The sequence below is a fragment of the Anomaloglossus baeobatrachus genome, chromosome 9 (assembly GCF_048569485.1).
Source record: "Anomaloglossus baeobatrachus isolate aAnoBae1 chromosome 9, aAnoBae1.hap1, whole genome shotgun sequence".
Lineage (NCBI taxonomy): Eukaryota > Metazoa > Chordata > Amphibia > Anura > Aromobatidae > Anomaloglossus > Anomaloglossus baeobatrachus.
Genome location: NC_134361.1, coordinates 203,793,483 through 203,865,571, shown reverse-complemented (window position 1 = coordinate 203,865,571; position 72,089 = coordinate 203,793,483). Strand labels below are relative to the sequence as shown.

At 49.3% G+C, this 72,089-nt stretch overlaps 2 protein-coding genes across 3 annotated transcripts; both read right to left on the bottom strand.

Annotated features, from left to right (window-relative positions):
- Positions 1 to 3,687: 3,687 nt before the first annotated feature.
- PIGH (phosphatidylinositol glycan anchor biosynthesis class H) lies at positions 3,688 to 5,322 on the bottom strand. The gene has a single exon (XM_075322886.1). The coding sequence runs from the start codon at positions 5,243 to 5,245 to the stop codon at positions 4,682 to 4,684; it is 564 nt and encodes a 187-aa protein (XP_075179001.1). The 5' UTR covers positions 5,246 to 5,322; the 3' UTR covers positions 3,688 to 4,681.
- Positions 5,323 to 30,015: 24,693 nt separating this feature from the next.
- On the bottom strand, positions 30,016 to 63,272 carry SYP (synaptophysin). Of its 2 annotated transcripts, none has more exons than XM_075324285.1 (7): positions 63,172 to 63,272; positions 59,766 to 59,831; positions 47,822 to 47,946; positions 39,353 to 39,551; positions 38,436 to 38,627; positions 35,382 to 35,697; positions 30,016 to 30,841 (listed from the first exon to the last, which is right to left on the bottom strand). In XM_075324285.1, exons 1-6 carry the CDS (start codon positions 63,187 to 63,189, stop codon positions 35,401 to 35,403), a joined length of 897 nt encoding a protein of 298 aa, XP_075180400.1. In that variant the 5' UTR covers positions 63,190 to 63,272; the 3' UTR covers positions 30,016 to 30,841; positions 35,382 to 35,400. The 2 variants fall into 2 exon arrangements, with proteins under 2 accessions (XP_075180400.1, XP_075180399.1); XM_075324284.1 differs by having other exon boundaries at positions 35,397 to 35,697.
- Positions 63,273 to 72,089: the final 8,817 nt, after the last annotated feature.

Sequence of the window (72,089 nt, the reverse complement as noted above, 5' to 3'; positions counted from 1 at the left end):
ATCAAAATTGAAATGAAAATATCAGGAGTTTGTACAGGAGAAGGTGAGCTGTGACATCACCTATTATGTATGGTGGATCCTAAATTATCTACGGTATATTATCATTGTACAGGAGGAAGAGGAGCTAAGCTATGACATCACCTACTATAAATGGTGGATTGTGTGTGCTCTACTGAATATAGAGGTGTCATCAGTCATTGTACAGGTACAGGAGAAGGAGGAGGTGAGCTGTGACATCACCTATTGTGAATGGTGGATCCTATGTATCTACTGTAAATAGAATTAATATCAGTCATTGTGCAGGAGGAGGTGAGCTGTAATTTCACTTATTGCGTATGGTGTACCCTGTGTCATCTATCGTATATAGTGGTGTTATCAGTCATTGTGCAGAAGGAAAAGGTGAGCTGTGACATCACCTCTTGTGAATGGTGGATTGTGTGTGCTCTACTGAATATAGAGGTGTCATCAGTCATTGTACATGAGAAGGAGGAGGTGAGCTGTGACATAACCTATTATGAATGGTGGATCCTGTATATCTATTACATATAGAACTATTATCAGTCATTGTGCAGGAGGAGGTGAGCTGTAATTTCCCTTATTGTGTCCAGGGAAAGAGGCAGACGCAGACAGGGTAAGAAACAGACAGACAGGATAAGAGACAGACACAAAGAGACAGACACAGACAAAGAAACAGACTGACAGGGAAAGAGACAGACACAGGGAAACAGACAGATAGGGAAAGAAAGGGAGACAGGGTAAGAGACAGACAGGGAAAGAGAGGGAAAGAGACAGACAGGGAAAGAGATTGAGACAGATGGAGAAAGAGACAGACAGACAGACCAAGAGATAGAGAGAGACAGACAGAGAGATATATACGGAGGGGGAGACAGACAGAGAATGGGAGAGAAACAGAGAGACAGTTACTATCCCGGGCGTTAATACATTCTATTTATACATTCTATCCCGGGAATGTTAATACATTCTATCTTGTTAACAGCAGTTATTAACCCGGGCGAAGCCGGGTAGTACAGCTAGTATATATATATATAATATATTTATACACACAGAGAGAGAGAGAGAGGTGTTATCAGTTATTGTACAGGAGTGGGAGGAGGTGAGCTGTGACATCACCTGCTGTCATCTTGTGTTATCTGCGGTGTGTGTGTGTGTGTATACACACACTGTATATATTCATATTAATGAAGCATTTTAAAACAAAACCATTATATGCAATATACAAAAAGTAAAAAATGAAAGTAGGTAATTTTATGACAGATTCCCTTTAAGCTTAAATTATTATTGAATGCAAAACCTCGCACCTGCTCCACATCCCTGCACTTTATATCTGGATAGTGTTGGTCAAAATCACAAGAAAAGTCGTCTGTATGTAAAGAATTTTTAACAATCATTTATTTAGCAAAATAGTGGTTTGCATACATTGTAAATCAGAAAAATTTGTATACATACACACATATAAAAAAAAATTTATATATATATATATATATATATATATATATATATATATATATAAATGTATATATAAACAATGTATTACCGTATATATATTTTTTCATTAGTATTATTTATACCATCGGTAAGTGCAATGTATAAACACCATCTGATCCCTGGTAACAATCCTACGAAGAACATCACTAAATCAATTCAAATCAAGAAAAGTTGTATACATATCTATACTGATCAATTTGCTATTTTCGAAAATTGTAAGATATATAAAGATTGAAGGGGTATTTTTGGGGCTTTTAATTCGACATTGTCTAATTTGGAGAGGTTTTTGTCAGAAGTCACTTGAAATTTAGTGATGTCGGGCATTTTTCAAAATCTATTCAGGAAAACTAAAAAGTAAGAAAACACGTACTTATATGAATATAAAGGATTTTGGAGAGTATCCAGTGCAAAAACAATTCCCAAAAAACTCAGTGTGAACATGTCCTAAAGACAACAGTAGCCATCACCAGGATTTCCTTCGCCTGGGCTTCAAAGTTCAGTTTACTGACGTAGCCTGGTATCTAAATCTTGTGGCCAAGGTAACATGTCCGGTTTTGGGAACTTCTGGCACCAATATTTGGAAGGACTACATACAGGAATATAGAAAAGTTGTCACCCAGCTTCTCCAGAAAGATGTAACAAATAGTGATGAGTGGGCACTACCATGCTCGGGTGCTCGGTACTCGTAACTAGTGATGAGTGAGCACTACCATGCTCGGGTGCTCAGTACTGGTAACTAGTGATGAGCGGGTACTACCATGCTCGGGTGCTCGGTACTCGTAACTAGTGATGAGCGGGCACTACCATGCTCGGTACTCGTAACTAGTGATGAGCGGGCACTACCATGCTCGGGTGTTCAGTACTCGTAACTAGTGATGAGCGGGCACTACCATGCTCGGGTGCTCAGTACTCGTTACTAGTGATGAGTGAGCACTACCATGCTCGGGTGCTCAGTACTCGTAACTAGTGATGAGCGGGCACTACTATGCTCAGGTGCTCAGTATTTGTAACTAGTGATGAGTGAGCACTACCATGCTTAGGTGTTTAGTACTTGTAACTAGTGATGAGCGGGCACTACCATGCTTAGGTGTTTAGTACTCGTAACTAGTGATGAGCGGGCACTACCATGCTCGGGTGCTCGGTACTCGTAACTAGTGATGAGCAGGCACTACCATGCTCGGGTGCTCGGTACTCGTAACTAGTGATGAGCGGGCACTACCATGCTCGGGTGCTCGGTACTCGTAACTAGTGATGAGTGGGCACTGCCATGCTTGGGTGCTCAGTACTCGTAACTAGTGATGAGCGGGCACTACCATGCTCAGGTGCTCAGTATTTGTAACTAGTGATGAGCGGGCACTACCATGCTTAGGTGTTTAGTACTTGTAACTAGTGATGAGCGGGCACTACCATGCTTAGGTGTTTAGTACTCGTAACTAGTGATGAGCGGGCACTACCATGCTTGGGTGCTCAGTACTCGTAACTAGTGATGAGCGGGCACTACCATGCTCGGGTGCTCAGTACTCATAACTAGTGATGAGCGAGCACTACCATGCTCAGGTGCACAGTACTCGGAATGGGCAGTCGGACACTCGGATGGGCACGACTCGAATACCCTTGTATAAGTCAATGGGGAACGTCATAAGATCTTCTAGAAAAATGCTCAAGTTCCCCATTGACCTACATTATACTAGGATACTCAAGACATGCTTGTCTGAGCTTCCAACTGCTGGTTTTGAATACCGAGCACCCGAGCATGGTAGTGCCCTCTCATCACTAGTTACGAGTACTAAACACCTAAGCATGGTAGTGCCCGCTCATCACTAGTTACCAGTACTGAGCACCTGAGCATGGTAGTGCCCGCTCATCACTAGTTACGAGTACTAAACACCTAAGCATGGTAGTGCTCACTCATCACTAGTTACAAATACTGAGCACCTGAGCATGGTAGTGCTCACTCATCACTAGTAACGAGTACTGAGCACCCGAGCATGGTAGTGCCCGCTCATCACTAGTAACGAGTACTGAGCACCCGAGCATGGTAGTGCCCGCTCATCACTAGTTACTAGTACCGAGCACCCGAGCATGGTAGTGCCCGCTCATCACTAGTAACGAGTACCGAGCACCCGAGCATGGTAGTGCTCGTTCATCACTAGTAACGAGTACCGAGCACCCGAGCATGGTAGTGCTCGTTCATCACTAGTAACGAGTACCGAGCACCCGAGCATGGTAGTGCCCGCTCATCACTAGTAACAAGTACCCGAGCATGGTAGTGCCCGCTCATCACTAGTAACGAGTACCCGAGCATGGTAGTGCCCGCTCATCACTAGTAACGAGTACCCGAGCATGGTAGTGCCCGCTCATCACTAGTAACGAGTACCCGAGCATGGTAGTGCCCGCTCATCACTAGTAACGAGTACCCGAGCATGGTAGTGCCTGCTCATCACTAGTAACGAGTACCCGAGCATGGTAGTGCCCGCTCATCAATAGTAACGAGTACCCGAGCATGGTAGTGCCCGCTCATCACTAGTAACGAGTACCCGAGCATGGTAGTGCCCGCTCATCACTAGTAACGAGTACCCGAGCATGGTAGTGCCCGCTCATCACTAGTAACGAGTACCCGAGCATGGTAGTGCCTGCTCATCACTAGTAACGAGTACCCGAGCATGGTAGTGCCCGCTCATCAATAGTAACGAGTACCCGAGCATGGTAGTGCCCGCTCATCAATAGTAACGAGTACCCGAGCATGGTAGTGCCCGCTCATCACTAGTAACGAGTACCCGAGCATGGTAGTGCCCGCTCATCACTAGTAACGAGTACCCGAGCATGGTAGTGCCCGCTCATCACTAGTAACGAGTACCCGAGCATGGTAGTGCCCGCTCATCACTAGTAACGAGTACCCGAGCATGGTAGTGCCCGCTCATCACTAGTAACGAGTACCCGAGCATGGTAGTGCCCGCTCATCACTAGTAACGAGCACCCGAGCATGGTAGTGCCCGCTCATCACTAGTAACGAGTACCCGAGCATGGTAGTGCCCGCTCATCACTAGTAACGAGTACCCGAGCATGGTAGTGCCCGCTCATCAATAATAACTAAGAAACAGTCATTGACGTTGATGGCTCCAAGGAATGTTCTGGATGGATCTTCGGACAGCTCCGCCAAGTTCTCAGGTCCATGTTAGCTGGCCGCTTTGCTCCATTGAGAGGACAAGATCTCCTGGCAGCTCCGGTAGACCTCCGCCAGGCAGTCCAGACGGGGCTGAGCGCTCTGGAAGACGGGAACCACCTGGGACACCCCGGCCTGGGGGTCACTGGGATCTTTGAGGAGGAGACACAGGTAGTAGTTCACCCGGTGCATGGAGATGCCCTCGTTGATGACCACGTCTTGGACCCTGCACATCTCTACGAAGACCGTGTGTTCCCGGCCGGAGGCATACGTCGTGGTTCTTTGGATCCCCAAGGAGCCCAAAATTAGCAGAGACTCGTGATCGACCTTCACCAGGTGCAGGTAAAGCAGAAGTCCCACGATGGAGACCAAGATGGCTGCCGTCAGGACGGCGCTGTGGTCCGTGTAGAAGAATATGGCGTAAGCGACGACCCACACGATGCACGTCCAAGTGGTCAGGGAGCGGACGGACACCTTGGCGCTGGTGACGGTGAAGTCCTGGCAGGTGTCCCCGTACGCCTGCTGCTGCAGTGTGATCGTATTCCCATAGATATCCATATACCCCTTGCCCTCCATTGCAGAAAGGGCAAACGCTGGATCCCAGAGAGCTGCAGGACCTGAGCTGATGTCACCGCCATGTGACCAGTCACATGACCAGATGACGTCATCAACAGCAGTGATTGGACACACCATAGAAGGCAATGACTGCTCCGAGCTGTGCGTTCTGGACAGGAAAGAGTTAATGAAGCCTTCTTATTTCCGCCTAGTGGAGCGCAGGGAATGATGGGAGTTGTAGTTGAAAGACAGATAGGAGGGAAACATTCAGCGGCGCGCGGTGCACCGGGACAATGCCGCGGCCACTGCTTATACACCGGAGGTCAAAAGTAGAGAACAATGTATGATTAGATTATTTCTGAAAAAAGCAAATAATCTACATTGATGAACATATAAAGGTTTTTTGTAAGGGGTGCACCGTGCCACTAGAGCAGGGTAAGGGGTGCACCGTGCCACTAGAACAGGGTAAGGGGTGCACCGTGCCACTAGAACAGGGTAAGGGGTACACCATGCCACTAGAGCAGGGTAACGGGTGCACCATGCCACTACAACAGGGTAAGGGGTGCACCATGCCACTACAACAGGGTAAGGGGTGCACCGTGCCACTAGAGCAGGGTAAGGGGTGCACCGTGCCACTAGAACAGGGTAAGGGGTGCACCACGCCACAAGAACAGGGTAAGGGGTGCACCATGCCACAAGAACAGGGTAAGGGGCGCACCATGCCACTAGAACAGGGTAAGGGGTGCACCATGCCACTAGAGCAGGGTAAGGGGTGCACCGTGCCACTAGAGCAGGGTAAGGGGCGCACCATGCCACTAGAACAGGGTAAGGGGTGCACCATGCCACTAGAGCAGGGTAAGGGGTGCACCGTGCCACTAGAACAGGGTAAGGGGTGCACCGTGCCACTAGAGCAGGGTAAGGGGTGCACCGTGCCACTAGAGCAGGGTAAGGGTGCACCGTGCCACTAGAGCAGGGTAAGGGGTGCACCGTGCCACTAGAACAGGGTAAGGGGTGCACCGTGCCACTAGAGCAGGGTAAGGGCTGCACCGTGCCACTAGAGCAGGGTAAGGGCTGCACCGTGCCACTAGAGCAGGGTAAGGGCTGCACCGTGCCACTAGAGCAGGGTAAGGGCTGCACCGTGCCACTAGAGCAGGGTAAGGGGTGCACCATGCCACTAGAACAGGGTAAGGGGTGCACCGTGTCACTAGAACAGGGTAAGGGGTGCACCGTGCCACTAGAACAGGGTAAGGGCTGCACCGTGTCACTAGAACAGGGTAAGGGGTGCACCGTGCCACTAGAACAGGGTAAGGGGTGCACCGTGCCACTAGAGCAGGGTAAGGGCTGCACCGTGTCACTAGAACAGGGTAAGGGGTGCACCGTGCCACTAGAACAGGGTAAGGGGTGCACCGTGCCACTAGAGCAGGGTAAGGGCTGCACCGTGTCACTAGAACAGGGTAAGGGGTGCACCGTGCCACTCGAACAGGGTAAGGGGTGCACCGTGCCACTAGAGCAGGGTAAGGGGTGCACCGTGCCACTAGAGCAGGGTAAGGGGTGCACCGTGCCACTAGAGCAGGGTAAGGGCTGCACCATGCCACTAGAGCAGGGTAAGGGGTGCACCACGCCACAAGAACAGGGTAAGGGGCGCACCATTATTATTATTATTATTATTATTTATTATTATAGCGCCATTTATTCCATGGCGCTTTACAAGTGAAAGAGGGTATACGTACAACAAATCATTAACAGTACAAGACAGACTGGTATAGGAGGAGAGAGGACCCTGCCCGCGAGGGCTCACAGTCTACAGGGAATGGGTGATGGTACAATAGGTGAGGACAGAGCTGGTTGCGCAGTGGTCTACTGGGCTGAGGGCTATTGTAGGTTGTAGGCTTGTTGGAAGAGGTGGGTCTTGAGGTTCCTCTTGAAGCTTTCCACGGTAGGGGAGAGTCTGATGTGCTGAGGTAGAGCGTTCCAGAGTATGGGGGATGCACGGGAGAAATCTTGTACACGATTGTGGGAAGAGGAAATAAGAGAGGAGCAGAGAAGGAGATCTTGTGAGCACCATGCCACTAGAACAGGGTAAGGGGTGCACCGTGCCACTATAACAGGGTAAGGGGTGCACCGTGCCACTAGAGCAGGGTAAGGGGTGCACCGTGCCACTAGAGCAGGGTAAGGGGTGCACCATGCAACTAGAGCAGGGTAAGGGGTGAACCGTGCCACTAGAGCAGGGTAAGGGGTGCACCATGCCACTACAACAGGGTAAGGGGTGCACCATGCCACTACAACAGGGTAAGGGGTGCACCGTGCCACTAGAGCAGGGTAAGGGGTGCACCATGCAACTAGAGCAGGGTAAGGGGTGCACCACGCCACTAGAGCAGGGTAAGGGGTGCACCACGCCACAAGAACAGGGTAAGGGGCGCACCATGCCACTAGAGCAGGGTAAGGGGTGCACCGTGCCACTATAACAGGGTAAGGGGTGCACCCTGCCACTAGAGCAGGGTAAGGGTGCACCATGCCACTAGAGCAGGGTAAGGGGTGCACCATGCCACTACAACAGGGTAAGGGGTGCACCACGCCACAAGAACAGGGTAAGGGGCGCACTGTGCCACTAGAACAGGGTAAGGGGTGCACCATGCCACTAGAACAGGGTAAGGGGTGCACCGTGCCACTAGAACAGGGTAAGGGGTGCACCGTGCCACTAGAGCAGGGTAAGGGCTGCACCGTGCCACTAGAGCAGGGTAAGGGGTGCACCGTGCCACTAGAGCAGGGTAAGGGGTGCACCGTGCCACTAGAGCAGGGTAAGGGGTGCACCGTGCCACTAGAGCAGGGTAAGGGGTGCACCGTGCCACTAGAGCAGGGTAAGGGCTGCACCGTGCCACTAGAGCAGGGTAAGGGGTGCACCGTGCCACTAGAGCAGGGTAAGGGGTGCACCGTGCCACTAGAGCAGGGTAAGGGGTGCACCGTGCCACTAGAGAAGGGTAAGGGCTGCACCGTGCCACTAGAGCAGGGTAAGGGCTGCACCGTGCCACTAGAGCAGGGTAAGGGCTGCACCGTGCCACTAGAGCAGGGTAAGGGCTGCACCGTGCCACTAGAGCAGGGTAAGGGGTGCACCGTGCCACTAGAACAGGGTAAGGGCTGCACCGTGCCACTAGAGCAGGGTAAGGGCTGCACCGTGCCACTAGAGCAGGGTAAGGGCTGCACCGTGCCACCAGAACAGGGTAAGGGGTGCACCGTGCCACTAGAACAGGGTAAGGGGTGCACTGTACCACTAGAACAGGGTAAGGGGTGCACCGTGCCACTAGAGCAGGGTAAGGGGTGCACCGTGCCACCAGAACAGGGTAAGGGGTGCACCGTGCCACTAGAGCAGGGTAAGGGCTGCACCGTGCCACCAGAACAGGGTAAGGGGTGCACCGTGCCACTAGAACAGGGTAAGGGGTGCACTGTACCACTAGAACAGGGTAAGGGGTGCACCGTGTCACTAGAACAGGGTAAGGGGTGCACCGTGCCACTAGAACAGGGTAAGGGGTGCACCGTGCCACTAGAACAGGATAAGGGGTGCACCGTGCCACTAGAGCAGGGTAAGGGCTGCACCGTGCCACTAGAACAGGGTAAGGGGTGCACCACGCCACAAGAACAGGGTAAGGGGTGCACCGTGCCACTAGAGCAGGGTAAGGGGTGCACCGTGCCACTAGAGCAGGGTAAGGGCTGCACCATGCCACTAGAGCAGGGTAAGGGGTGCACCACGCCACAAGAGCAGGGTAAGGGGTGCACCACGCCACAAGAACAGGGTAAGGGGCGCACCATGCCACTAGAACAGGGTAAGGGGTGCACCGTGCCACTATAACAGGGTAAGGGGTGCACCGTGCCACTAGAGCAGGGTAAGGGGTGCACCGTGCCACTAGAGCAGGGTAAGGGGTGCACCATGCAACTAGAGCAGGGTAAGGGGTGAACCGTGCCACTAGAGCAGGGTAAGGGGTGCACCATGCCACTACAACAGGGTAAGGGGTGCACCATGCCACTACAACAGGGTAAGGGGTGCACCGTGCCACTATAGCAGGGTAAGGGGTGCACCATGCAACTAGAGCAGGGTAAGGGGTGCACCACGCCACTAGAGCAGGGTAAGGGGTGCACCACGCCACAAGAACAGGGTAAGGGGCGCACCATGCCACTAGAGCAGGGTAAGGGGTGCACCGTGCCACTATAACAGGGTAAGGGGTGCACCCTGCCACTAGAGCAGGGTAAGGGTGCACCATGCCACTAGAGCAGGGTAAGGGGTGCACCATGCCACTACAACAGGGTAAGGGGTGCACCACGCCACAAGAACAGGGTAAGGGGCGCACCGTGCCACTAGAACAGGGTAAGGGGTGCACCATGCCACTAGAACAGGGTAAGGGGTGCACCGTGCCACTAGAACAGGGTAAGGGGTGCACCGTGCCACTAGAGCAGGGTAAGGGCTGCACCGTGCCACTAGAGCAGGGTAAGGGGTGCACCGTGCCACTAGAGCAGGGTAAGGGGTGCACCGTGCCACTAGAGCAGGGTAAGGGGTGCACCGTGCCACTAGAGCAGGGTAAGGGGTGCACCGTGCCACTAGAACAGGGTAAGGGGTGCACCGTGCCACTAGAGCAGGGTAAGGGGTGCACCATGCAACTAGAGCAGGGTAAGGGGTGCACCACGCCACTAGAGCAGGGTAAGGGGTGCACCGTGCCACTAGAGCAGGGTAAGGGCTGCACCGTGCCACTAGAGCAGGGTAAGGGCTGCACCGTGCCACTAGAGCAGGGTAAGGGGTGCACCGTGCCACTAGAGCAGGGTAAGGGGTGCACCGTGCCACTAGAGCAGGGTAAGGGGTGCACCGTGCCACTAGAACAGGGTAAGGGGTGCACTGTGCCACTAGAACAGGGTAAGGGGTGCACCGTGCCACTAGAACAGGGTAAGGGGTGCACCGTGCCACTAGAACAGGGTAAGGGGTGCACCGTGCCACTAGAACAGGGTAAGGGGTGCACCGTGCCACTAGAACAGGGTAAGGGGTGCACCGTGCCACTAGAACAGGGTAAGGGGTGCACCGTGCCACTAGAGCAGGGTAAGGGCTGCACCGTGCCACTAGAGCAAGGTAAGGGCTGCACCGTGCCACCAGAACAGGGTAAGGGGTGCACCGTGCCACTAGAACAGGGTAAGGGGTGCACTGTACCACTAGAACAGGGTAAGGGGTGCACCGTGTCACTAGAACAGGGTAAGGGGTGCACCGTGCCACTAGAACAGGGTAAGGGGTGCACCGTGCCACTAGAACAGGATAAGGGGTGCACCGTGCCACTAGAACAGGGTAAGGGGTGCACCGTGCCACTAGAACAGGATAAGGGGTGCACCGTGCCACTAGAACAGGGTAAGGGGTGCACCGTGCCACTAGAACAGGGTAAGGGGTGCACCGTGCCACTAGAACAGGGTAAGGGGTGCACCGTGCCACTAGAACAGGGTAAGGGGTGCACCGTGCTACTAGAACAGGGTAAGGGGTGCACCGTGGCACTAGAGCAGGATAAGGGGTGCACTGTGCCACTAGAACAGGGTAAGGGGTGCACCGTGCCACTAGAACAGGGTAAGGGGTGCACCGTGCCACTAGAGCAGGATAAGGGGTGCACTGTGCCACTGGAGCAGGGTAAGGAGTGTGACTCGCCCACCCCCCAGTCAGTGGTGGCGGGGCCCGACTCCGCGACCCTGGCGGGGTCAACTAATATGGTTTTTGTGGGGGTGATGATTATAAATAAAGTTTGTAGGTTATTCGTGACGCCACCTGTGGATTGCGGCTATGGAGCCGCCGCTGCTGGGTAGGGCCTCCGGGGCTGATGGATTAGCAGCTGCAATGGTTCTGCTCCCCACAGGTGGAGCGGTACCCCGGGGCAACCGTTGGTGCTTATTAAAGTCTATGGTGGTGTTGTAGATGGTGCAGTGCAGGCGAAATAATGGAGGCAACACCAGGGGGTGCAGTTTCAAGGTTTTACTCACTGGTTCATGGCTGTCGTGAAGTGGTCGCCCACTGGTGTGCTGGAATCCCCTGTCAGGGACCTCCGCCGATCCCGGGTAGTTCTGGGAGTAAAAGCCGGTGCACCCTTTAGTTGTGTCTCTTCCCTCGGCTGTCTTCAAAGCCTTGACCTCTCTGGTTAAACTTGTCTTGGCCTCCACTATAGGTTCTGGACAAGAAGGCTTGCCTGGATGGAACTTTGCCCTCTTCCCAGGGGTTCTACAGTGGGTTGTGGCCCGGGGCGCTTGCAATCACCCTGGGCCTTCGGTGTTTACTTTGGAAATGTCTTTCTTTCCTTGGTTTCTAGGGACCGTCCCTGGATGCAGCCTGATCCCTCCACCCGATGACTTAGTGCAGGGGTGGGGAACCTTTTTTCTGCCGGGGGCCATTTGGAAATTTCTACCAACCTTCGGGGGCCGCAAAAAATTAACAGCTTGAAAGTTACCCTAATATATTTGGTCAAACAATTTAACTCACCCCTAAACCCCAACTATGGTGGCTGGAGCTGCTTTTCTTTGTTGTGGCTTTGATAATCGGCGATATTGAACATGTTGCTTCTCACAACTGCTTTTCCAGGTTTGTCTCAGTCGGGAGCGCAGTCAACAAATTGGTAAATCATAAATATCACAGGAGGGGCTGGGGGCGTATATACACATCACAGGAGGGGCTGGGGGCATATACACACATCACAGGAGGGGCTGGGGGCGTATATACACATCACAGGAGGGGCTGGGGGCGTATATACACATCACAGGAGAGGCTGGGAGCATATACACACATCACAGGAGGGGCTGGGGGCGTATATACACATCACAGGAGGGGCTGGGGGCATATACACACATCACAGGAGAGGCTGGGAGCATATACACACATCACAGGAGGGGCTGGGGGCGTATATACACATCACAGGAGGGGCTGGGGGCATATACACACATCACAGGAGGGGCTGGGGGCGTATATACACATCACAGGAGGGGCTGGGGGCATATACACACATCACAGGAGGGGCTGGGGGTGTATATACACATCACAGGAGGGGCTGGGGGCATATACACACATCACAGGAGGGGCTGGGGGCGTATATACACATCACAGGAGGGGCTGGGGGCGTATATACACATCACAGGAGGGGCTGGGGGCGTATATAACCATCACAGGAGGGGCGGGGACCGTATATACACACATCACAGGAGGGGCGGGGACCGTATATACACATCACAGGAGGGGCGGGGACCGTATATACACATCACAGGAGGGGCTGGGACTGCACTGGGGGGACACACAGACAGCACTGGGGTGGTAGGAGTCACACAGCACTTAGAGGCATAAACTGCAGGAAGCCATAAGTCACACAGCCCAGGGAGGCAGGACTTGCACAGCACCAGGAGACATGCACAGCAGGGAGGAAGAGGTATGAGTCACACAGCACAAGAATCAGGGCTCACACAGCCCGGGGAGGCATGCACAGCAGGGAGGCAGGACTTGCACAGCACAGGAGACATGAGTCACACAGCACGAGGAGACATGCACAGCAGGGAGGCATGAGTCACACAGCCCGGGAAACATGCACAGCAGAGAGGCAGGACTCGAACAACAGGAGGAGGCATGCACAGCAGGGAGGCAGGACTTGCACAGCACGAGGAGATATGCACAGCAGGGAGGCATGAGTCTCACAGCACGAGGAGACATGCACAGCAGGGAGGCATGAGTCACACAGCACGAGGAGACATGCACAGCAGGGAGGCAGGACTCGAACAACAGGAGGAGGCATGCACAGCAGGGAGGCAGGACTTGCACAGCACAAGGAGATATGCACAGCAGGGAGGCATGAGTCTCACAGCACGAGGAGACATGCACAGCAGGGAGGCATGAGTCTCACAGCACGAGGAGACATGCACAGCAGGGAGGCATGAGTCACACAGCACGAGGAGACATGCACAGCAGGGAGGCATGAGTCACACAGCACGAGGAGACATGCACAGCAGGGAGGCAGGACTCGAACAACAGGAGGAGACATGCACAGCAGGGAGGCAGGACTCGAACAACAGGAGGAGGCATGCACAGCAGGGAGGCAGGACTTGCACAGCACAAGGAGATATGCACAGCAGGGAGGCATGAGTCTCACAGCACGAGGAGACATGCACAGCAGGGAGGCATGAGTCACACAGCCCGGGGAGACATGCACAGCAGGGAGGCATGAGTCACACAGCCCGGGGAGACACGCACAGCAGGGAGGCATGAGTCACACAGCCCGGGGAGACATGCACAGCAGGGAGGCATGAGTCACACAGCCCGGGGAGACATGCACAGCAGGGAGGCATGAGTCACACAGCCCAGGGAGACATGCACAGCAGGGAGGCAGGACTTGCACAGCCCGGGGAGGCATGCACAGCAGGGAGGCATGAGTCACACAGCCCGGGGAGGCATGCACAGCAGGGAGGCATGAGTCACACAGCCCGGGGAGGCATGCACAGCAGGGAGGCATGAGTCACACAGCCCGGGGAGGCATGCACAGCAGGGAGGCATGAGTCACACAGCCCGGGGAAGCATGCACAGCAGGGAGGCATGAGTCACACAGCCCAGGGAGACATGCACAGCAGGGAGGCATGAGTCACACAGCCCGGGGAGGCATGCACAGCAGGGAGGCATGAGTCACACAGCCCGGGGAGGCATGCACAGCAGGGAGGCATGAGTCACACAGCCCGGGGAGGCATGCACAGCAGGGAGGCATGAGTCACACAGCCCGGGGAAGCATGCACAGCAGGGAGGCATGAGTCACACAGCCCGGGGAGGCATGCACAGCAGGGAGGCAGGACTTGCACAGAACAGGAGACATGCACAGCAGGGAGGCAGGACTTGCACAGCACCAGGAGACATGCACAGCAGGGAGGGAGAGGTATGAGTCACACAGCACAAGAATCAGGGCTCACACAGCACTGGAAGGCATGCACAGCAGGGAGGCAGGACTTGCACAGCAGGGAGGCATGCACAGCAGAGAGGCAGGACTTGCACACCACGAGGAGACATGCACAGGGAAGGCAGGATTAACTCAGCATGGTGAGGCATGCACAGCAAGGAGGCATGAGTCACACAGCACAGGGAGACATGCACAGCATGGAAGCAGGAGTCACACAGCCCGGTGAGGCATGCACAACATGGAAGCAGGAGTAAGATAGCACACACAGCAGGGAATCTGGTAAAGCTGCTCCTCTTCTTCTGTGGGACAGGAGCACACACAGCGTGAGCGTATATCACGTTTATCCCGCCCACAAAGTACGTCGGAAGCACACTGGTACAGGCCACTGTGCTGAGAGCCTATGCTATGCGCACCACAATGTGTGATTTAGGCTATGTGCGCACTAGACCGTTTTTCCCGCGGATTTACCCGCGGATTTGCCCCGGAAATTTCTTGAGAAATGTCTGCAATCTTTGTGCAGACATTTCCCATGAAATTCAATGAGAAAAAAAAATAGCTGTGCGCACTGTGCGGATTTTTCTCAAGAAAATTTCTTGAGAAAATTTTCTCGAGAAACTTTCTTGAGAAAATGTGCATGTCCATTAATTTCCGCAGGTACCGGGGGTATTCCGGGGGTATTCCGCAGGTAGCAATGATGTGCGGTATACCACCGGAATAGCCGCGATTTACCTGCGGTAATGCCCATCGCTGCCTGCGGTTTTGCAGGAAGCGATGTCATTATGCCAGGAAGAGGAGCAGAGGAAACACACGTCACACTCCCTGGACGCCGCACAGAAGCACTTCCGTGCGACCTCCAGGTGTCTGTGCAGTGTGTGTCCTGCTCCGGCCTCGCGGCTGCCTGCACTGCAGGGTGTCAGTGTCTGCCCGCAGTGTCAGCAGCCTGTCACGCGGCAGCGCAGGCAGACACGGACATCCTGCAGTGCTGGGAGCCGCGGGGATGACGATCGCTGCTGTCAGGAGGTGAGATCATTACCTGCTGTGACGATCTCCTGCCTCCTGACGTCAGCGCTGTCACTGCTGTCTAGGGCCGACTCGCGAGCGGCCCGAGACTGTCACTAGCGGTGACGTCACGGGCTCTCGCGATAAGTCAGTGACAGCGCTGACGTCAGCAGTACAGGAGATGATCACAGAAGGTAATGATCTCATCTATGCTCCTGATGGCAGCGCTCGTCATCCCCTGCAGTGACCTGAGCTGACCTATTGATGTTAGCTCAGGTCACTGCATTGCTCTCCCAGCCAATGGGGAACATTCTGTTCTTCATTGACTGGGACAGCGACTATGGTATGGATCGCCGTGCCCCCCCCCCCCTTATTGGATTACGCCGGACGTGGAATTGATTGTGCTCTTTTCAATAAATTGGTTAAAGAGGGAATGTTTTGGGGAGTGTTTTTTCAAATAAAACTTTTTTTGTTGTCTATTTTTTAATTATTACTGACTGGGTTGGTGATGTCGGGTATCTGATAGACGCCTGACCTCACCAACCCCAGGGCTTGATGCCAGGTGACATTACACATCTGGCATCAACCCCATATATTACCCCGTTTGCCAACGCACCAGGGCGCGGGATGAGCTGGGGCAAAGCGCCAGGATTGGCGCGTCTAATGGATGCGCCACTTCTGGGGCGGCTGCGGCCTGCTATTTTTAGGCTGGGGAGTGTCCAATAACAGTGGACCTCCCTAGTCTGAGAATATCAGACCCCAGCTGTCCGCTTTACCTTGGCTGGTGATCCAATATGGGGGGGACCCCACGTTTTTTGTTTTAAATTATTTATATAATTTAAAATAACAGCGTGGGGTGCCCACTGTTTTGGATTATCAGCCAAGGTGAAGCTGCCAGCGGTGGTCTGCAGGCTGCAGCCGTCTGCTTTACCCTAGCTGGCTACAAAAAATGGGGGGACCTCACGTCATGTTTTTTTAATTATTTATTTATTTTATGGCTAAATACAAGGCTAAGCACCCTTTAGGCTACTTTCACACATCCGGCTTGAGCTCTGCGGCTCAATCCGGCTGTGCAAGCTATGCAACGGATGCGGTGAAAACACCGCATCCTTTGCATAGGTTTTTCCTTTGCGGCCAGTCCGTTTTTTGCCGCTTGCGGCATGCTACTGAGCATGCGCAGTGGCAAAAACCGCATGCGGCGGCCGGATGCGGTTATTGCCGCATCGCGCCGCATCCGGCCGCCATAGGCATGTATTGAAAAATGTGCCGCATCGGCCGAATGCGGCGCGATGCGTTTTTTTTTGCCGCACGAAAAAACGTGCCAGGCAACGTTCCATCCGGCCGCCGCATCGGCTACATCTGCCGCATGCGGCAAAAAACGGACGGAACGCAAGGCCATGCGGCACAATGCGGCACTAATTAAAGTCTATGCAGGAAAATCGCAACCGGCAGCAAAAAAAAACGGTTGCGATTTTCATGCAAAGTGCCGGATTGTGCCGCATAGCAAAAACCGGAGGTGTGAAAGTAGCCTAAGTGCCACATGAAAGTCACTAAAGGGTGCCAGCTTAGAAAATGCAGGGAGGTGGAACATTATATAGGTTTTTCTCATCTATCTATCCATCTATCCATCTATCTATCTATCTATCCCTCTATCTATCTATCTATCTATCTATCTATCTATCCCTCTATCTATCTATCTATCCATCTATCCCTCTATCTATCTATTCATCTATCTATCTATCCCTCTATCTATCTATCTATCTATCTATCTATCTATCTATCCCTCTATCTATCCCTCTATCTATCTATCTATCGATCTATCTATCCCTCTATCTATCTATCTATCTATCTATCTATCTATCCATCTATCCCTCTATCTATCTATCTATCTATCTATCTATCTATCTATCTATCTATCTATCTATCTATCTATCTATCCCTCTATCTATCTATTCATCTATCTATCTATCCCTCTATCTATCTATCTATTCATCTATCTATCCCTCTATCTATCTATCTATTCATCTATCCATCTTTCCCTCTATCCATTATCTGTCTATCGATTATCTTTATTATTTATTGCAGGGACAAACCTGCGGTAAATCCGCGGTAAATCCGCGGCAAATTCGCGGCAAATCCGCGGCAAAAACGCATGCGGATTTGGTGCGGATTTTTTCCGCAGGTCCGGAAATCTTTCACTGGCAGAAGTTTCTCAAGAAATTTTCTTGAGAAACTTCACATTTCTAGTGCGCACATAGCCTTAAAGGGCCGGCAGTCGACATGATTGTGGCTGCCGCGGGAGTACTGCGGTCACCAGCAATGTGCCCAGGGGCCATATAAAAAGTCGTCGCGGGCCGCATACGGCCCGCGGGCCTGAGGTTCCCCACCCCTGACTTAGTGGAACAGGCCACAAGCTTGAAAGCCTTTCAGTTGCCCTGGAATCCTTTCTGTAGTTTACTGCTGTGGTGTCACCTGGGCCTAGCCGGGCCCCAGGGTCTCCACCAGGAAGTTTCACACTCAGTCTTCACTGCTTCTGAGGTATCAACCTCTCTCTCCTTCTCTCTCCAACTTCTCACTCCCTCCTCTCAGCCCTCCTTCCTAACTTCGACTCCGTCTGACTAAACTTGACCTTCCTGAATCTGCTCTACCCTCTGCTGGCTCCTCCCACCTTCACCGTTGCTAGGCCCCACCCTATGGGAGAAGAGATGGGTCTTACAGCCCCCCAGCATGCAGCATGGGGGGTAGCTGCCACTATCCCTGGTCCCAAAATATGCCTAACAATGGGTGTAGTGTGAATTTGCCTGTGGACCGGCGTTTACCCCTTTCCTTACCCAGGATGGGACATCACACCTCTGGCTGAGATGCAATGTCTCTGTGGCGACGGAAGCCTCAGGGGTGCCACAGGTGCACCATGCCACTAGAACAGGATAAGGGGTGCACCGTGCCACTAGAACAGGGTAAGGGGTGCACCTTGTCACTAGAGCAGGATAAGGGGTGCACCATGCCACTAGAACAGGGTAAGGGGTGCACCTTGTCACTAGAGCAGGATAAGGGGTGCACCATGCAACTAGAACAGGGTAAGGGTTGCACCGTGCCACTAAAAGGGGTAAGGGGTGCACCGTGCTACTAGAGCAGGGTAAGGGTGCACCATGCCACTAGAACAGGGTAAGGGGCGCACCGTGCCACTAGAACAGGGTAAGGGGTGCACCATGCCACTAGAACAGGGTAAGGGGCGCACCTTGCCACTAGAGCAGGGTAAGGGGTGCACCTTGTCACTAGAGCAGGATAAGGGGTGCACCGTGCCACTAGAGCAGGGTAAGGGGTACACCTTGCCACTAGAGCAGGGTAAGGGGTGCATCGTGCCACTAGAACAGGGTAAGGGGTGCATCGTGCCACTAGAAAAGGGTAAGGGGTGCACTGTGCTACTAGAGCAGGGTAAGGGGTGCACCTTGCCACTAGAACAGGGTAAGGGGTGCATCGTGCCACTAGAAAAGGGTAAGGGGTGCACTGTGCTACTAGAGCAGGGTAAGGGGTGCACCGTGCCACTAGAACAGGATAAGGGGTGCACCTTGCCACTAGAACAGGATAAGGGGTGCACCGTGCCACTAGAACAGGGTAAGGGGTGCATCGTGCCACTAGAAAAGGGTAAGGGGTGCACCGTGCCACTAGAGCAGGGTAAGGGGTGCACCGTGCCACTAGAACAGGGTAAGGGGTGCACCGTGCCACTAGAACAGGGTTTTACAAAAGATCCAAAGTTTATCAACATAAAACCTCATAATTAGAGAACAGCAATGACTATAGCACAGAGAAAGATTATACAGTGGGGGAAAGAGGTATTGGATCCCTTGCTGATTTTGTAAGTTTGCCCACTGACAAAGACATGAACAATCTATAATTTTAAGGGTAGGTTCATTTTAACAGAGAATATCCAAAATATAATTCAGAAAATCACATTGTATAAATTATATAAATTTATTTGCATTTTGCAGAGAGAAATAAGTATTGGATCCCCTACCAACCATTAAGAGTTCTGGCTCCTACAGACACTTAGCCGCTCCTAATCTCCTCGTTACCTGCATTATAGACAGCTCTTACATTTTCACCTGTATAAAAGATTCCTGTCCACAGACATCAGTCAGACTGTAACCTCTAGAACATGGGCGACCAAAGAGCATTCTAAGGATGTCAGGGACAAGACCATAGACCTGCACAAGGCTGGAATGGAGAAGACCATAGACCTGCACAAGGCTGGAATGGAGAAGACCATAGACCTGCACAAGGCTGGAATGGAGAAGACCACAGACCTGCACAAGGCTGGAATAGAGAAGACCATAGACCTGCACAAGGCTGGAATGGAGAAGACCATAGACCTGCACAAGGCTGGAATGGAGAAGACCATAGACCTGCACAAGGCTGGAATGAGGAAGACCATAGACCTGCACAAGGCTGGAATGGAGAAGACCATAGACCTGCACAAGACTGGAATGGAGAAGACCATAGACCTGCACAAGACTGGAATGGAGAAGACCATAGACCTGCACAAGGCTGGAATGGAGAAGACCATAGACCTGCACAAGACTGGAATGGAGAAGACTGTAGACCTGCACAAGACTGGAATGGAGAAGACCATAGACCTGCACAAGGCTGGAATGGAGAAGACCATAGACCTGCACAAGGCTGGAATGGAGAAGACCATAGACCTGCACAAGGCTGGAATGGAGAAGACCGTAGACCTGCACAAGACTGGAATGGAGAAGACCGTAGACCTGCACAAGACTGGAATGGAGAAGACCGTAGACCTGCACAAGGCTGGGATGGGCTACAAAACCATAAATAAGACGCTGGGTGAGAAGGAGACAAGTGTTGGTGCAATAGTAAGAAAATGGAAGAAATACAAAATGAGTGTCAATGGACATCGATCTGGGGCTCCATGCAAAATCTACCCTCGTTGGGTCTCCAGGATCATGAAGAAGGTGAGAGATCATCCTAAAAATACACGGGGGATCTTGTTAATAATCTTAGGGCAGCTGTAACCACTGTCACCAAGAAATCCATTAGTAGCACATTACGCCATAATGTCTTAAAATCCTACAGTGCCTGCAAAGTCCCACCGCTCAAGAAGGCCCATGTGCAGCCGGCCCGTCTGAAGAAGGCCCTTATGCAACTGGCCCATCTGAAGAAGGCCCATGTGCAGCCAGCCCGTCTGAAGAAGGCCCATGTGCAGACGGCTCGTCTGAAGAAGGTCCATGTGCAGCCGGCCTGTCTGAAGAAGGTCCATGTGCAGCCGGCCCATGTGAAGAAGGTCCACGTGCAGCCGGCACGTCTGACTAAGGCCTGTGTGCAGCCAGCCTGTCTGAAGAAGGCCCATGTGCAGACGGCTCGTCTGAAGAAAACCTATATGCAGCCGACCCATCTAAAGAAGGTCCATATGCAGCCGGCCCGTGTGAAGAAGGCCCATGTGCAGCTGGCCTGTCTGAAGAAGGCCCATGTGCAGCCGGCCTGTCTGAAGAAGGCCTATGTGCAGCCGACCTGTCTGAAGAAGGACCATGTGCAGCCGGCCTGTCTGAAGAAGGCCCATGTGCAGCCGGCCCGTCTGAAGAAAACCCATGTGCGGCCGGCCCGTCTGAAGAACGCCCATGTGCGGCCGGCCCGTCTGAAGAAGGCCAATGTGCGGCCGGCCCGTCTGAAAAAGGACCATGTGGAGCCGGCCCGTCTGAAGAAGGACCATATGCGGCCGGCCCGTCTGAAGAAGGCCCATGTGCAGCCGGCCCGTCTGAAGAAGGCCCATGTGCGGCCGCCCCATCTGAAGAAGGCCCATGTGCAGACGGCCCGTCTGAAGAAGGCCCATGTGCGGCCGGTCCTCTGAAGAAGGCCCATGTGCGGCCGGTCCTCTGAAGAAGGCCCATGTGCAGCCGGCCCATCTGAAGAAGGCCCATGTGCGGCCGGCCTGTCTGAAGAAGGGCCATGTGCAGCCGGCCCGTCTGAAGAAGGCCCATGTGCGGCCGGCCTGTCTGAAGAGGGCCCATGTGCGGCCGGCCCGTCTGAAGAAGGCCCATGTGCGGCCGGCCCGTCTGAAGAAGGCCCATGTGCAGCCGGCCCGTCTGAAGAAGGCCCATGTGCAGTCGGCCCGTCTGAAGAAGGCCTATGTGCAGCCGGCCTGTCTGAAGAAGGTCCATGTGCAGCCGGCCTGTCTGAAGAAGACCCATGTGCAGCCGGCCCGTCTGAAGAAGGCCCATGTGCAGCCGGCTCGTTTGATGAAGGCCCATGTGTGGCCGGCCCGTCTGAAGTTTGCCAATGAACACCTGGATGATTCTGAGAGTGATTCGGAGAAGGTGCTGTGGTCAGAGGAGACAAAAATTGAGCTCTTTAGCCTTAACTCAACTTGCCGTGTTTGGAGGAAGAGAAATGCTGCCTATGACCCAAAGAACACCGTCCCCACTGTCAAGCATGGAGGTGGAAACATTGTGTTTTGGGGATATTTCTCTGCTAAGGGCACAGTATTACTTCACCGCATCAATAGGACTATGGATGGAGCCATGTACCGTAAAATCGTGAGTGGCAACCTCCTTCCCTCCGCCAGGACATTAAAAATGGTTCATGGCTGGGTCTTCCAAAATGACAGTGATCCAAAAAATACAGCCAAGGCAACAAAAGAGTGGCTCAAAAAGAAGCACATTAAGGTCATGGGGCGGCCTAGCCAGTCTCCAGACCTTAATCCCATAGAAAACTTATGGAGAAGCTGAAGTTCCGAGTTTCCAAGCGACAGCCTCAAAATCTTAATGATTTAGAGATGATCTGCAAAGAAGAGTGGAGTAAAATTCCTCCGGACATGTGCGCAAACCTCATCATCAACTACAAAAAAAGGTTTGACTGCTGAGCTGCCAACAAGGGTTTTGCCACCGAGTATTAAGTCTTGTTTGTCAGAGGGATCAAATACTTATTTCTCTCTGTGAAATGCAAAGAAATGTATATAATTTATACAATGAGATTTTCTGGATTTTATTTTGGATATTCTATCTCTCACTGTTAAAATGAACCGATCCTTAAAATTATAGATTGTTCATGTGTTTGTCAGTGGGGAAACTTGCAAAATCAGCAAGGGATCAAATAATTATTTCCCCTACTGTAAGTAAATTTTCTGCAGGTAACAGTCACCCATCAGTAGGACGTGCACCGGCCATCGCTGTGAATGACTTCAGCACATCTGCGGGCACAGGACATCACTAGTCTCTCACACTGCTCTGGGGGGATTTTGGTCCACTCTTCTAACAGTCTCTTCCACAGTTCTTTGACTTTTGTGTGTTTTTTGGCCATCGCTTTGTCACCAAGGATTTTCCAGAGGTTTTCTATTGGGTTAAGATCAGCACTCTGGGCTGTGGCTATTTTATTGTTTCAATGTTTTCTGTCTCAAGGAACTGCTTTCCCCGTTTTGCTGTGTGACAGGGGGCATTGTCCTGCACGAACATTGCTGGCTGATTGAGAGAGGAACGCAAGTAACGAGCCACTTGTTGTTGAAGAAGGTTCTGATACACACTTGCATTCACTCTACCATGTAACTGTATGAGAGGTCAAATTCTTCCTGCAAAAAACATTCCCCAAACCATGACACTTCCTCCACCACCTTTCACTGACTTCTTAATACACTTTGGGTTCAGTCTTTTACCAGTTTTCTCATCAGACCCAAATAATATAACCTGTTTTCATCACTAAAATGAACTGTGGACACTTCTCCTCTGTCCACAGAACATGCTCCTCACCAAAGGTGAGTCTAGCCTTTTAGATATTTCTGCTAATGAGAGGTTTAGTCACTGCAGAGTGGGCTTTCAGTCCAAATGCTCTTAAACGTCGTGACACTGTATGACGAGACAGTTCCTTATCCTATTCAGTGCTAAACTGGTGAGCAATTCCAGCTGTAGTGTGGAAACGATTACCCATGGAGATTTTCCGCATTATCCTGTCCTCTCTTGCATTTGTCTTTCGAGGGCGACCAACCTTCTTGGGGGACTTGAAAGAGTTTGTGATGTTGTAAAGATGCAATATTCTCTAAATCACAAACCTGGAACGACCAACTTCTCTTGCTATGGCTGATGGGGTCACCCCTTTGGCCTTACTCTGGACAGCCTGCTGCCGGAGGGTTTCAGTCACTTTGGAAAAGCACGCCATTTTTGCAAAGTCAGTGCAAACTGGAAAGTTAGCCTGCCAGTTACATAGGGTTTGTCAGATAATTAAGGAAATAAGCACCAGGTTCCAGATTAACACTAATAACTTGCAGGTATCTGAAAGTGTTCTCCAATTTTGATCAGTGTTCTTTATCATTTATCTCATTTACATTTTTATTTTGTGCTTTACAATAAATTCAGTTTATGAAATAAGCTTAAATTCCTGCGAGTTTCCTCATGTTAGGATATAATCACATAGGACGACACAATGACCTTAACAATTAGGAAATTGCGTGTTGTTCTCTAATTTTGATCTCCAATGTATGTGACCATGTATAATTGTTCTCCTAGTGAAGTCCATTAGTGTTCCCACATGGTCTATGGGTGCGTTCAGACTGTATAAATCGGATTGAGATTGGATCGAGCACCATGTCTCATGGCCGGAGTGTGACAGTCTCCCCCCCCTCTCCATAGACAGTATGCCCCCACAATCCCCCCCACTACATACAGACAATATTATGCCTCCACAGTCCCCCCCCCACAGACAGTATAATGCCCCCACAATCTCCCCCCCACATACAGACATTATGATATTCCCATAGCCCCCGCACATAGACAGCATGATGCCCCCAAAGACCACCTCTCACATGCAGACAGTATGATGTCCCCACAGCCCACCCCTCACATACAGACAGTATAATGCAACCACAGTCTCCACCTCTCCATGGACAGTATGATGCCTTCAAAGTCCCTCCACACAGACAGTATGATGCCCTTTACAGTCCCCCCTGACCACAGTATGATGCCCCCACAGTCTCCCGCACCACATAGACAGTATAGTGCCCCACAGGCCCCCACCATAAACAGACAGTATGATGCACGCACCCACAGTCAACCCCCCCACATAGACAGCATGATGCCATCACAGTTTCCCCCACCACAGACAGCATGATGCCCCCACAGTTCCCCTCACCACATCCAATCATTAAGTTGCCCTCACAGTCCACTCACCACATGCAGACAGTATGATGCCCCCACAGTCCCCCCCCACCACTACATAGACAGTATGGTGCCCTCACCCATCACAGACAGTATGATGCCCCCACCACATACCGTATGATGCCCCCACAGTCCCCCTCACGACATGCAGACAATATATGCCCCCACAGTCCCCCCACCACCACATAGACAGTATGGTGCCGTCACAGTCCCCCCACCAGACAATATGATGTCCCCACCACATTCAGACAGTATGATGCCCCCACAGTCCCCCCCACCACCACATAGACAGTATGGTGCCGTCACAGCAGGGCCGGCGTCAGCACCCACCACACCCGGTCAAACGCCGGAGCCCTGAGCCGCTCGGGGGCCCACTAGCAGTGCCAGGAGTGGCGTACCGCTAATTGTGGCAGGCCACGCCAGTGCTAGTCAGGGCAGCCCTGTATGGTGCCCGCACTGTCACTGGCCTCCCCCCCCCCGACAAGAATCGCACTTTCAATTGCAATTGCCGATACACTATATTATGGGGGCTGCATAACGCTATATTGTGGGGGCTGCATAGCGCTACATTATGGGGGCTGCATAGCGCTATATTATGGGGCCTGCATAACGCTATATTATGTAGCGTATATTATGTATTATATACAGTATGATGCCCCCACAGTCCCCCTCACCACATGCAGACAGTATATGCCACCACAGTCCCCCCCACCACCACATAGACAGTATGGTGCCCTCACCATCCCCCCCACAATATGCAGACAGTATATGCCCCCACAGTCCCCCTACCACCACATAGTATGGTGCCCTCACCGTCCCCCCCCCCACCAGACAGTATGATGCCCCATCACAGACAGTATGATGCCCCCACAGTCCCCCTCACCACATGCAGACAGTATGATGCCCCCACAGTACCCCTCAACACATGCAGACAGTATGATGCCCCCACAGTCCCCCACCACCACATACAGTATAGTGCTGTCACAGTCCCCCCCACCACAGACAGTATGATGCCCCCACAGTCCCCCTCACTACATGCAGACAGTATATGCCCCCACAGTCCCCCCACCACAACAGACAGTATGGTGCCCTCACCGCCACCCCCACCAGACAGTATGATGCCCCCATCACAGACAGTATGATGCCCCCACAGTCTCCCTCACAACATGCAGACAGTATGATGCCCCCACAGTCCTCCTCACGACATGCAGACAGTATATGCCCCCACAGCCCCCCCACCACCACATAGCCAGTATGGTGCCCTCACCGTCCCCCCCACCACATGCAAACAGTATATGCCCCCACAGTCCCCCCACCACCACGTAGACAGTATGGTGCCCTCACCGTCCCCCCCCACAGTCTCCCTCACAACATGCAGACAGTATGATGCCCCCAAAGTCCCCCTCACCACATGCAGACAGTATGATGCCCTCACAGTCCCCCTCACCACATGCAGACAGTATGATGCCCCTTCAGTCCCCCTCACTACATGCAGACAGTATTATGCCCCCAGTCCCCAACCACCACATACAGTATGGTGCCGTCACAGTCCCCCCCACCACAGACAGTATGATGCCCCCATCACATACAGACAGTATGATGCCCCCACAGTCCCCCTCACCACATGCAGACAGTATGATGCCCCCACAGTCCCCCTCACCTCATGCAGACAGTATGATGCCCCCACAGTCCCCCTCACCACATGCAAACAGTATTATGCCCCCACAGTCCCCAACCACCACATACAGTATGGTGCCGTCACAGTCCCCCCTCACCACAGACAGTATGATGCCCCCACCACATACAGACAGTATGATGCCCCCAAAGTCCACTCGCCACATACAGACCATACGTTTTTTTACATTTTTCCATCTAAATAGCTTTGAATGACACCGTTTTATATAAATTTTATATATATATATATATATATATATATATATATATATATATATATACACATACACACACCATTTTTTTTTACATTTTTCTGTTGGTGAAACTGCAAGAGAGCTTCTGGTATTGTTTTCTTCTTCGTAGTGATTAACGTAATATACCAGGAAGAAAAGCAGAAATCTGAAATTTTTGCAGTTTTTCTTACTTAAAGGGGACACATGATTCCAAAATTTGCAGTCAGGTATGTTTAACTTGGAAATACTGCGCTGTTTGAGAGAAAATATAGCAGGAGAAGCCAGCGTGGCCCCGGCCGGTTCTCCCCACTCCACTGCAGATGATTGACAGGTCTCTCCCTATGTAGATCTGATATACAGCCCCATTTCACAGATAAGTGGGGAAATGTGCAGCACCAAAAATTGGTCTCATCATTAAAGATGAGTTCTCTCCATAGAGTAACTTTAACCAAATAACACGGGGATCTGGAGAATTTGGAGACTTAATTTGAAGTCATCTTTTGTTTCTCAAATCATTCCTGACAGAGGCATTATACTGCAGAAGAGGGCACGGCCATTAGGGAGCACCATGAAGCGGGGCTCTGTGCAATGTTAGGTAGGTGATAACCAGCACACCCACATGATTACAGGACCTGATGTTTCCCACCAGAACATCACCACATTTCCTAGTTTGCTCTCCGGCTTTTCTTCTTCCTGGTACCATGGACTCCCCGGGAAAGTCATGCACATGCATTGGGGTGTCCACATGACTCCATCTGCGTGTCCTAACCCCTTTCTATTATAGCTACGATATTCTGCATGTCCTGACTCCTTTACCATAGCTGTGATGCTTTGCGGGTTCTATCACGTTTACAATAGCTGTGATGCTCTGCGGGTCCTGACTCCTTTACCATAGCAGTGATGCTCTGCATGTCCTGACTCCTTTACCATAGCAGTGATGCTCTGCATGTCCTGACTCCTTTACCATAGCAGTGATGCTCTGCATGTCCCGACTCCTTTACCATAGCTGTGATGCTCTGCATGTCCTGACTTCTTTACCATAGCTGTGATGCTCTGCATGTCCTGACTCCTTTACAATAGCTGTGATGCTCTGCGGGAGCTGACTCCTTTACAATAGCTGTGATGCTCTGCGGGTCCTGACTCCTTTACAATAGCTGTGATGCTCTGCGGGAGCTGACTCCTTTACAATAGCTGTGATGCTCTGCGGGAGCTGACTCCTTTACAATAGCTGTGATGCTCTGCGGGAGCTGACTCCTTTACAATAGCTGTGATGCTCTGCGGGAGCTGACTCCTTTACAATAGCTGTGATGCTCTGCGGGTCCTGACTCCGTTCTATCACAACCATTATTATATAACACAATGGAAACAAGAGATTCATGCATAAATATTTTAATAATATTTCTGAAAAAATACAAGAAATACAAAGACATCAAACAGAGACATTCCTATGAGGGACAGGGATGCATGCAGATAATATATTCAATCAGTGCTGCTATATCATGAAATATAAAATTACGGAGTCCAAAGTAGATGTATATAAAGGCATATTAACTATACATAGTTCATGCATATGAATACAGATATATGTAGATACAATTATGCTAATAATACATATTAGTTCATCATTAGCAGCATACACGTCCCTCTACCTCGACGATCGTTTCGCCTCTAGGCTTCTTCCAGGTTATAATGAGGCATTAATTCTGAATATCAATACCTCGACCTACATCATTGTAGTCATTCATGTGCACATATAATAGCACAAGAAAACGGAGATCAATACCTCCTAATAATGCATAAAATGTCCACTGTTTACAAAACGCATGGATGTTTTTGCTTAGGGAAAAGGCATGGCATACTGTAAGTAAAATGAAAGAATAATGTGACAATAGTCTACAGCACAATATGGAAAAACTTTCTACAATATATCCAGGTATGGGAAAAAACGCATGCGATATTGCAAGCGAATCCATAAAGCAAAAAATCAATGATGGGTTAAAAGCTACACATCACAATAACGCAATCTGCTAGCGTAGTAGACATTAAATTTCATCACTAGTGCACAGTGCAGTTAATAAAAAATATTTTGGAGCCTGTAAACATATTATAGCTCTATCGCAGAAGTTACAGATAGAACTCACATCATAATGCCATGCGCATTCACCTGTATACTGAAGCCTATGCGAAAGACAGCAGATTCGTGATAGTGGGGAGATATCAGGTGCTACATAATAAGCCTATGCAGGTCAAGGAAACATTAGAAATATATGCACGATATAATACCTTAATAGCAGCAGAAAAATGAGGACAATTAGTACATCATTAGCAGCATACACGTCCCTCCACCTCGACGATCGTTTCGCCTCTAGGCTTCTTCCAGGAAGAAGCCTAGAGGCGAAACGATCATCGAGGTGGAGGGACGTGTATGCTGCTAATGATGTACTAATATGTATTATTAACATAAATTTATCTACATATATCTGTATTCATATGCATGAACTACGTATTGTTAATATGCCTTTATATACATCTACTTTGGACTCCGTGATTTTATATTTCATGATATAGCAGCACTGATTGAATATATTATCTGCATGCATCCCTGTCCCTCATAGGAATGTCTCTGTTTGATGTCTTTGTATTTCTTGTATTTTTTCAGAAATATTATTATTAAAATATTTATGCATGAATCTCTTGTTTCCATTGTTTTATATAATAATGGTTTGTTGAGCGAATTAATGATGAAGTGTCATGCACTCATGCTGTTTAGGACTACCAGAATACCTCTTTTCTATCATAGCTGTGATACTTTGCGGGACCCGACTCCTTTACCCTAGCTGTGCTGCTTTTCAGGTCCTCACACCTTTACCCTAGCTGTGCTGATTTTCAGGTCCTCACACCTTTACCCTAGCTGTGCTGCTTTTCGGGTCCTGACACCTTTACCATAGCTGTGATGCTTTGCGGGACCTGAGACCTTTACCCTAGCTGCGCTGCTATTCGGGTCCTGACACCTTTACCATAGCTGTGCTACTTTCCGGGTCCTGACACCTTTACCATAGCTGTGCTACTTTCCGGGACCTGACACCTTTACCATAGCTGTTCTACTTTCCGGGTCCTGACACCTTTACCATAGCTGTGCTACTTTCCGGGTCCTGACACCTTTACCATAGCTGTGCTACTTTCCGGGACCTGACACCTTTACCATAGCTGTTCTACTTTCCGGGTCCTGACACCTTTACCATAGCTGTGATGCTTTGCGGGTCCTGACACCTTTACTATAGCTGTGATGCTTTGCGGGTCCTGACACCTTTACCATAGCTGTGCTGCTTTGCGAGTCCTGACACCTTTACCATAGCTGTGCTGCTTTCCGGGTTCTGACACCTTTACTATAGCTGTGATGCTTTGCGGGTCCTGACACCTTTACCATAGCTGTGATGCTTTGCGGGTCCTGACACCTTTACCATAGCTGTGATGCTTTGCGGGTCCTGACACCTTTACTATAGCTGTGATGCTTTGCGGGTCCTGACACCTTTACCATAGCTGTGCTGCTTTGCGGGTCCTGACACCTTTACCATAGCTGTGATACTTTGCGGGTCCTGACACCTTTACTATAGCTGTGATGCTTTGCGGGTCCTGACACCTTTACCATAGCTGTGATGCTTTGCGGGTCCTGACACCTTTACCATAGCTGTGATGCTTTGCGGGTCCTGACACCTTTCCATCTTAGGCAGCAGGAACTTTTACAAAATTTTGTATTACAGCCCTTTGCTCCATATGATATAAAACACACAGACGCACAATTTGTTCCAGCCTGTCTTTATTTCCGGTCAGGATTACAACACGCAACTTTAGTGTCACAAACACAATATTACAGCACGAAGGGGGACCAGGCATAGGCGATTTTGGGGTGGAGCAGATGTGCACGTGAAGCGGGACAGTAATAATGGGCAGGAGAAATAGAGGGTGGATGTTCAGTACCCGGAGTGCACGCAGCAGGGATCCATCCTGGTGTCCGTAGACATGGCCGCCATCGCCGTCCCATCCTACCTATACTACGCAGAGCGAACTGGCCTCTAAAGTATTAAATTCCGCATCAATCCCTTTAGTTGTGCAAGAAGGGCCTGCAACGCCGTTGCAATGTGCAAACATCACAGATTGCTAAAAAGGAAATCTAGAACTAACCCGGAAGCGGAAAAAACGGGTGTGTATAGCAAAGGGGGCCCCTGGAAAAATCTCGTTCCCTGCCAGGAGGGCCGATGGGTAGGTCAAAAATTTCAATTACAATACTGCGGGGGAACAGTTAACAACATGATGCGATGCAGCCTGGCATGGAAAGAGATTGGCAGGAGAAGGGTTAACGTCGCAATGTTCTGCACGGAGGGGAAAGGGTTACACAGCAATGCTCTGCAGGAAGACAGTCTCTGGTAGAATGAGATGGGATTTTTCCTGTGGTTTTTTTTTTGGTACAGATATATATCATTAAATATATTTATATATTATATATTATATAAACATCACGGACACGACATTCTCCCATTAATATTCACTCGAGCAGCCGGGCTGCATCACTGCACATCAGAATATCACAACCTGAAGCTTGAGCTCACTGATCGGCTACGGAGAAGCCTGCGGGATGGAAAGAAGGAAAGGGGAAAACCAGGGGCGGGAGGAGAACGTAAAAAGAGGAAGAAAATAATAGGAAATGTGACAATAAAAGGATAAAATGAAAAAAAGAGAGAAGAGAATCATTAAAAGGTATTCAGGGCTGTAAAGATCCCCTCTCCCCGATCAGGAATAATCCCACAATAATCCGATAGGATCGGAACCTTGTAATAGAAAAACATAGTTTGTTCTTGTTTAGAAACAGCGCCACTTTTGTTTATAGGTAGTGTCTGGTATTACAACATAGCCTGCTCCTGGTGACTGTGGCTAGGAACAAAAGAGAAATCTAAAGTCATATTAATTTTTGGTGATTACCCTCTTCCCTCATCACAGTTTTTGAAGGAACTCGACAGGAGCAGGGATCGCAACCGTGACCGGGCCCGGTAGTACAGGGGGCCCGCCGGCCCCAGCTTCAGCTGGATGTGAGTCCGAGGCTGCACATCCAGCTGAAATGCATCACGGTGCAGAGACCCATCGGTGCCTGCACTGCGATACACGCTGCCAGCCAAGAAGAAGCAATAACCGTGACTAAGGGCGGCGTTACACGAGACGATATATCGTGCGATCGCACCCGCCCCCGTCGTTTGTGCGTCACGGTCAATTTATTGCCTGTGGCGCACAATGTTGTTAACCCCCGTCACACGTACTTACCTCCCTAACGACATTGCTGTGGGCGCCGAACATCCTCTTCCTGAAGGGGGAGGGACGTTCGGCGTCACAGCGACGTCACACAGCGGCCGCCAAATAGAAGCGGAGGGGCAGAGATGAGCGGTACGTAACCTCCCGTCCACCTCCTTCCTTCCTCATTGCCGGAGGACGCAGGTAAGCGGTGTTCGTCGTTCCCGGGGTGTCACACGGAGCGACGTGTGCTGCCTCGGGAACGACGAACAACCGGCGCGCAGGAGGAACGACATTATGGAAATGAATGACGTGTCAACGAGCAACGATAAGGTGAGTATTTTTGCTCGTTAACAGTCGTTCGGAGGTGTCACACGGTACGACATCTACAACAATGCCGGATGTGCGTCACGAATTCTGTGATCCCGACGATATATCGCACGATATATTGTACCGTGTAACGCTGCCGTAAGGCGACGCATGACAATGACATGATGCGTTGCCATAGAACGCACACCGATGAAAGCTGCTGGCCACTGCGGGACGACTACAGAGGAGGACGCCGCGCGACGTAGGAGCCCTGGAGGTGGTAAGTGCAGTATATACCAGGATGGGGACAATATATACCAGAAGGGGCCCAGGAGAGGAACATATATACTAGGAGGGGGGACAGTATATACCAGGAAGGAGACAGGAAAGAAACATATATGCAAGAAGGGGGCCTTGTAAAAACAGGAGGAACACAGGATCAGGGACATATATATAAGGATGGGTGACATATTTACTAGAATGGGGGACATAGAAACAAGGATGGGGGATATAAACCAGGATGGGGGAAATATAAACCAGGATGGGGGACATATAAACCAGGAAGTAGCCCAGGATGGGGGAAATTTACCATGATGGGGGACATATTTGCCAGGAAGGAGCACAGGATGGGGACATTAGAACAGGATGAGGGACATTACTACATAATGGTGGGAGAACAACTCATATGTCTTTATAGGATTTAGAATGCTAAATGTATACACACATACATCTGACTAACATGTGGGGATGGGGGAGGATCCAGGTCTTAATTTTGCACAGGGGCCCATTGAACTCTAGTTACGCCACTGGGCAAGAAGTTGTTCCAAACATCTTGGAGACCTGACCTCAGATCTATCTTCTGTGTATGAGGGTCGTGCGGATCCTTCTATATCTTGCTCCCAGACAGACGGGATGATGTGAGATCAGGGCTCTGCGGGGGCGGATCATCACTTCCAGGACTGTTCCTTCTTAAGGACACTGGCTAGATGTTTGGGGTCATTGCCGGCTTCAGAACAAATGTGGAGCCCATCACAAGCCTACATGATGGTGTTACATGATGGATAAGCATCTACCTGGATTTTTCAGCATTGAGGACACTATTAATCCTGACAAAATACCCAACTCCATTTGTTGAACTGTAGTCCAAATCTTTCCAGGACCACCGTGCATCATTGTTTCTGCAGACCACCATTGCGCCGCTCTCCAAACTGGCTTCTGGTACAGTCAAATATTTCACGTTTTGACTCATCAGTGCAGAACTGCTGCCATTTTTCTGTTCCAGTGTTTTTATGTATAGTTGAGTTCTGGCCAAACTTCTCCGAACAGTAGATGTATGTAGCTGCTCCCACTGGTTGATGCCCGTTCTGAGCTGATGGCACTGCTGGACATCTACCGATTTGGAAGGGAAGTAAGCAGGATAGGTTTTTCATCTGCTGCACTAAGCTTCCTTGGTTAACCACTATGTCTACGGTTCACAACGTTGCCTATTTCTTCATGCATCTTCAAAAAGAGCTTGAATTAGAAACCGGAATCTAATTTAAAATCTTTATATGGGAGAGACCTTGCTCATGCGGTATAACTACCTTGTGTCTTGTTGCGGTGCTCAGTCTTGCTCAGGTTTATGACCTGTGACATCAAACTGTCTTCCACAACCTCACCTTCATGCATCTTCAAAAGACCTTCACCTGGAAACCCCAGTCTGCTTTGATATCTTTGCCTGGGAGAGACCTTGCTGATTCAGTATAACTACCTTGTGTCCTATTGCGGTGCTCAGTCTTGTCTTGGTAAATAAATATATATCATTTTTTTCTTATTTATATGGTAATAAAGTGCCATGGAATAAGTGGTGCTATAATTATTATAATAATTACCAGAGCAATAAGAAAATATATTATTTTTATATAAATAAATGGCACTATAATAATTACCATATCAATAAAAAAAAAAATAAAAAATAAAATTTTATATATATATATATATATATATATATATATATATATATATATATACACACATATATATATATATATATAATTTATATATATATATATATATATATATATATATATATATATATATATATAATAAACACACACACACATATATAATAAACACACACATAAAAAAATTATATATAAAATATATATAATATATAATTATATATATATATATATTTTTATATATATAATTATACATTATATATAATATACATTTTATATATAATTTTTTTATGTGTGTGTTTATTATATATGTGTGTGTGTTTATTATATATGTGTGTGTGTGTTTATCATATATGTGTGTGTGTTTATTATATATGTGTGTGTGTTTATTATATATATATATATATATATATATATATATATATTTTTTATATATTTGTATGTAATAGGGAAGGAAAGAAATCCTTGTTCCATAGTAATAACTAATGATGTGGCAATTTAAGGAGAGCGGATGGAAGATGGTGGTGGAGACATGACGATACATGGAGGGGGATGGGTGCAGACTTGAGAAAGGCAATGTGACATTTGAGTGGGAGTGAAGGAGAATGATGCAGAAGGAGAGAATGAGGAGGGGGGATGAGAGGAGACGAACGGTGGGATACAGAGATATCGGGTGGAAGGGAGACAATGCGACCAGAAGGTGTGTAGAGGCAGCAGAAACACAAGGGGATGATTCATTGAGCGAGACGGGAGATGAATCAGGAGACACTGATGGGGGTAGTGGTTGTGATAAGGACAACATCCAAGAACATGAGGAGGAGAGAAGTAAGAAGGAGATTCATACCCTGCAAAACTAGGAGGAGATAGAGGTGTGCAGGACGACAGGTGGAAGATCCATTAAGAGACAAAAGAGGAAACGGATAGGAACTAAGAGTAAAAGTGTTGGTGCAAGAAGAGCAGATTGGGCATGCTATTTCAACATGTCTAATCCTTTTGTTCCCATGGACAGAGGTGACTTTCAGAAGTTTAGTCCTTTATTTGCATTTAGCACGGCTGAACTGAGCGTCCACGTGTATGGGATCGCGCGGAATAACCGCCAGGAGAACGATCATGGTGTATAGTGATGGCCGACTATATATAGGTAGGTATATAATCACCTACAGACCGTATTATGTGCCCATCACAAAGCGCCAGATTTCACGCCACATCCCTCGATAAAAGCACTGACAATAAAAACATTAAAACAAGTCTTCAATAATAGAATTATCTGAGAGTGTATATATGGCAATGCAGATTTCCCATTGATAGCAATGGGAGGCAGTTTGAGGTGCAGCAACTTCCCTGTGCAATGTATTCCCTTTGTATTATTTTTTATATTTTTTGTACTATGATCCCTTTTAGTTGGTCATTGGATTTTAGGAAACATTTCATCCATATGCTCCACTATGGACTCAGACATAATAAAAAGGGGGAGGGGTTGCATTTTGTTTTATGATACTATAGCCCTGGAATTACTTGCTCAATGACTTCTACAAAACAAGATGTACATGTTCTCTTACGTATAGAAATATTTGTTGGTTTTGGCAGAAATGACCAGTTATTGTTCTAGGATGGATGATGGATACAGTTTTTCTTACCGGCGAGACACTCACCAGCTCACATCTGGTTGGAGAAAGAGGTCGGGACACCTTGCTGGCTGTACCCCCCTTGGCTGTACCCCTGTTGGTTGTATTCAGGCTGTTGGCCGTAATAGTCGGGTTGGTAACCTCCTTGTTGTTGTTGTCCATAAGAGTCCTGCTGAGCGTAGCCCTGACCCTGCGCGTAGGTGTCCGGCGCCGGCTGTTTCTCTTGGGCGGGCGGTGGCTGCTTCATGAATGGAGCGGTCCATCCCGTCTCTTTGAATACGAACCAGAGGTTTCCGAGCCAGATTAGGCAGTTCAGAAATCCAAAGGCCTGAAAGTAGAGGGAACAGACACACGGCTAATACCAAAAACCCCACCTCCACCATATAACAACCTCATATATTCTACAATATTCATCGTATAAGGAAAAGGGCTGAAGATCTGACCCTGTGATACAATGTGCAGTGTCAGTGTGCAGCTTGTATAACAGGGTAAATTTGGTGTCTCCTCTAAATAACTCAGCACACAGCCATTAATGTCTAAACTGCTATCAACAAAAGTGAGTACACCTCTAAGTGAAAATGGCCAAATTCTGCCCAATTAGCCATTTTATCTCCCATCCGGTGTCATGTGACTCAGTGTTACAAGGTCTTAGGTGTGAATGGGGGTCAGGGGTGTTGCATTTGGTGTTATCTCTCACACACTCTCTCATACTGGTCACTGGAAGTTCAGCATGGCTCCTGATGGCAAAGAATTCTCCGAAGATCTGAAAAAAAAAATCGTTGCTCCACATAAAGATGGCCGAGGCTATAAGAAGATTGTCACCGCTCTGACACTGAGCTGCAGCACGGTGGCCAAGACCATACAGCGGTATAACCAGAGAGGATCCACTCAGAACAGGCTTCACCATGGCCGAGCACAGAAGCTGAGAGCACGTGCTCAGCATCATATCCTGAGGTCGTCTTTTCAGAATAGACGTATGAGTAAGGCCAGCATTTCTGCATAGGTTACAGGGGTGGGGGGTCCGCCTGTCAGTGCTCAGACTATACACCACACACTGCAGAGCTGACAGGGGTGTGAGGTCCGCCTGTCAGTGCTCAGACCATACGCTGCACACTGCAGAGGTTACAAGAGTGGGGGGGTCCGCCTGTCAGTGCTCAGACCATACGCCGCATACTGCAGAGGTTACAAGGGGGGGGGGTGTCAGCCTGTCACTGGTCAGACCGTACACTGCAACACATTGCTTTGCATGGCTGTCGTCCCAGAAGGAAGCATCTTCTGAAGATGATGTTCAAAAAAGCTGAAAAAAGTTTGCTGAAGACAAGCAGACTAAGGGCATGGATTACTAGAACCATCGTGTGGCCTGATGAGACCAAGACAAACTTATTTGGCTCAGATGGTGTCAGCGTGTGTGGCGGCAACCAGAGGAGGAGGACAAAGACAAGTATGTCCTGCCTACAGTCAGGCATGGTGGTGGACAGTCATGGTCTTATGCCGACTGTGGGGGTTACAGTTCATTGAGGGAACCATGAATGTCAATATGACCTGTGACATACTGAAGCAGAGCATGTTCTCCTTCCTTCATATTCCAACATGATAATGAACCCAAACACCTCCAAGACAACCACTGCCTCGCTAAAGAAACTGAGGGTAAATGTGCTGGATCGGCTGAGCGTCTCCAGACCTAAACCCTATGGAGCATCTATGGGGTCTCCTCAAACAGAAGCTGGAGGAGCGAAAAGGTCTGTAACATCCACCAGCTCCGTAATATCATCACGGAGGAGAGAAGAGGATCCAGCACCTCCTGTGACGCTCTATTTACCTCCGTGCCCAAGAGAGTTACGTCAGTGCTGGAAAATAATAGCAAGCACACAAAATATTCACAGTTTGGGCACAATTTGGCCATTTTCATTTAGGGGTGTACTCACTTTTGTTGCCAGCGGTTTAGACATTTATGGCTGTGTATTAAGTTATTTAGAGGACACCAGATTTACACTGTTATACAAGCTGCACACTGACACTGTACATTGTATCACAGGGTCAGATCCTCAGTGCTGTCCCTTGATACCAGAAAATAGTGTAAAACAGGCATATATGAAATTTAATCTGCAGCAGGTTTTTGCTATGTAATCTGAGAGCAGCATGATGTAGGGGCAGAGACTCTGATTCCACCAATGTGTCAATTAGTTTACTGGGTGCAGCAGTTGTGATAGAATGGCAGTTTTCTCTGCGGCAGAGCTATTGGAGCTTGGAATGCTGAACTATGTATAACCTCGCCCATACCACTGATTGGCATGTACACAGAAATCAGCCAATCAGTGCTGTGGGTGGGGCTGGACTAGGAAGCACCAGACACCTAGTCCTGTAGTGATAACCTCCTGGTGATAAAACAAACATTTTATTAAAGCAGCATAACATAACCTAGTGACATATTGCTGGAATCGGGATCTCTGCCCCTACAACATTCTGCTCTCAAATTATATAGCAAAACCTTCTGACAGATTCCTTTTAATGTTTTTTTTTTTAGCCCATATTGAATGTCATCAAAGTGAGACAGTGGGAATCCCGACAGCCAATACCCCCACCCATCCGCTACGAAATAAACAGTGCCTGAAGCCGGAGCGGAAAAATAAGCTCCGTTCACTTTAAAGAGGCTGTTTTCGGGTCCTGCATCTCATCTCCCATTCACTTTAATAGGAGCTGAGCTGCAACACATCTTTGGGTTTTATATGGGCGCAATAGGAGTATTTTCTCAAAGGAAAAAGTAATATTTGCCATCTTTTCATTGTTATATATAGGGAGCAGAAATGTCGGAGTCAATCGCCACCAAACAACCCACTCTATATGAAGAGGCATAACTGGGCCCCAGTGTAAAACCATTAAGAGAATACTGGTGCCTTCTTATTGGGCCTCAAAAGCTGTTGGATCCAATCTGTCATGAAAAAAATGCAGTGTGAATGCGCCCTAAAGAGGTTGTAGCTGTAGAAGAAATAGCAATGTAATTAACAGAATGACCACTAGAGGGCGCCCATGTAACCAGTGATTAGTCTGGATATAGCGTATACTCACCACAGAGGTATTGAGCCCGGACATAACAGGATCCCTCACTTCTTGACATCTGTTTTCTGGATTCTCACATGCGGGGATCTGATCTTTGATCAACTCTGGGTCAGTCGCCAGCTTTATGTCGGACAAGCCCTTGGCCCACGCACTTGAACTTACCAGCCACAGGAAGGCAAAGACGGCCGTCACTATACAGTCCTTAAATGAAAATGCAGAAAGTGATTATGGGAGGAAAACATTGGAAAAATAGTGGGGTATAAACTAATGCTGAACATGAGGTGGACGTTGCAATAAAACGGAGTATCCCCACCTAGCAGTGTCATAGCGGTTCTGCGTGGAAGCCTACTGTTTCCAATCTGAATTGATACAGATCAGATGAATTTTTCAGACCAGACACAATCTATTTGTCAAATTTCTTTTAATCATTAGAAGATCTTGTGGCCACAAACATGGCAATGTTGCGGCACACAGGCAAAAACAGCATTAAAGAGGATTGGTCACTAGTATAAAAAGGGCCAGCTTTTGTTCTTACTTTATTCCCGCTGTTCCCTTGAGTATTACGCTTTTTGTTTTTTCAAAATCCGCCATACGGTTCCAGAGATATCAGCCCTTTTATGATCTTCACTAAGGAGGTGTGGCTTACACATTAATCATGCTGAGCAGCCTAAAGACACGCCCCTGAGGATCCTCTGAGCCACTCCAGTACTAAATAAAAGGGTCGATATCTTTGGAACCGTAAGGCGGATTTTAAAAAATCAAAAACCAGAATATTCAGGGAAGCAATGGGAAAAAAATGAGAGTAAAAACTGGACATTTTTAACCTGTTAACTGGTCCAAAACATACAAATTATGGCCGGAATACAACTAAATGTGTGAATTGGCTTTTGTACTTTTGGCTTTTCAGGGAATTAAGGCTGACTTACAATCATGGGACCCTTGTTGTTCTCGCGGTATTTGTTCTGTAGGAATATATAAGTGACCAGGGCTCCAAGGGAGTACAGGAAAGCGAACACTGCAATGGTGACAAAAAACTCAGCAGAGGAGGAATAATCTCCGACGAGGAACACCTTGGTTGTAGCACCGCCCCGGCATGTGGGAGCTTCAAAGTATTCCTGGTGCAGCCTACAGGAGAGGATAGAGGGGTGCATAAAGGTTTAATAAATGGGATATTTTGACTGTACTAGCAAGGATTTATTCACATTTAGGACCTGTTCCCACTTAGTGTAAATGCTGCTTTTTTGTATAGAAATATCTGCTGTGTTTAGTTGTCCAAGCGACATGCATGCGATCTGCCAATCAGAGCAAAAAATGTGTGCAAAAATAAAAACGCAGTCGCGCTTTTAATTGACGAATCAAAACTTTTCTGTACTTAAAAAATAAATTAAATAAATAAAAGGAAAACACATACAAAGCTGCTCAAAACCTGCATCAAAAACACATTAAAAAAAACATGGCAAAAAGACAATATTCAAGGAAGCTTTTAGCTGTATTAAAAAAAATTAAATAAATAAATAAAAAAAAAAAAGAAAACACATAAACTGCTCAAAACCTGCATCAAAAACATATTAAAAAAAACATGGCAAAAAGACAATATTCAGGGAAGCTTCTAGCTGTATTTTTAAAAAATAATAAATAAAAGAAAAAGAAAAAGCACATACAAAACTGCTCAAAATCTGCACAAAAAAAACAGGAAAAAAAACATGGCAAAAAATGCAATATTCAGGAACAATTGCAGTTGCATATTTTGGATGGGATATCAACAGAAAATATTCAAATAGTAAAACTGCAACAATAAATAAAAAAATAAATAAAACATAAAAAACTGCTCCAAATCTGCACCAAAACACAAAATCTTGGCAAAAATGAAATATTCAAGGAAGATTGTAGTTGCATATTTTGGGGGGAAATATACGCAGAAAGTATTCAAATAGAAAACAGCAAAAATAAATAAATAAAATTAAAAAAAAACCCAACACATTAAACAGCTGCTTAAAACCTTCACCAAAAACACATAAAAAATAAAATAATAAAAATCCAAAAACGCAATATTCTGGGTAGATTTTAGTTGAATATTTGGGGGGGATATCCACAGAAAATATTCAAATAAAAAAACAGCATAAATAAATAAATAAAACATAAAAAAGCTATTCAAAACCTGCACCAAAAACACAAAAATATAAACATAAAAAAACCCTGCAATATTCTGGGTAGATTTTAGTTGCATTTTTCAATGGCGATGTCTGCAGAAAATATTCAAATAGAAAACAGCAAAAATAAATAAATGAATAAATATATAAATAAAACATAAAAAAGGTATTCAAAACCTGCCCCAAAAAACACATAAAAATATAAAAAAACAAAAACATAAAAAAAGCAATATTCAGGTAAGATTTTAGTTGCATTTTTCAGGGGCGATGTCTGCAGAAAATATTCAAATAGAAAACAGCAAAAATAAAATTAAAAAAAAAAATGCTGCTCAAAACCTGCACCAAAAACATTTAAAAAAAAAAACCCGCAATATTCTGGGTGGATTTTAGCTTAATATTTTGGGAGCAATATTCGCAGAAAATATTCAAATGGAAAAGGGCAAAAATAAATAAATAAAAAAAACATAAAAAAAGCTATTCAAAACCTGTACTACAAACACATAAAAATATAAGCAAAAAAAACCTGCAATATTCTGGGTAGAATTTAGTTGCATTTTTCAAAGGCAATGTCTTCAGAAAATATTCAAATAGAAAACAGCAAAAATAAATAAATAAATAAAACATAAAAAAGGTATTCAAAATCTGCACCAAAAACACATAAAAAAAATAAAAAAAAACAAAACGCAATATTCTGGGAAGATTTTAGTTGCATTTTCAGGGGCGATTTCTGCAGAAAATATTCAAATAGAAAACAGCAAAAATGAACTAATTAATTAAAAAAAAAAAAAAAAAACAAAACATAAAAAGCTGTTCAAAACCTTCACCAAAAACACAAAAAAAATAAAAAATAAAATTAAATAAATATAAAATATATATATATATATATATATATATATATATATAGATATATATATATATATATATATATATATATATAATAAAAAAATGCAATATTATGGGAAGATTTTAGTTGCTTCTTAGTTATAGTTAAGAAATTATCAAGACCATGTAACTCAGTTAGTTACAACAGTCAGTAAACACTCAGCAAATATCGTGCAGGGCTGGGTACTCGTAGGTAGGGTTATCTATGTAGTGCGGGATAGCCCGGTGTATACACATTTACTAATATCACAGATATGGTATCGGAGTATTAGCCTATAGTGCTGGGCTACAATCCCCTAGTCTCGCTCCTTCCTACCCATGGAGGTTAATACACCATAATGTTTTGGGCGCCCCCGCTCAACGTCGACTCACCCTATTAACCCTGTACGTAGCAGTGTGCCAGATTAATACCCATCACCCATAGAGGTGCAGTTAGTGCTGAGGTCAGAATAATTCAATCACACATTGCACAAAGTCCAGATTTGAGGATATTGATAATACTAATAATACTGTTGGTGATATATACAGTCACGGATGGGACAAACTATGCAAATTCTTCTATTGAAGAACACTCCAATAGATAATGAAGTTAATAGACACATCTGTGGAGACACGGGGGTCAGCGGGCGCTCTCCTGTGGAGACACGGGGGTCAGCGGGCGCTCTCCTGTGGAGACACGGGGGTCAGCGGGCGCTCTCCTGTGGAGACACGGGGGTCAGCGGGCGCTCTCCTGTGGAGACACGGGGGTCAGCGGGCGCTCTCCTGGGGAGACACGGGGGTCAGCGGGCGCTCTCCTGGGGAGACACGGGGGTCAGCGGGCGCTCTCCTGGGGAGACACGGGGGTCAGCGGGCGCTCTCCTGGGGAGACACGGGGGTCAGCGGGCGCTCTCCTGGGGAGACACGGGGGTCAGCGGGAGCTCTCCTGGGGAGACACGGGGGTCAGCGGGAGCTCTCGTGGGGAGACACGGGGGTCAGCGGGCGCTCTCCTGGGGAGACACGGGGGTCAGCGGGCGCTCTCCTGGGGAGACACGGGGGTCAGCGGGCGCTCTCCTGGGGAGACACGGGGGTCAGCGGGCGCTCTCCTGTGGAGACACGGGGGTCAGCGGGCGCTCTCCTGTGGAGACACGGGGGTCAGCGGGCGCTCTCCTGTGGAGACACGGGGGTCAGCGGGCGCTCTCCTGTGGAGACACGGGGGTCAGCGGGCGCTCTCCTGTGGAGACACGGGGGTCAGCGGGCGCTCCCCTGTGCAGACACGGGGGTCAGCGGGCGCTCTCCTGTGCAGACACGGGGGTCAGCGGGCGCTCTCCTGTGCAGACACGGGGGTCAGCGGGTGCTCTCCTGTGGAGACACGGGGGTCAGCGGGTGCTCTCCTGTGGAGACACGGGGGTCAGCGGGTGCTCTCCTGTGGAGACACGGGGGTCAGCGGGTGCTCTCGTCCGCTGACCCGGCCGCCTTTAGAAAGACAGCGTGGCCCAGGGCTCATCCCAACTGAACGCCCGACCTCCTTAACCGTGGGCGGAACACTACTCAGACAACACAGGGTGCGGGAATCACAATATTAAGACTTTATTGGATCCCCAAACAATTAACAGCACATAGCACATAACCAGCAAAACCACACAAATGTAACCGGCAACAGTTTCTCACCCTTCTGCTGGCTCACCAGGGATTAGAATGTCCGTGCCTCAGAGCTTCCAGGGCTACTTACTCCAAACCAGCAGCACCCCGCTTTTGCGGGCACCCACTGAGAATGGAATAACGCCAGATTTAGGAAGCTGTGTGAGGACCACAAAGCTTGTAGTCAGGTGACTGGATTGTCCCAAGCTGGATTCCTTCCTTAGGTAGTCCTTGATATCTCAGCCGAATCCTTGCATTCGATGCTGAAATCCATATAGTATTATAATCCAGGTTCGGTTCGGGCTTGCAAATCGGATCCGCAAGATCCTAGATTGGTAGCATGTAGCAAGAGTCTACCCGGGCAATGGACAGTCCTCCTTCTTATACCCCTGAGCTCTCCATTCAGACCATTGGGGTCTTCACAATTAATGGGTAAGACTGGGCTCTTATTGGCTAGATTTCAAGCCGTATACAAAATATCCCTAGTATTAATGGTCTCTGGCAGAGACGAGGGAGAGACAGCTAAGTTACATCGCATCTAGCAATACAATGGGAGGTTTGCATAATTGATTGGTCTGGGTATCTGACCTTCACTGGCCAAGGCAATTACATGAGTCAACAAGAACTTTAACACTAGACTTCTTAAGCTGGGTTCACACATAGCGACAGCGACGTCGCTGTTAAGTCACCATTTTATGTGACGCAACAGCGACCTTGTAAGTCGCTGTTATGATCGCTGCTTAGCTGTCAAACACAGCAGAAGCAGCAGCGATCATAACGACACGCGTCGCTGTGCTACAGAGAGCAGGGAGCCGCGCACACTGCTTAGCGCTAGCTCCTTGCTCTCCTAGCTACAGTACACATGGGGTTAATTACCCGATGTGTACTGCAGCTACACGTGCAGAGAGCAGGGAGCCGGCACTGGCAGCGAGAGCGGCGGACGCTGGTAACGAAGGTAAATATCGGGTAACCAGGGAAAGGTCTTCCCTTGGTTACCCGATGCTTACCCTGGTTACAGCTTTCCGCAGCTGCCAGACGCCGGCTCCTGCTCCCTGCTCGCTTCATTTCGTCGCTCTCTTGCTGTCACACACAGCGATGTGTGCGGCACAGCGGGAGAGCGACGACCAAAAAATGAAGCTGGACATTCAGTAACGAGCGGCGACCTCACAGCAGGGGCCAGCTCGTTGCTGGATGTCACAAACAGCGACAGCGACGGGACGTCGCTGCAACGTCACAGAAAATGGTGACGTAGCAGCGACGTCGTTGTCGTCGTCGCTGTGTGTGACACCACCCTAAGAGTCTTGTAGAAACACTGAGGGGCTTATCCACCATTTATAAACAAGTTATTATCATGTCTGGCTGAATTTTAAGAAACTTAACCCATGCTAGGCACTGACAGAGTCCATGTCGTCACAACATCTATATACAAAAGTCCAATGACCTCAGCCCTGTATTTATAGGGTGGTTATGCTGTAATTTCTCTCTGCATTGCCCAGGAGGACGTTCTTTTGGGAATATTTATACGGATCCATAATAAGGAAACTAGAAATTATAAGGTGGCCTGAAATATAGTGAATTTTTCACGGCTCGGTAACATCCCCTGACAAACCCCAGTAAAAGTGGGGGAAACGCATAGGAATTCTTCTGGGATTCAATTTTCCAGCAAGATAAGTTTAACCCTTAAGGTCCAGTCACACATAACGAGATCGTGAACGAGATCGCTACGACATCACAGTTCCTGGTTGCTGAGTCGTTGGTGAAATCGTATGCGAGGTGTCACACACACACACAGACTTTAGGAACGAGCATGCGACCCGTATAACGATCTTGTAAATCGTCGGGACCCTGTTACACAACAGCTGTGGTAACGATTCCGATCTCGATTAGGGGCGTAGTGTAAACGCAGTGAGCTACGTAGGCGTGCATTTGCGTCGCCTTTTCCACACCCCTCCGCTCCGATTGGTGGTCAATACTGCGTTCTGATTGGACGGGTGGGCGGGCCAAAAAGATAACTATGGTAGCGCGTCATCCTTTGTCACTTCTTTTGAGCTTTGCTTTGAGAATAGAACCTGCGACTCCACCCGGATTCATTCGTACTTTGTACCCGGTTGCTTGCTTTTCGGATCGAAGCTGCATCTGCACCCGGATTCATCCCTCCTTCGTTCCCGAGTGTTTATCAGCGCCAACCAATCGGTGCAGAGGGGGCGCGGAAACGGGGACACAACTACACGCCTACGTGCCACACTAAAAACGGGGACGCAACTACACGCCTACGTGCTACACTAAAAACGGGGACGCAACTACACGCCTACGTGCTACACTAAAGTTCTAATCTAGGTCGTTAACGAAATCGTAGGTAGGTGTCAAACATACAGTTCCATCCTGCCCAGCAGGACTCCAACGAGCCAAAAATGGCCCAGGCTGTTCAGCATCGAGCAACGATCTCACAGCAGGGGGCGGATCGTTGGTACGGGTCAAACACGACGAGATCGCTAGTAAAGTCGTTGTTGCGTCAAAGAAACTGTGAGGTAGCAACGATCTCGTTCGCGATCTCGTTATGTGTGAAGTGGCCTTTATTGGGACGTATTTACTTATGGGCCCACAATTATCTGTTGGTCATTGGACTTTTGTAACGGAGTTACATGGCCTTGATAATTTTTTAACTATTAGGCTGGTTTCACACTTGCGCTATTTTGACGCAAACGGAATCCGTCACTAATGTAGTACAGTTCATTTATTTACATTGGAAGCGCGTTACTATGGCGCGTGTGTGTGTCATGCAGTACCCGCTTGTGTCCACACGATGTCGCGCTTCCACAGTAAATAAATGAACTGTACTACATTAGTGACGGATTCCGTTTGCGTCAAAATAGCGCAAGTGTGAGTGAGCCCTAACTAATAAATATCTGTTTTTAGAGGAGTTTTTTTTCGGTCTTTTAGGAGTTTCCTCTTTTTGTTAAATTTCAGATTTTAGTTGCATATTTCAGGGGCGATGTCCGCAGACAATATTGAAATAGAAAACAGCAAAAATAAATAAATTAAAAAAAAAAACAAAAAAAACAACAAAACAGAAAAAGCTGCTCAAAACCTGCACCAAAAACACATAAAAAAAATAAAATTAAAAAAACGCAATATTATGGGAAGATTTTAGTTGCATATGTCAGGGTCAATGTCCACAGACTATATTGAAATAGAAAACCGCAAAAATAAATAAATTTAAAACAAAAAAAAAACACAGGAAAAGCTGCTCAAAACCTGCCCCAAGAACACACAAAAAATAGAAAGAAAAAATAATAAAAAAACCCGCAATATTATGGGAAGATTTTAGTTGGGTATTTCAGGGGCGATGTCCGCAGACAATATTGAAATAGAAAACAGCAAAAATAAATACATTTAAAACAAAAAAAAAAAAAACACAGGAAAAGCTGCTCAAAACCTGCCCCAAAAACACACGAAAAATAGAAAGAAAAAATAAAAAACCCCGCAATATTATGGGAAGATTTTAGTTGGGTATTTCAGGGGCGATGTCCGCAGACAATATTGAAATAAAAACCAGCAAAAATAAATAAATTTAAAACAAAAAAAAACCAAAACCACAGGAAAAGCTGCTCAAAATCTGCCCCAAAAACACACAAAAAATAGAAAGAAAAAATAATAAAAAAACCCGCAATATTATGGGAAGATTTTAGTTGCGTATTTCAGGGGCGATGTCTGCAGAAAATAGTCAAAAAGAAAACTTCAATAATAAATAAATAAACGTTAAACATAAAAAACTGCACCAAAAACATATAAACACACACACATATATATACATATACATACATTATATATATATATATATATATATATATATATATATATATATATATATATATATATATATATATATATATATACACACACACACACACACACACACACACACACACACACACACACACACACACACACACACATATATATATATATATATATATATATATATATATATATGAAAAAATATACAAAAAATGCAATATTCAAGGACGATTGTAGTTGCATATTTTGGGTGGGATATCCGCAGAAAATATTCAAAAAGAAAACTGCAAAATTAAATAATAAAATATGTAAATATTTAATGAAATAAATAAATAGATAAAAAGATAAAAAGAAGGATTGAAAGAAATGCGACCCAGGTAAAAAAAAAAAAATGCAAAAAAAATACAAACGGAAGAAAAAAAAAATAAATGCGATCATGAAAAAAATCATGAGGATATTTTAACGATTTGTTTTTCCTGATGAGGTTTAGAAAAATACCTGGTGAAAAAAAAGAAATAAATAAATAGTCACTTCTTTTAAAGCAGATCACGATGGAAAAATGTTCCAAACTGGGTACAGTCCAATCAAACAGTTGGAAGAAACTTTTCAGAAAAAAAAAAAAAAAAGTTTTTAAAGAACTTTTCTGAAAAAGAAAAAAAACTCTTCCAAAAAAAAAAAAAAAAAGGAGCGTTTACTGAAGAGGTTTTGACTTGAAAAACGTGTGTGAACAAAGTCTTATAATGACATATGGAGCTATTTAATACACAGCGCCACATCTGTACTTGGGTTGTGTCTGGTATTGCAACTCCAGTAAAATGAGGCCAAGCTGCAATACCAGTTATAACCTGTGCACAGGTGGGGCGCTGTTTCTGGAATCTTACCCTAGTCACTTAAAGAAGGACTACAAGTACTGTACTATTCTTTCAGTGTGAGCTACATCATACTCACTTAAAGGGATATTCAAAGTCGACTTTAATATTCCGCTTGCTCTCGGTCTTGTTGACGCAGTCGATGCTCAGGGTGAATTGTCCGGAGTAACTTCCACACGTCGCAAAGGCAAAGATTGAAAATAGCTGCAAAAGAACAACTGAGACAGTCAGAAAAAAATATAGCCACCATGAAAAACAGTGCCCCCTCCCGTTTAAAGGTCATGTGTGGTACTGCATCTGAGCCCCGTTGAAGCGAATAGTTGCAATACTGACACCAACCTAAGGAGAAGGGTGGCGCTGTTTTTTAAACCTTGTAAAAACCTAAAGAAGTGACTATTTTTTAGCTAAGGGGCTTCACTCAGAATGGGGCGATTAGGTGCGTCCTCAATTTTAGCCAGTCCCTAAATTTTATCGATATACTAGGTCCGGTCCTGAAGGCTCAATAAATGCAAGTTATTGAAGGATCCACCTATATCCAACCTGAAGGCTAATGATTGGGTGGTGGAGGGGGCTTGCTCCATATGGATAGACCCCCATATCAGGAACCTTTCCCCATTTACAACATATATTTAGCAGTCCTGTCCACACAATCCCTGTAGGGTAACATCAGATCTGAGGATAGTGGAGTGAGAATAGATCATGGAATTGTTATTTGTGTGGTTCTCCAATAGAATATTTCATATGGCTCCTCAGGGGCGGGGTCTGAGCAGATCTAAAATTGCCTAAACCTGTGTGCCATCTGCTTGCTTCTGTCTGTATCTACATTTGTGGGTTTCACAGTTTAGTGGGCAGACTTGTGGCTCCATAGTTGTCAAACTTTGGTGGGCAGCATGGTGTCTCAGTAGGTGGCAGTTTTGTAGGCAGCATCATGTCTCAGTGGGTGGTAGTTCAGTGGACAACATGGTGTCTCAGTAGGTGGCAGTTTTGAGGGCAGCATGGTGTCTCAGTGGGTGGCTGTCTTGTGGGCAGCATGGTGGCTCAGTGGGTGGCAGTTCGGCGGGCAGCATGGTGTCTTGGTGGGTGGCAGTACTGTAAGCAGCATGTCTTTGTGGTGGCAGTTCGGTGGGCAGCATGGTGTCATGGTGGGTGGTAGAATTGTAGGCAGCATTTCTTAGAGAGTTGCAGTTCTGTCGGCAGCATGGTGTCTCAATGGGTGGCAGTTCTGTCGGCAGCATGGTGTCTCAATGGGTGGCAGTTCTGTCGGCAGCATGGTGTCTCAATGGGTGGCAGTTCTGTCGGCAGCATGGTGTCTCAATGGGTGGCAGTTCTGTCGGCAGCATGGTGTCTCAGTAGGAGGCAGTTCGGTGGGCAGCATGGTGTCTCAGTAGGAGGCAGTTCGGTGGGCAGCATGGTGTCTCGTGAGTGGCAGCTCGGTGAGCAGCATGGTGTCCCAGTGGGTGGCAGTACTGTAGGCAGCATGGTGTTTCAGTGGGTGGCAGTTCGGTGAGCAGCATGGTGTCTCAGTGGGTGGCAGTACTGTAGGCAGCATGGTGTTTCAGTGGGTGGCAGTTTGGTGAGCAGCATGGTGTCTCAGTGGGTGGCAGTTTGGGGGGGGGGAAGCATGGTGTCTCAGTAGGAGGCAGTTTGGTGGGCAGCATGGTGTATCAGAGGGTGGCAGTTCAGTGGGCAGCATGGTGTCTCCGTGGGTGGCAGTTCGGAGGGGGGAAGCAAGGTGTCTCAGTAGGAGATAGTTTGGTGGGCAGCATGGTGTCTCAGAGGGTGTCGGTTCGGTGGGCAGCATGGTGCCTCCGTGGGTGGCAGTTCGGAGGGGGGGGGGAAGCATGATGGTGTCTCAGTAGGAGGTAGTTCAGTGGGCAGCATGGTGTCTCCGTGGGCGGCAGTTCGGAGGGGGGGGGGGAAGCATGAAGGTATCTCAGTAGGAGGCAGTTCGGTGGGCAGCATGGTGTCTCCGTGGGTGGCAGTTCAGGGGGGGGGGGGGAAGCATGAAGGTATCTCAGTAGGAGGCAGTTCGGTGAGCAGCATGGTGTCTCAGTAGGAGGTAGTTTGGTGGGCAGCATGGTGTCTCAGAGGGTGTCGGTTCGGTGGGCAGCATGGTGTCTCAGGATTGGCAGTTTGGTTGGCAGCATGGTGTCTCCGTGGGTGGCAGTTCGGGGGGTGAAGGGGGTAAGCATGGTGTCTCAGTAGGAGGCAGTTCGGTGGGCAGCAAGGTGTCTCAGTAGGAGGCAGTTCGGTGAGCAGCAAGGTGTCTCAGTAGGAGGCAGTTCGGTGAGCAGCATGGTGTCTCGTGGGTGGCAGTTCGGGGGGGAAGCATAGTGTCTCGTGGGTGGCAGTTCGGGGGGGGAAGCATAGTGTCTCGTGGGTGGCAGTTCGGGGGGGAAGCATAGTGTCTCAGTAGGAGGCAGTCCGGTGGGCAGCATGGTGTCTCAGTAGGAGGCAGTTCGGTGGGCAGCATGGTATCTCAGTAGGAGGCAGTTCGTGGCCACATGGTGTCTCAGTAGGAGGCAGTTCGTGGGCAGCATGGTGTCTCAGTAGGAGGCAGTTCGTGGGCAGCATGGTGTCTCAGTAGGAGGCAGTTCGGGAGGGGGGGGGGGAGCATGGTGTCTCGTGAGTTGCAGTTCGGAGGGAAGCATGGTGTCTCCGTGAGTGGCAATTCGGGGGGAAGCATGGTGACTCGGTGGGTGGCAGTTCGGGGGGGGAAGCATGGTGTCTCAGTGGGTGGCAGTTTTCTGACATGTAAAACCGATAGAGAAACATATGAGGCGTCGTATGTAGATTCGTTATCGGGAAGAAAATATGTCTTGTTCTTCTCCTGCCAAACATTAAGATGATGTGGGTGGCACATACGATATCTTGGGTAGATCTCACAGTTGGCAGGCGATGCCAACAATCCCATCTTGTGCCGATTCCTCTGCCGCAATCTGTAGCCAAGAAATACCCCAATGCCGAAAAACGTGCGATCGGCACATATAGGGTTAAAACTCCAATACTGCACTTGTGTGGTGCGGCCCTTCACCCCTACCGCAGAGGAACACGCAGGAGGGGGCAGGTGGCGGTGCACAGCGGGCAGACTGGGCTGGATTTATGCTGCCGATAATCCTCAGAAGGATTGTGACCTCCCGCATCTCCGCAGAGACTGATGAGTATTTTTAGAGCATCGGCCATAGCAAACAGAAAAGAGGATTACAGTGTAACCTGGGGTGTGAGAACGCACAAGTCCGAACGCTGCCGGCAAGAGCCAAAACAGGGGCGAAGGGGCAAGACCCTAACAAAGAGAGTGAAGAATAGTGCGGGTATGGGTGCAAGAAAACGGCCTCTGCAACCCTGCAATCACCGGTGTGGTGCAAAATAAAGGGGGCAAATGCACTAAATGCCCATCACTGGGGTCTTCATGAAAGAACTCTGGTTCTAAAGACTAAAAAGGTGATAAATGTGTGATCACTGGGGTCCAGATTATCAGATGCCAGATTAAAGGACATTTACAGACTCAGTGACCATTTATCCACTAAAAAGGGATGGTCCAGTCTTGCAGTTACCCGGGGAAAGAGGTGGTCCAGTGTTGCAGTTACCCATGGGAAAGGGGTGGTCCAGTCTTGAAATTACCCAGGGAAAGGGGTGGGCCGGTCTCGCAATTACCCAGGGAAAGGAAGGGTCCGATCTCGCAGCTACCCAGGAAAAGAGGTGGTCCAGTCTGGCAGTTACCCAGGGAAAGGGGTGGTCCAGTTTTACAGTTGCCCATGGAAAGGGGTGCTCCAGTCTCGCAGTTACCCAGGGAAAGGGGAGGTCTAGTCTCACAGTTACCCAAGAAAAGGGGTGGCCCAGTTCTACAGTTACCCAGGGAAAACGGGTGGTCCAATCTCGCAGCTACCCAGGAAAAGGGATGGTCCAGTCTGGCAGTTACCCAGGGAAAGGGGTGGTCCAGTCTCGAAATTACCCAGGGAAAGAGTTGGTCCAGTCTCACACCTACCCAGGAAAAGGGGTGGTCCAGTTTGGCAGTTACCTAGGGAAAGGGGTGGTCCGGTGTCGCCATTACCCAGTAAAAGGGGTAGTCCGTCTCACAGTTAGCCAGAGAAAGGGGTGATCACCGTTACCCTGGGAAAGGCGTAGTTCAGTCTCCCAGTTACCCAGGGAAAGGGGTGGTCAAGTCTCCCAGTTACCCAGGGAAAGGGGTGGTCAAGTCTCACAGTTACCCAGGGAAAGGAGTGGTCTAGTCTCCCAGTTATCCACGGAATGGGGTGGTCTAGTCTCCCAGTTACCCACGGAAAGGGGTGGTCTAGTCTCCCAGTTACCCACGGAAAGGGGTGGTCTAGTCTCCCAGTTACCCATGGAAAGGGGTGGTCTAGTCTCCCAGTTACCCAGGGAAAGGGGTGGTCTAGTCTCCCAGTTACCCAGGGAAAGGCGTGGTCTAGTCTCACAGTTACCCAGGGAAAGGGGTGGTCTAGTCTCACAGTTACCCAGGGAAAGGGGTGGTCTAGTCTCACAGTTACCCAGGGAAAGGGGTGGTCTAGTCTCACAGTTACCCATTGAAAGGGGTGGTCCAGTATCGCAGTTACCGAGGGAAAGGCGTGGTCCAGTCTCCCAGTTACCCAGGGAAAGGGGTGGTCTAGTCTCCCAATTACCCATGGAAAGGGGTGGTCTAGTCTCCCAGGTACCCAGGGAAAGGGGAGGTCTAGTCTCCCAGTTACTTAGGGAAAGGGGTGGTCCAATCTCACAGTTACCCAGGGAAATGGATGGTGCAGTCTCACAGTTACCCAGGGAAAGGGGTGGTCCAGTCACACAGTTAGCCAGGGAAAGGGGTGGTCACCGTTACCCAGGAGGGGTGGTCCGGTGTCGCCGTTACCCAGTGAAAGGGTTGGTCCGTCTCACAGCCAGAGGAAGGGGTGATCACCATTACCCAGGGAAAGGGGTGGTCCAGTCTCCCAGTTACCCACGGAAAGGGGTGGTCTAGTCTCCCAGTTACCCATGGAAAGGGGTGATCTAGTCTCCCAGTTACCCAGGGAAAGGGGTGGTCTAGTCTCCCAGTTACCCAGGGAAAGGGGTGGTCTAGTCTCCCAGTTACGCAGGGAAAGGGGTGGTCTAGTCTCACAGTTACCCAGGGAAAGGGGTGGTCTAGTCTCACAGTTACCCAGGGAAAGGGGTGGTCTAGTCTCACAGGTACCCATTGAAAGGGGTGGTCCAGTATCGCAGTTACCGAGGGAAAGGCGTGGTCCAGTCTCCCAGTTACCTAGGGAAAGGGGTGGTCTAGTCTCCCAATTACCCAGGGAAAGGGGTGGTCTAGTCTCCCAGTTACCCACGGAAAGGGGTGGTCTAGTCTCACAGTTACCCAGGGAAAGGGGTGGTCTAGTCTCACAGTTACCCAGGGAAAGGGGTGGTCTAGTCTCACAGTTACCCATTGAAAGGGGTGGTCCAGTATCGCAGTTACCGAGGGAAAGGCGTGGTCCAGTCTCCCAGTTACCCAGGGAAAGGGGTGGTCTAGTCTCCCAATTACCCATGGAAAGGGGTGGTCTAGTCTCCCAGGTACCCAGGGAAAGGGGAGGTCTAGTCTCCCAGTTACTTAGGGAAAGGGGTGGTCCAATCTCACAGTTACCCAGGGAAATGGATGGTGCAGTCTCACAGTTACCCAGGGAAAGGGGTGGTCCAGTCACACAGTTAGCCAGGGAAAGGGGTGGTCACCGTTACCCAGGAGGGGTGGTCCGGTGTCGCCGTTACCCAGTGAAAGGGTTGGTCCGTCTCACAGCCAGAGGAAGGGGTGATCACCATTACCCAGGGAAAGGGGTGGTCCAGTCTCCCAGTTACCCACAGAAAGGGGTGGTCTAGTCTCCCAGTTACCCATGGAAAGGGGTGGTCTAGTCTCCCAGTTACCCAGGGAAAGGGGTGGTCTAGTCTCCCAGTTACCCAGGGAAAGGGGTGGTCTAGTCTCCCAGTTACGCAGGGAAAGGGGTGGTCTAGTCTCACAGTTACCCAGGGAAAGGGGTGGTCTAGTCTCACAGTTACCCAGGGAAAGGGGTGGTCTAGTCTCACAGGTACCCATTGAAAGGGGTGGTCCAGTATCGCAGTTACCGAGGGAAAGGCGTGGTCCAGTCTCCCAGTTACCTAGGGAAAGGGGTGGTCTAGTCTCCCAATTACCCAGGGAAAGGGGTGGTCTAGTCTCCCAGTTACCCACGGAAAGGGGTGGTCTAGTCTCCCAGGTACCCAGGGAAAGGGGAGGTCTAGTCTCCCAGGTACCCAGGGAAAGGGGAGGTCTAGTCTCCCAGTTACCCACGGAAAGGGGGGGTCTAGTCTCCCAGGTACTCAGGGAAAGGGGAGGTCTAGTTTCCCAGTTACTTAGGGAAAGGGGTGGTCCAATCTCACAGTTACCCAGGAAAATTGATGGTGCAGTCTCACAGTTACCCAGGGAAATTGGTGGTCTAGTCTCGCAGGGAATCATGGAAAGTGGTGGTCCAGTCTCGCAGTTACCCAGGGAAATGGATGGTGCAGTCTCACAGCTACCCAGGGAAATGGGTGGTCCAGTCACACAGTTAGCCAGGGAAAGGGGTGGTCACCGTTACCCAGGAGGGGTGGTCCGGTGTTGCCGTTACCCAGTGAAAGGGTTGGTCTAGTCTCCCAGTTACCCAGGGAAAGGGGTGGTCTAGTCTCCCAGTTACCCAGGGAAAGGGGTGGTCTAGTCTCACAGTTACCCATTGAAAGGGGTGGTCCAGTATCGCAGTTACCGAGGGAAAGGCGTGGTCCAGTCTCCCAGTTACCTAGGGAAAGGGGTGGTCTAGTCTCCCAATTACCCAGGGAAAGGGGTGGTCTAGTCTCCCAGTTACCCACGGAAAGGGGTGGTCTAGTCTCCCAGGTACCCAGGGAAAGGGGAGGTCTAGTCTCCCAGGTACCCAGGGAAAGGGGGGGTCTAGTCTCCCAGTTACCCACGGAAAGGGGTGGTCTAGTCTCCCAGGTACTCAGGGAAAGGGGCGGTCTAGTCTCCCAGTTACTTAGGGAAAGGGGTGGTCCAATCTCACAGTTACCCAGGGAAATGGATGGTGCAGTCTCACAGTTACCCAGGGAAATGGGTGGTCCAGTCACACAGTTAGCCAGGGAAAGGGGTGGTCACCGTTACCCAGGAGGTGTGGTCCGGTGTCGCCGTTACCCAGTGAAAGGGTTGGTCCGTCTCACAGCCAGAGGAAGGGGTGATAACCATTACCCAGGGAAAGGGGTGGTCCAGTCTCGCCATTACCCAGTGAAAGGGGTGGTCCAGGTTCGCAGTTACAAATGGAACAAGGGTGGTCCAGTCTCACAGTTACCCAGGGAAAAGGGTGGTCTAGTTTCACAGTTACCCAGAGAAAGGGTTGGTCACCGTTACCCAGGGAAAGGGGTGGTCCAGTCTCGCCATTACCCAGGGAAAGGGGTGATTCAGTTTCATAGTTACCGAGGGAATAGGGATGGTCCAGTCTCGTAGTTACCCAGGGAAAGTGGTGGTACAGTCTTGCAGTCACCAAGGGAAAGGGATGGTCCAGTCTCACCGTTACCCAGGGAAAGGGGTGGTCTAGTCTTGCAGTTACCTATGAAAAGGGGTGGTCTAGTCTCAGTTACCTAGGGAAAGAGGTGGTCCAGTTTCACAGGTATCCAGGGAAAGGAGTGGTCCAGTCGGGAAAGGGGTGGTCCAGTCTTACAGTTACCCAGGGAAATGGGAGGTGCAGTCTCACAGTTACCAAGGGAAAGGGGTTGTCCAGTCTCACAGGGCGGCACGGTAGCTCAGTGGTTATTACTGCAGTCTTGCAGCGCTGGGGTCCTGGGTTCAAATCCCACCAAGGACACCATCTGCAAGGAGTTTGTATGTTCTCCCCGTGTTTGTGTGGGTTTCCTCCGGGTTCTCCGGTTTCCTCCCACACTCCAAAGACATTCTGATAGGGACTCTAGATTGTGAGCCCCAATGGGGACAGTGTTGCCAGTGAATGTAAAGCGCTGTGGAATTAATAGTGCTATATAAATGAATAAAATTATTATTATTATTACAGTTACCCAGGGAAATAGGTTGTCCAGTCTCACAGATACCCAGGGAAAGGAGTGGGCCAGTCTCACAGATACCCAGGGAAAGGGGTGGGCCAGTCTCACAGATACCCAGGGAAAGGGGTGGGCCAGTCTTACAGATACCCAGGGAAAGGAGTGGGCCAGTCTCACAGATACCCAGGGAAAGGAGTGGGCCAGTCTCACAGTTACCCAGGGAAAGGGGTGGGCCAGTCTCACAGATACCCAGGGAAAGGGGTGGTCCAGTCTCACCGTTACCCAGGGAAAGGGGTGGGCCAGTCTCACCGTTACCCAGGGAAAGGGGTGGGCCAGTCTCACCGTTACCCAGGGAAAGGGGTGGGCCAGTCTCACCGTTACCCAGGGAAAGGGGTGGGCCAGTCTCACCGTTACCCAGGGAAAGGGGTGGGCCAGTCTCACCGTTACCCAGGGAAAGGGGTGGGCCAGTCTCACCGTTACCCAGGGAAAGGGGTGGGCCAGTCTCACCGTTACCCAGGGAAAGGGGTGGGCCAGTCTCACCGTTACCCAGGGAAAGGGGTGGGCCAGTCTCACCGTTACCCAGGGAAAGGGGTGGGCCAGTCTCACCGTTACCCAGGGAAAGGGGTGGGCCAGTCTCACCGTTACCCAGGGAAAGGGGTGGGCCAGTCTCACCGTTACCCAGGGAAAGGGGTGGGCCAGTCTCACCGTTACCCAGGGAAAGAGGTGGTCCAGTTTCACAGGTACCCAGGGAAAGGAGTGGTCCAGTCGGGAAAGGGGTGGTCCAGTCTTACAGTTACCCAGGGAAATGGGAGGTGCAGTCTCACAGTTACCAAGGGAAAGGGGTTGTCCAGTCTCACAGGGCGGCACGGTAGCTCAGTGGTTATTACTGCAGTCTTGCAGCGCTGGGGTCCTGGGTTCAAATCCCACCAAGGACACCATCTGCAAGGAGTTTGTATGTTCTCCCCGTGTTTGTGTGGGTTTCCTCCGGGTTCTCCGGTTTCCTCCCACACTCCAAAGACATTCTGATAGGGACTCTAGATTGTGAGCCCCAATGGGGACAGTGTTGCCAGTGAATGTAAAGCGCTGTGGAATTAATAGTGCTATATAAATGAATAAAATTATTATTATTATTACAGTTACCCAGGGAAATAGGTTGTCCAGTCTCACAGATACCCAGGGAAAGGAGTGGGCCAGTCTCACAGATACCCAGGGAAAGGAGTGGGCCAGTCTCACAGATACCCAGGGAAAGGAGTGGGCCAGTCTCACAGATACCCAGGGAAAGGGGTGGTCCAGTCTCACAGTTACCCAGGGAAAGGGGTGGGCCAGTCTCACAGTTACCCAGGGAAAGGGGTGGGCCAGTCTCACAGTTACCCAGGGAAAGGGGTGGGCCAGTCTCACAGTTACCCAGGGAAAGGGGTGGGCCAGTCTCACAGTTACCCAGGGAAAGGGGTGGGCCAGTCTCACAGTTACCCAGGGAAAGGGGTGGGCCAGTCTCACAGTTACCCAGGGAAAGGGGTGGGCCAGTCTCACAGTTACCCAGGGAAAGGGGTGGGCCAGTCTCACCGTTACCCAGGGAAAGGGGTGGGCCAGTCTCACCGTTACCCAGGGAAAGGGGTGGGCCAGTCTCACCGTTACCCAGGGAAAGGGGTGGGCCAGTCTCACCGTTACCCAGGGAAAGGGGTGGGCCAGTCTCACCGTTACCCAGGGAAAGGGGTGGGCCAGTCTCACCGTTACCCAGGGAAAGGGGTGGGCCAGTCTCACCGTTACCCAGGGAAAGGGGTGGTCTAGTCTTGCAGTTACCTATGAAAAGGGGTGGTCTAGTCTCAGTTACCTAGGGAAAGAGGTGGTCCAGTTTCACAGGTACCCAGGGAAAGGAGTGGTCCAGTCGGGAAAGGGGTGGTCCAGTCTTACAGTTACCCAGGGAAATGGGAGGTGCAGTCTCACAGTTACCAAGGGAAAGGGGTTGTCCAGTCTCACAGGGCGGCACGGTAGCTCAGTGGTTATTACTGCAGTCTTGCAGCGCTGGGGTCCTGGGTTCAAATCCCACCAAGGACACCATCTGCAAGGAGTTTGTATGTTCTCCCCGTGTTTGTGTGGGTTTCCTCCGGGTTCTCCGGTTTCCTCCCACACTCCAAAGACATTCTGATAGGGACTCTAGATTGTGAGCCCCAATGGGGACAGTGTTGCCAGTGAATGTAAAGCGCTGTGGAATTAATAGTGCTATATAAATGAATAAAATTATTATTATTATTATTATTATTATTACAGTTACCCAGGGAAAGGAGTGGGCCAGTCTCACAGATACCCAGGGAAAGGAGTGGGCCAGTCTCACAGATACCCAGGGAAAGGAGTGGGCCAGTCTCACAGATACCCAGGGAGAGGGGTGGGCCAGTCTCACAGATACCCAGGGAGAGGGGTGGGCCAGTCTCACAGATACCCAGGGAGAGGGGTGGGCCAGTCTCACAGATACCCAGGGAGAGGGGTGGGCCAGTCTCACAGTTACCCAAGGAAAGGGGTGGGCCAGTCTCACAGTTACCCAGGGAAAGGGGTGGGCCAGTCTCACAGTTACCCAGGGAAAGGGGTGGGCCAGTCTCACAGATACCCAGGGAAAGGGGTGGGCCAGTCTCACAGTTACCCAGGGAAAGGGGTGGTCCAGTCTCACAGTTACCCAGGGAAAGGGGTGGGCCAGTCTCACAGTTACCCAGGGAAAGGGGTGGTCCAGTCTCACAGTTACCCAGGGAAAGGGGTGGGCCAGTCTCACAGTTACCCAGGGAAAGGGGTGGGCCAGTCTCACAGTTACCCAGGGAAAGGGGTGGGCCAGTCTCACAGTTACCCAGGGAAAGGGGTGGGCCAGTCTCACAGTTACCCAGGGAAAGGGGTGGGCCAGTCTCACAGTTACCCAGGGAAAGGGGTGGGCCAGTCTCACAGTTACCCAGGGAAAGGGGTGGGCCAGTCTCGAAGTTACCCAGGGAAAGGGGTGGCCTAGTCTCATAGTTACCCAGGGAAAGGGGTGGACCAGTCTCGAAGTTACCCAGGGAAAGGGGTGGACCAGTCTCGAAGTTACCCAGGGAAAGGGGTGGACCAGTCTCGAAGTTACCCAGGGAAAGGGGTGGTCCAGTCTCACAGTTACCCAGGGAAAGGGGTGGGCCAGTCTCACAGTTACCCAGGGAAAGGGGTGGTCCAGTCTCACAGTTACCCAGGGAAAGGGGTGGTCCAGTCTCACAGTTACCCAGGGAAAGGGGTGGGCCAGTCTCACAGTTACCCAGGGAAAGGGGTGGGCCAGTCTCACAGTTACCCAGGGAAAGGGGTGGGCCAGTCTCACAGTTACCCAGGGAAAGGGGTGGGCCAGTCTCACAGTTACCCAGGGAAAGGGGTGGGCCAGTCTCACAGTTACCCAGGGAAAGGGGTGGGCCAGTCTCACAGTTACCCAGGGAAAGGGGTGGGCCAGTCTCGAAGTTACCCAGGGAAAGGGGTGGCCTAGTCTCATAGTTACCCAGGGAAAGGGGTGGACCAGTCTCGAAGTTACCCAGGGAAAGGGGTGGACCAGTCTCGAAGTTACCCAGGGAAAGGGGTGGACCAGTCTCGAAGTTACCCAGGGAAAGGGGTGAACTAGTCTCGAAGTTACCCAGGGAAAGGGGTGGTCCAGTCTCCCAGGGAAAAGATAACTCCTTTCTCACAGTTATCTAGCGGGCCTATTGTGATATTAATCCGCAGGTTGGGGCTGATTCAATTATTTTTGCTTAATATTTATAAACCGTTACGAGGAATAAGTTCCGCCATCATGTGCCCTCTCTCTCTCGCTCACGCGTGCGGTCTCATCATTTATTTATGACCTAGATGAACAAGGTTTTCTCACAGCCTGTCACGCAAAGGCATCCACATGGGCATCCTGCACTATTGCAGCATAGAAGGTGATGGCGGTATAATAAAAATACGTAATGCAAGGACAAGATGCAAGGTCATAGACACACACAAAAAAGACAAAGTATATACTGTATATACACATTTATATAATTACTCACCCATTCCAGAACTTTAATGAATCCCAAAGGCTCCTTCACTACACGAAACTGCCCCCCTGCCACCAGCTGTGGGTACATAATACATACATTATTCTGCCGCTATCCAAGGTGCTGAAATGCCATTTCCCCAGCTGCGCTCCCTCCTGTTCCGTGCGCCTCCCCATCACACACAAGAAGCATTGTCTGTGCGCACGTGATAATGTATACCTCCGCTCCGCTGACAGATCGTCATCCCTGCTCCTTCCAGCTGCCATTTTTTTTTCTAGAGGTAATAAATCAGGATGAGATCTACGGCGGCGCCAAATTTGGAGTGGCGCCACTAAAAAGGTTGTACCGTTTGCCTATAATAGCCTTTGTGCTGCACTGGCTATTACTGGCTGCAGAATGAGTTAACTGAGAATCTGTCAGCACCAACTGCCAACTGAGATAGGAGATGACAGTTGGTAGTTTTAAAATTCTATGGAGGGGAGGAGCTAGACATTCCGCTGTAAGTTCTCCATAGAACTTTCTAAGCACCAACTGCCAACTGAACACATGCGGCTGGCTTTCCACTACTGAGATAGGAGATGACAGTTGGTAGTTTTAAAATTCTATGGAGGGGAGGAGCTAGACATTCCGCCGTAAGTTCTCCATAGAACTTTCTAAGCACCAACTGCCAACTGAACACATGCGGCCGGGTTTCCACTACTGAGATAGGAGATGACAGTTAGTGGTTTTAAAATTCTATGTAGGGGAGGAGCTAGAGGCGGAGCCAGACATTCCGTTGTAAGTTCTCCATAGAACTTTCTGAGCACCAACTGCTAACTGAACACATGCGGCCGGGTTTCCACTACTGAGATAGATGACAGTTGGTGGTTTTAAAATTCTATGGAGGGGAGGAGCTAGACATTCCGCTGTAAGTTCTCCATAGAACTTTCTGAGCACCAACTATACAATACACAATTTATTATCCCTCCCCCCCTGTACTATTCATTTATTGGTCATTCTGGAGCCTTTCTGACCCAATGTGGAGGCTGACATCCCTAAGAAGGCCACACTAGTGACGGCTTGGGAAGACGGAGATCTTAGAGATGCGGTTCTAAAGCTGTTGCAAAACTACAACTCCCAGCATGCACTGATAGCGGAATCTGCTTTAGATCAGTTGTTTCCAGCTTTTACAGAACTACAACTCCCAGCATGCACTGATCTGCTTTAGATCAGTTGTTTCCAGCTTTTACAGAACTACAACATCCACCTTATCTAAGGGATCTTCTTCTGTCAGGGCATGCTGGGAGTTGTAGTTTGTGGAAATGACGCAGCTTGGAGATAAATGATCTATAGCATCTTTCCCTGTCAGGGCAGTTGAGAGTTGTACTTCCGCACTAGCTGGAGACCTACCACTTATATACAGCTGATCTATAGCATTTTCCATGGTCAGGGCATGCTGGGAGTTGTAGTACTGCACTAGTTGGATAGCCACCACTTATATACAGCTGATCTATAACATCTTCCGCTGTTGGTGCATACTTGGAGTTGTAGTTCTGCTCTAGCTGTAGAGCAAACACTAGGATACAATCTATGGCATCTTCCACTGTTTGGGCATGCTGGGAGTTGTAGTTCTACACTAACTGGAGACCCACCACTTATATACAACTGATCTATAGCATTTTCCATGGTCAGGGCATGCTGGGAGTTGTAGTACTGCACTAGTTGGATAGCCACCACTTATATACAACTGATCTATAGCATTTTCCATGGTCAGGGCATGCTGGGAGTTGTAGTACTGCACTAGATGGATAGCCACCACTTATATACAGCTGATCTATAGACGTTTCTCATGTCAGGGCATGCTGGGAGTTGTAGTACTGCACTAGTTGGATAGCCACCACTTATATACAGCTGATCTATAACATCTTCCGCTGTTGGTGCATACTTGGAGTTGTAGTTCTGCTCTAGCTGTAGAGCAAACACTAAGATACAATCTATGGCATCTTCCACTGTCTGGGCATGCTGGGAGTTGTAGTTCTGCTCCCGCTGTAGAGCCAACACTTGAATACAATCAATCTATAGCACCCCTCTTCTGTAGGGGCATGCTGGGAGTTGTAGTTCTGCATTAGCTGGAGAGCCAACACTTGGATAAAAATCGATTTATAGCATTTTTTGCTGTCGGAGTATGCTGGGAGTTGTAGTTCTGCACTAGCTGGAGCGCTACCATTTACAAACAACTGATCTATAGCATCTTCTGATTTCAGGGTATGCTGGGAGTTGTAGTTCTGCACTAGCTGAAGAGTCCATACTTGGATAAAACTGATCTATACCATCTTCTGCTGTTGGTGCATGCTGGGAGTTGTAGTTCTACACTAGCTGGAGCGCTATCATTTACATACAACTGATCTTTAGCGTCTTTCTGTGTCTGGACTTGCTGGGAGTTGTAGTTCTGCAATAGTTGGAGACCTCTGACCTTTAGCGTCTCCTATCTGGGGTAGAGACGGATTCCAGGACCATCACATCATTTAGATATTATTCTTCTTCAACCCCCCCCCCCCCTTGCTCCTAAAGAAGGATCCTTCCTTCCTTTCTTCCTGACCCTCAAAGGAGACTCCAAACCGGACTGACCAGAACCCCCTGATGTACAGTCACCGCCGGGGTGGTCCGATTCGATTCCCACCCTATAAATATCCGGTCCGGACCTTATAACGCCCCATATCTGTGCGACAGGAGATAATAATTAGCATTAATGGAGCCGTCACCTCGGGATCACGAAGGGAGTCTGGTCCCTACAGAACATCACGTGCTCAGGGGGTCAATTTTACCTACATTTCAACATTTGATAATTGCATACATTTTATTTTTTTTTATTTTCATTAATTGTTTCGTGTTTTTTGGGGGGTTCTTAGATCCGCCCTATCCCCTGCAGCCCAAAATAGCCCCCCAACCTAAAATTCCTCCTTTTTTCCTGAATAATCATTAACCTTCAGCGTCTCGTCCTTGGGTTATTATAGGAGACGGTGTAATCTCCGGTGTCCGCCATGGTGACCCGCACGCGTCCTGTCACCCTCGCCCCCTGCATCACCAGTAAACACGTACCACTGACTCTTAGCCCATCCCCCCCATAAATATCCATTCTCAGCACTGGATACGGCGTATACCTCTGTGTATACGTATGTGCATGCAGTATATGGGCATCCATGGCTGCACACGCGATCCCACCCACATCTATAGGTGCATTCACACCTATATGTGATCAAGCTCCTCACCTCCCTCCTCCCTACCATTTTGCTTCTCCCTACACCCTCCCTTCCCTCCATGATCTCAATGACATCCTCAGTCCTGTCTCAGTGCACACCATCCATGCATCCAGCATCCTCTCCCCGCGGTGCAGCAGCTGCGCCCCCCATTGCATCCCCCCCAAAACCCCGGCTCTCACCTGGTTGACCACGTCCATGTCTGCAGGATGCTGGTGAATCGCGGCAGCGCGGAGGGGGGAGTGCGATTTATCTGTAAGAGCCTGACAGAAGCGGCGGCTGGGGAGAGCGCGCTGCACGGAACAGCTGTCACAAGAGCGGCCAATAGAAAGCGAGGCTTCGGTGATGACGCGGTGACGTCAGCAGTCTCCATCTTCTTTGAGGGCAGCCTTACAAAACAATTGGCCTCTGCCCATAAGTCTGACATTACCGGGCTATGTGGCCCCTGTGTGTAGTCGGGACGTGTCCTGTCTGTCCTCCCCACTGCTGATAATGGATAACTGCTATGTTATATCACATAGTGTATTATATACTGGATTATATGCCGCCAGAAAACAGGCCAGATAACAATAGAGAGGAGAATGAGGGAGAAGGTGGGGAGAAAAGAGAAAAAGAGGAGAGGGGGAAGAACGAGGGCAGAAAGGGAAAAATAGGAGGGAAGAAAGGGAAAAAAAGGAAGGGGAGAGGCTAAGGAGAAAGAGGGGAGCGAAGAAGGGAGAGATAAGGAGGAGAGGAGAGAGGCTAAGGAGAAAGAGAAAAGAAAGAGGAGGAGAAAGGGATAGAGGAGAAATGGAGGAGGGTGGAGATATGCAAAAGAGAAGAGGAAAGAGGAGGGGAGGAGGAAAGGTGAGAGGCAAAGGAAAGAGAGAGAAAAGGGGCTAGGAGAGAGATGGGGTAAGGTAGAAAAAGGAAGGGAGAGAGGAGAAAGAGGGAGAGAGGGGGAGAAAGGAGAAAAAGAGCAGAGACAAAGTAAGGGGAGAGGAGAAAGAGGGAGAGGAAAGAGAGGGGAAACATGGGAGGAGAAGAGAAAGAGGGAACAGAAAGAATGACGGAAAAGACAGAGGATCAATGGAGTAGTGGAGAGAGGAGAAAGAGGGGACAGAGAGGGGAAAAAGGGAGAAGGGGAGGAGAAAGGGAGAACAAGGTAGGGAGAGAGAGGGAGGAAAAAGAGAGGGGAAACAAAAGGGGGGAGAGAGAAGAAAGGGGTGAGAGGGAGGAGAAAGAGGGGCGACAGAGGCAAAAGAGAGCGGGGCAAGAGTGAAGAATGAGGGGGAGAGGAGAAAAACGGCAGAGAGAGGAGAAAGGGAGACAAAGGAGGGAGAGATAAGCAAAAGAGACAAAAGAAAGAGGTGTAGGAGAGAAATGAGAGGGGGAGGCAAAAGAGAAGGAGGGGGAGAGAAGAAGGGAGAAGAAGAAGGGGGAGAGAGAGTGGCGAAATAAGGGAAAGAGAAGAGAAAGGGGAGAAAAGAGAAAGAAGGAGGGAGAGAGTGGAGAAAGAATTGAAAGAGGAGAGACAGGAAAAAGAATGGAGAGACATACATAGGTAGAGTTGAGCGAGACATACATATTAGATATAGTCAAAGATACACAAATATGTGATAGCTACAGATGAGGTAGATGGATATTACATTAGATCAATATGCAGAGATGAGGCACATGGAGGTAGATATACTGTAGATAGGTAGATATTAGGCCGCTATAGACATTACATCAATATGAGAGAATAGATAGAACATAGACGGAGAGATAACAGTTTATACAGATGGATAGATAGATAGAACGTAGGGCGATACCAGACACATAATATATACAAATATATACCACAGGAGTGATATAGAGACTGGGCTCCGTCTGTACTTTTTATGCTGTTTTCTCTTTTGTATGATCTATATTGTATCTATGGGATGTAATTCATATGTACTATACCCTCATGTCAATATACATTATAAGAGAGGGGGAGAGAAGGAGGGACGAAAGAGAGGGAGGGACAAAAGGAAGGAAGAGAGGGAGAGAGGAAAAGGTGGGGGGGGAGAGGGAGATAGGGGGAGAGAGATAGGGTTGGAGAGAGGGGGGAGAAGAAGAGAGGGGAAGAGAGTGAGAGAGGAAAGAGAGGAAGAGGGAAGAGAGGGAGAGAGGGGAAGAGAGGAAGAGGGGGAGATGGAGGGAGGAAAGCGAAGGAAAGGAGAGGGGAAGAGAGGAAAGAGAGGGAGGGAGTAAGAGGGAGAGTTGGTAAGAGGGAGAGAAAGGGAGAGGGTGAAAGGGAGAGGGGCAGAGGGAGGGGGAGAGAGGGAGATAGGGGGAGAGAGGGAGAGAGAGATAGGGGGGAGAAGAGTGAGAGAAAAGAGAGGGAGAAGGGAAGAGAGGGAGGGAGGAAAGAGGGAGAGGAAGGGAAGAGGGGGAGATGGAGGGAGGAAGCGAAGGAAAGGAGAGGGGAAGAGAGGGAGAGAGGAAAGAGAGGGAGAGGTGGATATTGGAAGAGATGGAGGAAGAGGGAGAGTTAGTGAGAGGGAGAGAAAGGGAGAGGGGCAGAGGGAGGGAGATAGGGGGAGAGAGATAGGGTGGGAGAGAGGGGGGGAGAAGAGGAGAGGGGAAGAGAGGGAGGGAGGAAAGAGAGGGAGAGGGGAAGAGAGGAAGAGGGGGAGAGAAATAGTGATGAGATATTTGTCAGACATAACTGCAGCTGTATAGATGCATAGATAGAAGAGTCCAGACAGATGGATACAATCTATATAGATACATGCAGCAGATATAAGCTGTATAATGACAGAGATGGATGAGAAAGACACACTACACAGATAATAGAGGTGAGATGGCCGATTGCACAGTATAGATGCACAGGGCAGTCACTGTTTATTAGGTGCACAGGTTCTCGGGGTCACTGGTTGCTAAGTGTCAGGGTCTTTGCTGTCACACATTGTATCTGTATCTGGCAGCAGGTGACATGGAGGACATCAGCAGCGCCATGCTGAGCTGCTCCTTTGTCCTCCTCTCACTGCTGCTCTTCCTGCTAAATGAGAAGCTTTATGCCCAGAGTTAAGATGGCGCCCGCTAGTCATCACCCTTGTTACTATAGCAACAGAGCAACGAGGTGTAACCGGACTGCTGCAGTCCCCGTATCCACGGTCCTGTGACAACTGGCTCTTGCTCGAGCACACACCGGGCTGAGGAGCTTAATGGAGCAATTCAACTTATCATTTACACACGTATAAGGGAGGCTAAAGGAAACAAAAAAACCCGCATCATCCTAAAATGGGCTCCAGCCTCTAAAATGGTTCCTGGTGACGTCAGTCGAGCTGGCAGCAGCCATCTTTAATAAGGGCAGATGGATGCTGGGAGGCAGAGATGCTATGTCTTTTTTTTCCACATAATAATTTATTATGGTCATAGTGTTATCATATTTCCTAGATTGCACCTCAGGATTGTGGGTGATAAGATGAGGGATTTTTTATTACATTTTTTCTTATACACCCATTCAAAAACGTGAAACAGACCCCCAAGTGCCCACAAGACAACATATATCGCTTATATAAATGTTAAAATGGATTCTTTGACACAGATTAAGCCATAAAAGTGCGCTCAGTGGGGTCCAACTACTCTGACTCTCACTAAGCGCAGTATCATTTAGTCTCAGTGTTTAGACGGTGTTCACACTGAGTGGTTACTGTTTTCGGGGCATCTTTTATGTGCCCAGGGATATTATTACTTTTTGTTGGGGGGCAAATTGGCACCCAGTCCTTTTATTCATTATTAGGAGGGCACCCACAGGGCATTATTGTAAAAATGGCATCGCTAATTGACAGGGGGGACTCAACACAGTATTACTTAATAGGGGTCACCCAGGACATTATTATCAGTTATGGTGGCACTTAAGGGGCATTATTCCTTGTTAAGGGGGCACATAAGGGTCAATCTCACTTTTTTAAGGGGGCACTATTACTAAGGGGGCATTATTACTTTTTTAATGAGGCATTATTACTTGTTAAGGGGGCACATAAGGGTCAATCTTACTTTTTAAGGGCCCTTACCGAAGCTGACCCCCTGGTGACAAAAGTAATTCAGCTAGGGAAGTGGACGGGCAAAACTGGCTTTAGAGGAGCTTCAAAGAGGACTTTCTAGTCAGCCTGGCTCCGGGGATAAAATTATAAAATGAGGTTGTGTGTAGCTCCCACAAATATGGCAGGCATATTTTCGGCCCCAGGACGTAGTACATATTTTGTCGTAATTGTGGGACGTGCGTATCAGTCCATAATTAATGACTAGCTGAGGGAAGACAATAAGCACATCTTGTTTCCTAGCTATGAATAGCTAAAATCATGACAAGAAATATGATGGTAATATCTTCCGTGTGGGACGCTCAGGGGCTGAAATATGAGGAAAGCTGAAATTTTCTGGAACCTGAAGGCACATTCCATGTCCAGCCCTGCCGTAGGTCACCGGTGTGTGTGTGTGTGGGGGGGGGGGCTCTGGTCAGGGCTGCTTCTAATTGACTTTGTCACCTGCCCTTTTGTTCCCAAATCTTGGTATTGGATTTCTATTCTGTCTTGGTGACCTCTTCTTGCCGCAGGTCAGGATGTGTGTAAATATGAATACGGGGCAGTTGACTGGCTGAATGATATGCCATATTCCTCACAGGGGCACATAAGGATCAATCTTACTTTTTAAAGGGGCGCTGAATGGGCATTATTATTTTAAAATTGGCCATTGCTTCTTCATAAATGAAGTTTTTAGAGGGGAACTTTATTAGTATTTTACGGGAGCAATGCAGGGGCATTAATACTTTATAAGGACATTTTCATTTATTAGAAAGCACTCTGGGAATTATAAGCATCAATCGAGCACATAGGGGGTTTTAGAAAAATTGAGGACCCCTGCATTACAGAAATATCTTGCTCCAAAATGGCGCACACTGTCAATGAATTGGATAATTGCCCGACTAATTATTGGCTGCTGTGTGCCCTAATTCGTGCCAGTATTTTAGCTAGTGAACCCCCTATGTGCCTGTCTTGAAACTGCATTCTTTTATTATTGCACCAGTATTTTTGGGGAGCTCTCAAGTCGGAATCATAGTAAAGACTCCTGCTCTCGTCTACCAGCCTACAGCCATATCACTGCCAACCAGCGGCACCCACAGAGCCAGCTCAGTCATAATGGAGGGCTTGGCTGTACCGCGCTCCACTGTCATCTTCAGCTCTGTGTAATATAGTCTGGCTGTGAGGTCTGTGTGTCTCTCCCAGTAATATAGGCTGGATGTGAGGTCTGTGTGTCTCTCCCAGTAATATAGGCTGGATGTGAGCTCTGTGTGTCTCTCCCAGTAATATAGTCTGGATGTGAGGTCTGTGTGCCTCTCCCAGTAATATAGGCTGGATGTGAGGTCTGTGTGTCTCTCCTAGTAATATAGGCTGGATGTGAGGTCTGTGTGCCTCACAGTAATATAGGCTGGATGTGAGCTCTGTGTGTCTCTCCCACTAATATAGGCTGGATGTGAGGTCTGTGTGTCTTTCTCAGTAATATAGGCTTGATGTGAGCTCCGTGTGTCTCTCCCAGTAATATAGGCTGGATGTGAGCTCTGTGTGTCTCTTCCAGTAATATAGGCTGGATGTGAGCTCTGTGTGTCTCTCCCACTAATATAGGCTGGATGTGAGGTCTGTGTGTCTCTCTCAGTAATATAGGCTGTATGTGAGCTCTGTGTGTCTCTCCCAGTAATATAGGCTGGATGTGAGCTCTGTGTGTCTCTCCCAGTAATATAGGCTGGATGTGAGCTCTGTGTGTCTCTCACGGTAATATAGGTTGGATGTGAAGTCTGTGTGTCTCTCCCAGTAATATAGGCTGGATGTGAGGTCTGTGTGTCTCTCCCAGTAATATAGGCTGGATGTGAGCTCTGTGTTTCTCTCACGGTAATATAGGTTGGATGTGAAGTCTGTGTGTCTCTCCTTGTAATATAGGCTGGATGTGAGCTCTGTGTGTCTCTCCCAGTAATATAGGCTGGATGTGAGCTCTGTGTGTATCTCCCAGTAATATAGGCTGGATGTGAGCTCTGTGTGTCTCTCCCAGTAATATAGGCTGGATGTGAGCTCTGTGTGTCTCTCCCAGTAATATAGGCTGGATGGAAGGTCTGTGTGTCTCCCAGTAATATAGGCTGGATGTGAGCTCTGTGTGTATCTCCCAGTAATATAGGCTGGATGTGAGGTCTGTGTGTCTCTCCCAGTAATATAGGCTGGATGTGAGCTCTGTGTGTCTCTCCCAGTAATATAGGCTGGATGTGAGGTCTGTGTGTCTCTCCCAGTAATATAGGCTGGATGTGAGGTCTGTGTGTATCTCCCAGTAATATAGCCTGGATGTGAGCTCTGTGTGTCTCTCCCAGTAATATAGGCTGGATGTGAGGTCTGTGTGTCTCTCCCAGTAATATAGACTGGATGTGAGCTCTGTGTGTCTCTCCCAGTAATATAGGCTGGATGTGAGGTCTGTGTGTCTCTCCCAGTAATATAGACTGGATGTGAGGTTGTCAGGGCCAGGCGGTCGGGCAGACCCAGGAGGTGGATCCACTGGGCCGAACTCTAAGATGGTGGTAAGGAGTCCGGTAGCTGCAGCAGTATGAGCAGTAGAACAGTCCGTGCAAGTGAATGTAACGAAGGAGTCCCTGGGACCACGGAGTCACGGATGGTAGTCCGGGTGACGTAGCTCAGGTTCGGAAGCCGAGGTGATGTCAGGCGGGGTCCGGAACCTTTTGGAGCGAGATGACGGGTCACCGCAGGGATCCGAGATGGTACGGACTGTCAGATGGCAGACGGACAGCGTGCGGGGTTCGGGATTCAGCAGGACCGGATGGCGAGGCAGGATCAGCTCTAGAAGAGAGATACGTGAGTATGGCAAGAAGATACAAGGAGACCTGACTCCTAGCTTGGAAAACACGAAGATCAGGCCCCGCCCTCTTGGACAATACACCCCTTTATACCCTGTACCTGTTTAGCCTCATTTCCTGTTAATGGACGCTGGCCCTTTAAGAAAGGGTCAGTGACCGCGCGCGCGCCCTGATGCGCATGCGCGCAGCCCGGGTGCCAGAAGCCAGGGAAGGAGGCTGAGAAGAGGACGCAGGGGAGCCGGCCAGGGCCTGGGAAGCCGTCGGGCGCCGCGATCGGGGACCAGGGGGCCTGGGAAGGACGGGCACCGGAGCCAAGGACCCGGGGAGCGTGGCAGGTGAGCCGGGGAGCGGGGCTGAGGACCCGGGGAGCGGAGCGGAGGACCCGGGGAGGGGAGCCAAGGACCCGGGGAGCGTGACAGTACCCCCCCCCCCACGCCCCCCTCCCCGCAACCGGGACATGAAGGCACGGATCAGAGGAGTGCCCACGTTCTCCCTGGGCTCCCAGGATCTATCCTCAGGACCATACCCCTCCCAGTCCACCAGGAAGAACTGTCGGCCTCGAACAGTCTTCATGGCCACGATATCCCTTACCGCATAGATGTCGTCATCGGCAATAGGTGGAGGAGCCGGACTGGCAGCAGCGGAGAAGGGACCAAGGACAACCGGCTTGAGCAGAGAGACGTGGAATGAGTTGGGTATCCTCATCGTGGCCGGGAGCTGTAGCTTGTAGGAGACCTCATTGATCTTGCAGAGGACCTTAAACGGCCCGATGTAGCGAGGGCCCAGCTTGTAGGAAGGTATCTTCAATCGGATGTACTGGGAAGCAAGCCAGACCAGGTCACCAGGAGAGAAACACGGAGGGTCCAGACGCCTCTTGTCAGCGTGTTTCTTCATCCGCTGGGAAGCGCGTCCAAGGGACGCCTTGACAGAGTCCCAAATGGTAGCGAAGTCACGGGCTACAGTATCAGCCGCAGGGACATCCGAAGAAGGGGATATAGGCAATGGAACGGAGGGCTGAAGTCCGTAAACGACATGGAAGGGAGATTTGGAGGACGACTCACTGATGTGGTGGTTATGTGAGAATTCAGCCCAAGGCAGAAGCATGGACCAGTCGTCGTGATGGGCGTTGACATAATGACGTAAGAAGGATGTCAAGATTTGATTGACCCTCTCCACTTGGCCATTAGACTGAGGATGGTATGCGGAAGAAAAGTCCAGAGTTACTCCCAGATGTTTGCAGAGCGCCCTCCAGAAGCGGGAGGTGAACTGAGTTCCTCTGTCGGACACGATGTGGGATGGAAAGCCATGCAAGCGGAAGATGTGATGGATATAGGCTTCCGCGAGTTCCTGAGCAGAGGGCAGTCCAGCCATGGGGATGAAGTGAGCCATTTTGGAGAACCGGTCCACCACGACCCATATGACTGTGTGTCCAGAGGATAATGGCAAGTCCGTAATAAAATCCATCGCTATGTGTTGCCACGGAACAGAGGGTATCGGCAGAGGCAGAAGACGGCCATAGGGCAGGTGTTTGGGCGTCTTGTTCCTGGCACAAGAGGAGCAGGCAGAGACAAAAGCAGCGACGTCCGTGCGAAGGGATGGCCACCAGTAATGGCGTACAATCGCACCCCATGTTCTCTTCTGGCCTGCATGACCGGCTGTTTTTGAGGCATGACCCCAGTGTAACACTTTTTGTCTGTCAGTCTCAGAGACATAGGTCTTTCCGGGCGGTATCTGGGCCAGGGTGACAGGGGCCACCGAAATGATCTTGCTAGGAGAGATGATAGGTTGGGTAGTCTCTTCCTCCTGCTCCATGGGCATGAAAGACCTAGACAAGGCATCAGCGCGTACGTTCTTGTCCGCGGGTCGGAAATGGAGCTGGAAGTCAAACCTGGCAAAGAATAAGGACCACCTGGCTTGCCGTGGGTTCAGTCGCTGAGCGGACCACAAGTATTCCAGGTTCTTGTGGTCCGTGTAGATAATCACAGGGTACACTGCTCCTTCCAGGAGGTAGCGCCACTCCTCCAGAGCCAGTTTGACCGCCAATAGTTCTCGGTCACCGATGGTGTAATTACGTTCAGGCGCTGAGAAGCTCTTGGAGAAAAAACCGCAAGTCACCATCTTGCCGGAGGAGGACTTCTGCATGAGCACTGCTCCGGCTCCCGAGGAGGAGGCATCCACCTCCAAGGTGAACTGGCGGTTTAACTCCGGACGGTGGAGTACAGGAGCGGAGGCAAATGCTCG

Excerpts from the sequence above, each read along its gene's own strand:
- SYP (XM_075324285.1), bottom strand. Across the intron at positions 38,628-39,352 it reads ACAACAAGGGTCCCATGATT|GACTGTATAGTGACGGCCGT; the intron begins GTAAGTCAGCCT and ends TTTTCATTTAAG. Across the intron at positions 35,698-38,435 it reads CCGGGCTCAATACCTCTGTG|GCCTTTGGATTTCTGAACTG; the intron begins GTGAGTATACGC and ends CTCTACTTTCAG.
- PIGH (XM_075322886.1), bottom strand. The coding sequence starts at position 5,245 with ATGGAGGGCAAGGGGTATATGGATATCTATGGGAATACGATCACACTG.